Below are 53853 nucleotides of genomic sequence, written 5' to 3'. Positions count from 1 at the left end.
AGCGGGTGTGCGGACGGACGGATGGACGGACGCAGAGAGAGATGTGGTAATGAAGTGTGGTGCTGAGCCGAGGAAATGGTGGAGGGAAAAGTGTGTGTGTGTGTGTGTGTGTGTGTGTGTGTGTGTGTGTGTGTGTGTGTGTGTAAAGTTGCAGAGACCCGAGAATCCTTGAGGGCAGGAGGAAGCTCTCATGGAGGGAGGGAGGGAATACAGATTGCGAGCCTCTCTCCGTGTGTCACGTGTGTCACGCTGTGGTTGAGGTGTTAACTTAGAAGTTCCCACAACACCCCACATGTTTAGGCCTTGGCTTTGAGGGTGGCGCTGTTGGGAGATAGTATCATTTGGGAGACAAGTTTGGGGAGGCCTTTTGGTCATTGGAGGTGTACTCTCAATAGGAACTGAATTCCTCACCACCCTCCCCTCTCTTCCTTTTTCTTCCCCTTTCTTCTATATTGATTTTTGTCTTTAATGTTTTTTTTTAAGGTTTAATTGCTTTTTAAAGGTTTCTCCAGTCTGGGGCTCTGCCAAGAAAGTGGGAGGAACCTGTCTCTCCTCTCCCGTCCTCCTTGCCTCTCTTCTCCCCTCCTCTCCTCTCTTCTCCTCTCCCTGCCCCTCCTCCCCCTCCATGACTCTCTTCTGCCCTCCTCTCCTCTCTTCTCCCCTCCCTGTCAACACCCTCCTACCCCCCACTTCTCCTCCCCCTCCCTGCCTCTCCTTTCCATTCCCTGCCTCTCTTCTGCCTTCTCTCCCTTTTCTTCTCCTCCTCCATTTCCCTGCTTTAGGCTTGAGAGTGACCACTGGCCCCTGTGTATACTCTTGGCATAAGAGTTGCTTTGGAGGGATGACCAAGCCAGCTCGGTCAGACAACAGTGTCTCGAGGGAGGGAGTGAGGATGGAAAGAAAAGAAAATCAGACAACCCTGTAGCATGACTCCAGCCAGTGCTGAGGCTGAAGCGGGTTTGTTTCTCTCCAGTCAGCTTTGATACCATCCCAGGTACCTGCAGAGAATAGGGTCAGTCGGTCTGATCTATGGAAGACAAAGTAGTCAAACCAGGCAATAAACAAAGAGATCAAACAAGGTAGTAATCAGACAAAGCAATAAAGCCCCTTAGTCACTGGGTCTGGGGACCGAGATAAAAGGAATGTCACACATCCCTCTGCTGGGCTTACCTCGAGCTTTGTATTAGCTCAAATGTAAATGTCCTTACCTGGGCCTACTAGCTTGTCTGAACCAGATGACAAATTCTTGCCAAATTTCTAGAAGTGGCCCCCACATCTCCCCCCTTTTTATTTCATAATGAGCCGCTGTCTGTCTTAGGTTGTTCTGACAAGCATGCCTTCCTTGCCCATCTTGGAATACGCATTTTTAAAAGCAACCTATTTCTGTCTTAGGTTGGTAAGGCTCTGTGCTGGATCAGCCTCTGACTGCCAGCCTGTTAAATTAACGACTCTGTCGGGAATCCAGTTTTAGTTTCAAGCCACGTATTTTCGGCTGCCAACATGTTGATGTTATTAAAGGCAAGTTTTATCACAATGAGCAGGAATAAAAGTATTCCCGGACAAGAAGGGCCAACATGGTCAGGCTATATATAAGCCATTCTTGAAGCTTGACCTTAAGCCAAGAATAATTTTATCCACAGTTATCTGAAGCCCCAAAGCTCAGTGGAGCAGCATTCTTTAAATTCATAATCTCATTATGCAAAGTTAAAATAATCAGAGAGGTGTTAGAATTATGCCAAATACCCTGCAAGTGTCTTTGAATTTTCTCCCAATTATAGTGACTGCCATTGTAAACTTTAGAAGTGACACAGATCCGTTGAGACGGCTTCCTACTCCGAGACTCTGATTCTCCTCTCCAACAGTTTGAATAACGAACATCAATCCATTGTTCCAACCGCCTATCTAAATCATCTCAAATACTCAGAGCATTAGTAACATTTTTTTGCTAAATGATTAATGATGTGTTAGAATAGCATGCCGAGTCTCAACAGCACACTAGGCCAAGGCAGTTCCACGGGAAGAGGTTTTATTGGGGAAAAGGAGAGAAGGTGGTGGCAGAAAGAGAAGAGCGGAGGAGAGAGAGAGTGACAGAGGGGCGTTCTCCTTATTTATATGGAAAATGACGTAATGCAGGTAAAGGTGGGAGGTGAACCAAGTGGATGTTGGGAATATGGTGCTTGTTGCCTTGGCAACCAGTCTGCAGGTCACAGGTTGTGCTGTCGCCTATGTGATGTCATAGGTTTGGGAGGTCCTGATGCCAACAATTAACAAAAGTAGTTGTCTTAAAGTCTTTTGTCAAAGCAATTGCTGAAGCAGTGCTACTAGTTATTAATGTAATCAAAGCTGGTATACCAGCAATAATGAAGCCCACTATTGTCTTGCTTCTGCTTAAAGTCTGACTCACTTCTTCCAATATCTGCAAGCTTTTTTTCAGAATACCAAGGTCCCGTAATACTCAGAGGTTATAAGACAAAAGCTGGTTGGTAGACCACCATAGCAGACATGTCAGATTTCAACACACTGATACAATTAGAAAGTGTACGACCAACACAACTTATGTTAAATACCGTAGAAGAAACAAAAGTAATGTTAACATGACCGGTTAATAAAAGGTTGGGAGCCTTAACACATGCACTAACATTTGTTCAAAATCCAGGTTCTGTCCTGATTTTATCTATTGCTAACATGCACCTAGGCATAAGTATGCCTGGTTGTAGGGTGCCATGGACACTCAGCAGAGAGTTCCTTGGCACCCAAATTTAAAAATAAAAAGGACATGATTTAAATAAATTTGTGGCGTATGGGGATATAATTCCCCCCCCCTTTTTTTTTTTTTTTTTTTTTTTTTTTTTTTTTTTTGGTTTTTCAAGACAGGGTTTCTCTGTATAGCCCTGGCTGTCCCGGAACTCACTTTGTAGACCAGGCTGGCCTCAAACTCAGAAATCCGCCTGCCTCTGCCTCCCGAGTGCTGGGATTAAAAGTGTGCACCACCACCACCCGGCTAATTCCCCCTTTTTATTTTATAAAACTATTTTTGTAAAGTTCCATGGGCCCGTTCCACAATCCCTTGTCCTTGAGGATTGTAAGGAATCCTCATGGCACAAGGAACATGGAGTTGTCAACAGAACACCTCACATGCCTGACTCCAGCAGGCAGCTCCATTGTCCGTCTTAATCTGACTTGGGACACCCAGCATAGGCAGTGAGGTATTACGTTTTTGGTTGCCTCTCCTGCTAAAGCAGTTGCAGCCAGAAAGCCTGAGAAAGTGTCCATAGTCGCATGTACATATCTCACCTTTCCAGAGTCAGAAATATGGGTAGCATCCATTTGCCATAATTGATTAGTTCGAGTCTTCGGGGATTAACACCGTTATGTGGTACAGGAGGAAACTGAGAACCCTGAGCACAAGTCTCTACAATTTGACGTGCGTCTTCTCTAGAAACACCAAATTGTTGTCTCAAGCTTTTACTATTTTGGGGATGTACAGGATGGGATTGTTTGGCTAACTGCTCCTGTGTAACATAACCCCTACAATCTGCCTGGTATGTAAGTCTACTGTGGCATTACCTCGAAGCTGTAGTTGGTGTGCCATGGTGTCTAGTGGCTCTGCTTTGCCAGAGACCAAGGAGTTTCGCCAAATTCGAGAACGTCATAGCTGACGCTGGGGAAGACCTGAGTTGGTCAGGATCAGTAGTTATAAGGGGGTGAGCAGAGGCCAAGGCTATGGCCTCCCCTAGCCCAGTGACTGGTCCCAGGCTGTCTTAGTCAGGGTTTCTATTCCTGCACAAACATCATGACCAATGAGCAAGTTGGGGAGGAAAGGGTTTATTCAGCTTACACTTCCACACTGCTGTTCATCACCAAAGGAAGTCAGGACTGGAGCCCAAGCAGGTCAGGAAGCAGGAGCTGATGCAGAGGCCATGGAGGGATGTTACTTACTGGCTTGCTTCCCCTGGCTTGCTTAGCTTGCTATCTCATAGAACCCAGGACTACCCAGCCCAGGGATGGCACCACCCACAAGGGGCCTTTCCTCCCTTGATCACTAGTTGAGAAAATGCCCCACAGCTGGATCTCATGGAGGCATTTCCTCAACTGAAGCTCCTTTCTCTGTGATAACTCCAGCTGTGTCAAGTTGACACACAAAACCTGCCAGTACACAGGCTACCTCCCTCTGTGGTTTCCTTTCTTCCCTGTCTGCATAGCCGGGGTGTGCTGGATTTCCATGTACTAGAGAAGGATGCTGGATGTAAGGCCAGGGATATTGAGATCATTCTAAAGCAGTGGTGGCCAGTTCATCCTTGTGGAATAGAAACTGGATTTTCCTTACACTTCATCTTGAGGTCAAGGGTTGGCACCATGAGAGACCCTTGAAACTACTTAGATGCGGGTAGCCACCCAAGGATCACGTTGATGGCAGCGGTGGGTGCAGTTGGTGTGTGTAATGAGGTGGCATCTGGATGGGGGACTGCCAACAGTCTGGCTAATTTGTAAAGATGCCAGGGTACTGAGGAAGCCGCTCTAGCGTTCTGTTTTTGAAGTTCACGTTACTGTCACTGCAGCACATCTGATCACTTAGGATGGGGAAAGCTTGGTTGAGGTCCATACAGAAAGGAGCAGCAGAGGCTCTGGCTCCCCCTGGGGACAGGTGTCTCACTGCCAGGACACAAAAGTGACCTGTAGAAGGGAGAGTTGACTTGGTCACAGTTTGAGGGGACAACAGTCATTGTAGCAGGGAAGACATGGAATGTGAAGACGCTGGCTGTGATTCTGTAGTTGGGGGGGGCAGGGACAGACGATGCTGGGACCCAGCTGGCTGTCCCCCTTTGCCCCTTTCCTTCTTTCTGGGCTGCCAGCCTGTGGGGGTGGGGGTGGTGATGTCTACACTGAGCAGTTCTCCCTTCTCGGTTAAAGCTGAGAATGCGTTCACAAACATGCCCAGAAATGTGTCTCCTACTGGATTCTAAATCTGATGGAGTCGATAGTGAGGCAAGGGAGTTTTGGCCCTGGAGTATGATCTGCTTGTAGGAGGAGTCAGTCTGGGGTACACTGCTAGAGCCATGGCTTCCAGCATTTTATGGGGTGTGTTTGGAGCAGTGGCTGTCCATGAATCAAAAGTGGGCAGCTAACTACTTACTTGCAATTACTTTTAGTTTCAGATGAAGAGCCTAACTGTTTATCCACTCACGACTGGGTAAATCAAATGTGGTATATTGTAGAAATCATTTGGCCATTTTTTAAAAGTCGCCTTTGTTCAGCATGATGATTCAGTTGGCAAGGGTGCTTCCTGCCCAGCCTGTCGGCCTGAACCGGATCCCTGGGACCCACATGGTGACAAGAGAAAACTGACTCCCAGAAGTTGTCCTCTGACCTTCATGAATGCACCATGATGTGCCAAGTCCACACACATACACTCATACACTCAATAAATAAATGTAAGAAATAAAATTTCAAGTAGCGCTGGGGGAGGGAGGCAATGAGCCTCAACAAGGCCACAAGGAAACCAAGAATGTGGCAGCTAAGGCACAGCTGCTGTGGCTGGAGCACACTGTGCCCAGGGGGCTGTGGCCTGAGAGGGACGTAGCTTGGCCCCTCTGTTCATTTTCTTATCACTGTGACCGTGTACCTCCCATAAAGTATTTAAAGGATCTGGACCTGGGGTGGGGGGCAGGCCTGTAATCCCAGCCATGTGGAAGTAGAAGCAAGAACAGGAGTTCAAGGGCAGCTTGGGCTCCCTGAGACCCTGGTTCAGGAATTTATAACGGTCCACTGTGGGGAAGCGTGCTCGGCACAGTGGTACACTTCGCAGCATGGCGGCCAGGGAACAGACAGACAGACGAGGAGGAATGAGGGTTGAGAATCGCCCGAGGATCTACCCGCAGTGACCTACTTCCTCCAGCTAGGTCTCGCTTCTGCGTTGTCCAGAACCTTCCAAACATGCACCACAAGGTGGGGGTGAAGCCCTCAGCAAAGGAGCCTTTTGGGAAGACCTTCCTTGTGAAAGCGGAACAACCCTCAAGAGCAAGTGTTTGTGCCACAACTGCCCAGGGACTCTCAGGACAACAAGGAGTTAGGAGGGATTGAAAAGAAGTTGAGAGAAGTTCCCAACACCAGGAGAAAAGTGGTTGCCAAGAAGGACTGAATCGCCGGCCCCAGTGTGTGGAATAAAACTTCCAGACAAAAGAGAAAACCCAGAAAAAGTGCTGCTGCTGCAGTGTGGGCAGGCCTGGAAAATGGGCTGCTAAGCAAAGAAACCAGGCACAAAAGGCCACAGGGTGCATGCAAAAGAGGCACATTTAGGAGCCGGAGAGTGGGGCTCAGTGGTTAAGAGCACTGACTACTCTTCCAGAGGTCCTGAGTTCAATTCCCAGCAACCGTGTGGTGGCTCACAACCATCTGTAATGGGATCTGATGCCCTCTTCTGGTGTGTCTGATGACATCGACAATATATTCATATACATAAAAGAAAGAAAACAGGCACATTTACAAACAACAAAGCCCAGTAGTGGAGGCCAAGGGGTGAGTGTTCATGGGCCCTCTGCTTATTTGGAAGGTTACATGAGCCCCAGGGTCCCCTGAGATTGTGTTTTTTGACCCCCCCCCAGACCCTCTTTCATGGTCTTGTTTATACCTTAAGGCTAGCTCAGAGTAGAAGGCTTTCAAGGTATGGGGATGAGGGAGGGGATGGCTCAGAGATGCCACCGGGTCTACACACCCTGGTGATCACATGTAAATCTAGACCCCAGAGCTGCTCATCACCTTGGACTCTGGCTTTGCGCCCTGCCCAGACCTGCACAGCACACTGCTGTGAGTCAGGGCTATGGGGCACGAGATGCCAGGGCTTGACCAGCACTATCCGCAGATTCTATTGCCCATTAGAAACTCCCAGGAAGGCAGGAAGACTTCAGGGCCTTGGCTCGTTCCTTGAAGCCTCTATATCAATTGGGGTGTGTGATGGGTGTGTCACATCTTATGCACAGAGAGTGAGACCTCATCTCTATATAAACGATAACATACGGATCGAAGAATGTACAGCCAGCAGTGGAAGAGAGACATGTCAGAGTGTCAGGCAGGCATGCCTGTCCGGCTTTGTTACGTTCCCACAAGGTGAGGCTCATGATATTTAATCCCTTTTATTTAAAAATTTTAATTCTTAATTGTGTTTTCTTCTGGTAAATAAATATTCATTTTGAGCCTAATTCTGTATTTCTTTAAAGATTAAAAAGCATATGAGAGTTTTGCACATGTGTGTCTATGAACCAAAAGTATAGTGCCCACACAAGCCAAAGAGGGCGCCAGAGCCTTTAGAACTGGAGTTACAAATGGCTGTAAGCCACTACATTGGTGCTGGGAATCACACCTGGGTCCACAGCCTCTCTCTATGCTGGGACTGTGTCTGGCTTGAGGTTCCACAGTTCTTGTGCATGCTGATGTAATGGCTGAGGGTTCATAAAAACACTCCCTGCTATATCCTGAGGACGCGGCTTCCTTGTAGCCATCCTGTCATCCCCAGCCTCTCCTTTCCACGCCCCTTTTACGAAACAATCCCCCCGAGTCTTTGGAGGAGAGGACTGTGATACAGACATCCCATTTGGGGCTGAGCATTCTACAGTCAGTCCCTTCACTTTGGCCAGTTGTGGGTCTCAGTGTTAATCGCTATTGGTTTGCAGATAATTCCACTTGGAGCCTCCCAGGAACCTAGCAACAGAGACCTAGCAACAGCTTACCTCATCACCTGGTGCCAGGTATCTGGGGCTTGTACCTCAGAGCTAGCGCTCTCACTTCTCTCGCTCTCACTTCTCCTCCCTTTCCTCTCTCCTTCCCCTCCCTTTCCCCTCTCTCCCTCTCTTCCCTTCCCCTCCCCCTTCCTCTGTCCCCACTTGTTCCTGGTCAGCTTCTTCCTCTCTTTTCCTTCTTCCTGTCCCTCTTTTTTCTGTCTCCACCCCTTTCCATGTCCCCGTTTCCCTCCCCTTCCCAATAAACTTTCTTTATACTAAGTCTGTTATATGGTGTGATTGTTCAGGGGCATGTGCTGGCATGGGCCCACCGCAATGCTCCCCCCATCCCCCATGGCATTATAGTGAGTTATAAAACACAACAACAGCCATCTCCTGCACATGGAAGCTTCTTTGATGAGGCCCAAGAGATGCACTGATGTGTAGGTGTAACGCTGCTAAGTCTCTAGGAGTTGGTTTAATGCCACGTACACTTAGCGGAATAATAGGAGCTATTCTTCTATGGCCTGTGATCCAGTCTGGCCACAAGTTCTTAGCCATAAAATCATTCCCGGTATGGCTTTCATCTTGTGGAATGGGACTTAAGTCCAATCAAAAAGTAGCTGGTCACTCCCACATTGTTTGTATGACTGACTACTGTAGCTGTGGACGTATGTTTCTGGGTAGGTTGTTACAATTGTAGCTTGCAGGGGTCACATGCTCATATGTTTCTGGGTAGGTTGTTACAATTGTAGCTTGCAGGGGTCACATGCTCATATGTTTCTGGGTAGGTTGTTACAATTGTAGCTTGCAGGGGTCACATGCTCATATGTTTCCGGGTAGGTTGTTACAATTGTAGCTTGCAGGGGTCACATGCTCATATGTTTCCGGGTAGGTTGTTACAATTGTAGCTTGCAGGGGTCACATGCTCATATGTTTCTGGGTAGGTTGTTACAATTGTAGCTTGCAGGGGTCACATGCTCATATGTTTCCGGGTAGGTTGTTACAATTGTAGCTTGCAGGGGTCACATGCTCATATGTTTCTGGGTAGGTTGTTACTGTTGTAGTTTGCAGGGGTCACACACTCATGTAAGGCTCATGATGGCTGCAGTACCCATGGTAGCTTCCAGCACTTTGCAAGCTAGATAGTAGGTGTGCTGGCAGGGGTTGTGCCAACTTGACACGAGCTAGGGCCATCAGAGAGGAAGCCTCAGTTGAGGAAATGCCTCGGTGAGATCCAGCTATAAGGCATTGTCTAAATTAGTGATCAGTGGGGAAGGGCCCAGCCCACTGCGAGTGGGGCCATCCCTGGGCTGGTGGACCTGGGTTCTATAAGAAAGCAAGCCATGGGAAGCAAGCCAGTAAGCAGCGCCTCTCCATGGTCTCTGGGTCAGCTCCTGCCTCCCTGTTCCTGCCCTGTGTGAGATCCTGTTCTCACTTCCTCCATCAATGAACTATAGTCTGGCAGTGCACACCAAATAAACCTACCCTCCTGAACCTGCTCTTTGGTCATACAAACCCTAAGACAGGGATGGGGAATTTCAGGCCTACACCAGCTAGATTTCTCCATGTTCCACCAATCAGGCATGTGACGTCTTCAGCAACAAGGTTTTATTAAGTTCTGCAGAGAGACTAATAGCATTGAAAATATTCTATAGTGTCTTTGGTTAGTATATTTATTCCTGGTGAATATCAGCATAGAGATGTGAATGGCCAGGCTGTATCTCCATGGTAGAGAGCTTACCTAGACCTCACTGACTAACGGCTCCAAAAGGGGCAGCTTATTCCTGGCTCAGGGTTTCTCATTTGTTAACCTGTGGTCTATCAGCATGGGCGCTATTGTTCTGTTATACGATAGCTCAATTTAACTCTTTTTATATGCATTTATGTGTATATTTTAAGAAGCTTCCGTGGTGGTGGGTTTTCATATGCCTTTTTAAAAAGTGTGTGTGTGTGTGTGTGTGTGTGTGTGTGTGTGTGTGTGTGTAGAAGAGTCCAAAAGAAGTCACCAGATTCCCTGGATCTAGAGTTCCAGGAAGTTATGAGCTGCCTGATATTGGTACTGGGACTCAAACTCAGGACCTCTGAAGAGCATTAAGTGCTTTTAACTGCTGAGCCACCTCTCCAGCTCCCATGAAAATATTTTTAAACCATTGCTTTTTCCCCTCTCAATAGCAATAGCTTAAATGAGGTCATTTCAGCCGAGCCCACTATGTGTGCATTTGTACTTAAGCCTCACGTGATGGTTGTGTCTGTGGAGCTACTCAGATACCTGTTAAACACTATGCTAGATGTTTCTGTGCTGGGGTTTTTAAGACGAGTCCCACTTTTCTAGGGGCAGCTTGAATCACTGTAGTGGCCGTGGACGTGGTGATGGTGGGTGAGACATTTCTGAGATGGCCCTGGCAGGATTTCCTGACAGAATGTGGAGTGTGAAAGAAAGGAGAAGTCGCGGCCAGCACATGCTTCTAAGTGAAAGAAAGGAACTAACCTGTTGTGACAGAAAGCAACTGAGAGAGCAAACAGTTTGACCCTGCTGCTTCAAATTAGCATCCGTATCCCTTGCATCCCTCTCATCCCTCATTTGTAGTGTTTGAGACAGGGAGTCATCCTGCCTTAGGTCTGGAGTGCTGAGATTATGACATTATATGCACTGTTATGTCTGGCTAGTGTTCCTTATTTTGTAATGAAAGACTGGTTTTTTTTGTTTGTTTGTTTGTTTGTTTGTTTTTTTGGATACTTGATTTTAAAAGAAAAGAAATCTGAAGTCTGTGCTTGTAGAATCTTCTGGATAATACTACAACTTTGAACTGTTTATCACCACCCATCCATTCCCCTGCCATCACTATTGTGCGACCTCGTTGGCTAACAACTCCAAAAGGGCAGCTTACTCTTGTGTGAGTCAGACCTGTGGTCTCTGCGAGCACTTCTCAGGGTTCAGGCACAGAGAGGTGCGGCTCTGTGACAAGCTCACACTGGTCACAGGCGGCAGGGTTTGAGTTGAATTAGGTTAGATCTTAGGATGCTTACTCCTTCGAGACACCTGGGCCTAATTGCAATACTGTGCTGTCTGTCTGTTTGTCTGTCTCAATAGGAAATTCTTGGCAATAACCTTGAGCTATCTACTTATAGACCCAGAGTGGAGAAAGGCAGTATATGTAGCCTTTGGGTCATTTTTCAATGCTTGTTCTTTAAATTTTATACATGGGGGGCAGGGAGGAGGGACAGGGGAATAGACTTCCCTGCATTGATGAGGAAGTGTAACCAGACACTATATGCTTAGTCAAGAGCAAACATTTCAACATAAAAAATTCCCCATACGTTTGAGGAAGTGGGTCCACAGGCCAGCAGGCCACCAAAGAACCAGACAGCTATATATACGCTCATAACAGATTACTTACGATGGAAGGAATAGCACTAGCAATATACCAATAGTGTAATTGGTCCAGGCCAGTTCTCCTCGCCTAGATTAATGAGAGGATGTGGGCGGGCGTTCAGTGTAGCGTACTCGACCCATGATCGGGCCTGGGAGGTGAATGGAGGCTTAGTCTTTTTGTCATCTTGTGTTCCTGAGATGACCGAGGTCTTTGGTTAGTATATTTATTCCTGGTGATTATCAGCATAGAGATGTGAATGGCCAGGCTGTATCTCCATGGTAGAGAGCTTGCCTAGCATGTGTGGACCTCGGGGCTCAATCCTCAGCACAGCAAAACAAATCAAACAGAAAAGAGTACAGGATGCAGGAAGCAGGCACTGCCTAGAGCCTTAACAGGTAGATGCAGGGGAAGATTTGGGTTCGGCCAGTTGAATTTTAGAGAAAGACAAGGCAAGAGCTTCATTTTATCCCCCCCCCTTTTTTAAAAAAACAAAAACCAAAAGAACAATAACAAAAAACCCACATAATGCCAGGCAGTAGTGGCACATGCCTTTAATCACAGCACTCAGGAGGCAGAGGCAGGCGGATTTCTGAGTTCGAGGCCATCCTGGTCTACAGAGTGAGTTCAAGGACAGCCAGGGCTATACAGAGAAACCCTGTCTCGAAAAACCAAAAAAATTAAAAAATTAAAAAAAACCAAACCCACCCAAACTCACTGTTTTTCATTCCGGGACCTAACTTACTCCCCACCCCAATCTTGGCCTCACCCTCCCACCAACCTGCTGGGGACTCTGCTCACCACCTTGGCCTACTGGGTCCATTGGACATGGACACAGAGCCTCCTCCCCTAAGGTTTGCCATTGATACACTAAAGACAAGGCTGCAGATATATTGACTTCTGCAGGGCCCAGGGTGACGGGGACTCTAAATCCTGTACTCACTTCCTCCCTCCCTCCCTCCCTCCCTTCCTCCCTCCCTTCCTCCCTCCCTCTTCCCTCCCTCCCTTCTTCCTTCCTTCCTTCCTTCCTTCCTTCTTTCCTTCCTCCCTCTCTTTCTTTCTTTCTTTCTTTCTTTCTTTCTTTCTTTCTTTCTTTCTTTCTTTCTTTCTTCCTTCCTTCCTTCCTTCCTTCCTTCCTTCCTTCCACAACTGTCCTGTAGGACAGAAATCAGGGTATTAAAGTTCTGTCTGCTCCTTGCTCCCAGGGATCCCTAATGTGCTGCCTGCCCCCTGGCATTTCAGTGTCTTAGGCCAATCTCACTTTGTTGGCAGATGCCTATACACCCCGAGGTCAGGAGGAAGAAGATGAACCTTTCCGAATGCACACTCTGGCTGCCCTGCAGGTCTTCCTTCATGCATCCCAGGGAGGGCAGGGAACTGCTCCTGGAGGGCTGGGGCTTCTCCTGGAGGAGAAGGGGCTGCTCTTACTCTATTCAGTTGAAGATTCCTTTCCTCAAGGTGGGCCTCATCCCGTCTACCTACTTGATGCCAACGGATTCTATCCCAAGCTTCGCCAGCCGAGTCTCTAGTCCTCGGCATGAAGGACAGGACTGCTGGCTTCTATCTGCAGAGACCTCCTGTCTGGAGGTCGATGGTGGTGTATAACATCATCACAGGGCTTGAAATCCATCCTAGACACAGCCCTGGTATTATTAAGGGCCTTTCTATGTGGTGCTGAAATCTCAGGGACCATCCTAGAATTGTCTATTTTGCTCAGCTTGAAGAATGATCAACCATTGTGGGAATCCATTGCAGAGTGGCAGTTACAGAGTGGCAGTTGCAGAGTGGCAGTTGCAGAGTGGCAGTTGGCTACTGCTGGCCACCACACATACATAGGCAGTAAAGGTTCTTTTGCCAAGATGAGGTTTTGAGAATTAACCAAAGTTAACCAATCAGATGAGAGACAAGTTAACCAATCAGATGAGAGACAAGTTAACCAATCAGATGAGAGAGAACACCTCTCCTAGGCCTATATAAGCAGCACCAGTTCTGGGCTTGCGGTGACTTCGCCTCTGCAATCAAGCTCTCCCAAAAAACGTGTGTGGAAGGATCCTGTTGCAGCGTCGTTCTTCCTGGCCAGTCGGGCGTGCGCAAGAAGTGGTGCCGAAAACCCAGGAAAAGAAACATCTTCAGGCATGAGCGAAGACCCCCCTGCTACAGGGAGGATTCAGAACTGCATCAAGGGGAAGGAGCCGTTAATAAAGTGTTCCCGTAAAATAGACTGCTGAGAAGGATCCAGCGTGGATTCAGAACTCTTCAGCTGGGGAGCGGTGGTAATAAAGTGTTCCTGTAAAACAGATTGCTGAGAAGGATCCAGCGTGGATTCAGAACTCTTCAGCTGGGGAACGGTGGTACCGGTAAGTATAAAGAAATTAATGTGAGTCTCTGAGAGGCATGCTCTCCTACGAAATAGATCCGATAATTTTCGCTGGGGTTGTGCTGCTTGCTATCTTTCTTGCCTTGATCTTATGCCATAGCCTTAATTGTCAACGCCCAAAATGTAAAGATACAAAAGATAGTATAAAAAATAAAAAGCAGAAAATTAAGTCAATTTACCCTCCTCTCAAGGACTCTGAGTTGTTAGAATTGTCCAGCTCAGAGGATTCAGAATTATCAGCAGGAGAGGAGGAAGATTTGAAGGAGGCTGCTGCTGAGTATGAGGCAGAAAGAGCTGGTCCAATAGGGAGGAGTTTCAGTGCTCCCCCACCTACTCCACCTTATGCAGATAAGAAAGCAATTGGCAATGGTCACTCTTTTTGCACTCCTAGAGGGCTGCAGAAAATATGTCAGGCTTTTCCTGTTTTTCAGGATCATGCTCAACAGCGATATTATGAGCCAATATCGCATAAACAGGTGAAAGAGTTAGCAGAGTCAGTAAGGACCTATGGAGTTAATGCCTCATTTACTCAGTCCCAAATTGATAGGCTGGCTCACAATGCCATGACTCCTTTTGATTGGATGAGTGTGGTAAAGGCATGTCTTATGATGGGACAGTATCTAGATTGGAAGTCTATATGGCATGATCTGTGTTTGAGTCAGGTCCGTGCTAATGCTACTGCAGGGCAACCAGCATGGAGCTTTGAAATGCTTACAGGTCAGGGTATATGGACAAACAATCAATTATCATACCCAGTGCAGGTCTATGATCAAATCAATCAGGCAGCAGTGAAAGCCTGGAAAGCATTGCCTAATTGAAGAGAGGTATCTGGTAACTTGATAAAAATTATTCAGGGAAATAATGAGCCGCTCTCTGAATTTGTGGCTAACATGATGGAAGCAGCAGGACGCATATTTAGTGATTCTGAGGCCACAATGCCATTAATTGAACAATTAGTTTATGAGCAATGTACCAAAGAATGCAGAAATGCTATCATGCCATGGAAAGGGAAAGGACTACAAGCATGGATGAAAGCCTGTAGAGAAATAGGAGGACCCCTTTCAAATGCAGGGCTGGCTGCCGCAGTTTTGATGGTGCAAACAAAAGAAATAACCTGCTATAATTGTGGACAAACAGGCCATATGCAAAAGCAGTGTACAAAGGGTAGAAAGAGTAGGTTTGAAAAGACAGTACCAGGTATTTGCCCAAAATGTGGGAAAGGAAGACATTGGACAAATGAATGTAGATCAGTCAGAGATATAAAAGGAAGGCCAATACCTCAGTTTAAAGTACAACAGCTAAAAAACAGAATGAGGGGCCCCCGTCCCCAGGGCCCCCAAATGTATGGGGCATTTCAGACCACAGTGTCCATGAGGTCACCCACAGACCAAGGAGAGCCACTCCGGGTTCAGCAGGATTGGACATCTGTGCCACCTCCAGAGTAATTCTTACACCTCAAATGGGGTGCCAACCTATTTCATCAGATTTTAGAGGTCCCTTACCAAAAGATACAGTGGGCCTACTGTTGGGTAGGTCCTCTTCTGCTTTGAAAGGATTGATGATACATCCCGGAGTTATAGACTCAGATTATGAGGGACAAGTAAAGATTACGTGTTCTGCACCCCGAGGTATAGTAGCCATTTCTCCTGGAGATCACATTGCTCAATTGCTGATTCTTCCTAGTTTGCATAACATGTTCCCTAGTAGCCAGGATTCCCGAGGAGATAAGGGACTTGGTTTTATAGGAACTAATGTGGCATACATATCTTTAGATTTGGATAATCGTCCCACTTTACAATTACAAATAGAAGGAAAAACCTTTAAGGTATAATGGATACAGGAGCAGATAAAAGCATTATAACCAGTAATTGGTGGCCTGCTTCTTGGCCTGTTAATCAATCGTCACATAGCTTACAAGGATTAGGATATGAGGCTACCCCAACTATAAGTGCAAAATCCTTACAATGGAAAGATAAAGAAGGAAGGACAGGGCTTTTTCAACCTTATGTACTCCCTTTATCTGTAAACTTATGGGGAAGAGATGTGTTGTCAGCCATGAACTTTATACTGACTAATGATTACTCTCAGAAAAGCAAGGAAATGATGAAAGGAATGGGATATATACCTGGACTAGGTCTTGGAAAAAATTTACAAGGCAGAATTTCACCAGTTTAAGCCACAGAAAAAGCAGATAAGAAAGGGCTGGGATTTTTCTAGGGGCCGCTGAGGAGCCTTTGCCCATTCCGTGGCGTACGGAGGATGCGGTGTGGGTGCCTCACCCTCTGAGAAGTTAAAAGCAGCTACAGAATTAGTACAAGAACAATTAGACCTGGGACATGTGGAACCCACACAATCACCCTGGAATACCCCTATTTTTGTTGTAAAGAAGTCAGGTAAATGGAGATTGTTACATGACCTAAGAGCCATTAATGCACAAATGCAAGTTATGGGTCCTGTACAAAGAGGACTCACCCTACTCTCAGCTCTACCTAAGGATTGGAGAATTATAGTAGTAGATATTAAAGATTGTTTCTTTTCCATTCCATTAAATAAGAAAGATAAACCTAGATTTGCATTTACTCTACCTTCTGTTAATCATATAGAGCCTGATAAAAGGTATCAATGGTGGGTATTGCCCCAAGGAATGGCAAATAGCCCTACCATATGTCAGTTATACGTAGGAAAAGCTTTGCAACCAGTTAGAGATGGTTTCCCCTCCTTAAAAATTTGTCACTATATGGACGATATTGTGATTTGTGGACCTGAAGAAGAAAGTATACAGCAAGCTTATGGCTTGCTTAATGAAACTTTAAAAAATAATGACTTGATTGTTGCACCAGAAAAGGTACAGCAGTCTAATGTTAATCATTTTTTAGGGGAGCCACTATTATTCTACGGTGTGTCACGCCACAAAAGATTAGTATAAGAAAAGATCATCTAAAGACATTAAATGATTTTCAAAAATTATTAGGAGATATAAATTGGATTAGACCTTATTTAAGGATCCCTACTTCGGAATTAAAACCTTTATTTCAAATTTTAGAAGGAGAATCACATATTACCTCATTGAGACAATTAACACCTGAGGCTTCTGATGTTCTTAGGAAGGTGGAAAGAGCTATCCAAAAAGCACAGTTAGATCGTATAAATGAGCAAGAACCTTTGTACCTATGCATATTAAGAACCATAAATTTGCCAACTGCTGTGTTATGGCAAGATGGTCCTTTAGTATGGATACATCCACATATATCCCCTAATAAGACTATAGAGCATTATCCCACCATGGTGGCAAATATGGTCCATAAAGGTATAAAAAGTTCAATTACTCACTTTGGAAAAATGCCTGATAGCATAATTGTTCCCTATACTGCCACACAAATGCAAATGTTATGTGCAACTATAGATGAATGGGCCATTCTTAGATGCAGTTATTCTGGTTTAATTGATAATCATTATCCTAAACGTCCTTTATTACATTTTATGCTATTGTATCCAGTGATATTTCCAAAGGTAATGGCTATACTCCTATAAAGGGAGCCGTTGATATTTATACCGATGGATCCAAAACAGGAATTGGAAGTTATGTGATAAATGAAAAGGCTGTAAGGTTGCAATTTACACCAGGAGCCCCTCAATTAGTAGAATGTTTGGTGGTTTTAGAAGTCTTTAAAAGATTTCTTATGCCCATAAATATTATCTCTGATTCTGTTTATGTGGTTAATGCTATACTAGCATTAGAGACTGCTGGAAATTTTAAGCAGTCTAGTCCAGTATCTGAAATTTTGATGAAAATATAAGATTGTATTTTGATGCGTGAGCACCCCTTTTATATTCAACATATTAGAGCACATACATCATTACCTGGACCTATGGTTAAGGGAAATGCAATTGCTGATTCAGCCACCAGAGATATGGTTTTCCTATCATAAAGCTCTATAGACAGTGCTAAGAATTTTCATCAACTTTATCATGTCCCTGCTTCTACATTACGACAAAAGTTTAAGCTCACATGAACAGAAGCTCGAGATATTGTCCTACAGTGTGGTAGATGTGTAGAATTTATTAATGCATCTTCCGTGGGCGTTAATCCTCGCGGATTGCAACCCCTAGATCTTTGGCAAATGGACGTCACGCATATCCCAGCTTTTGGGAAATTACAATATGTACATGTGTCCATCGATACCAGTTCTGGTGTCCTACATGCCTCTCCATTGACAGGGGAAAAAGCAGTTCATGCCATATCTCACTGCTTGGAGGCTTGGGCTGCATGGGGCAAGCCCTTAGTGCTAAAGACAGATAATGGTCCTGCATATACTTCTTCTAAATTTAGCCAATTTTGCAAACAAATGCAAGTGAAACATATTACTGGGTTGCCCTATAATCCACAGGGCCAAGGCATCATTGAGAGAGCCCATCGTACTTTGAAACAATATTTGCAAAAACAAAAAGGGGGGAATAGAGGCTATGACGCCAAAGATGGCTCTATCCCTTACAATATTTACTCTTAATTTTTAAAAATTGGATGATGCTGGAAGATCACCAGCTGAAAGACACAGACAATGGCCTCAATCGCCCAATGAAATGGTCAAATGGAAAATGTCCTTGATAATAAATGGTATGGCCCGGATCCTATATTAGTTAGATCCCAGGGAGCTATTTGTGTTTTTCCGCAGGGTGAAGAAAATCCACAAGGACCGTGAAAGATCAAGATGAATCCCAAGATGATCCTGCTCCTGATGATTGAGACCGAGATAAGTATACATTTGTGGACCATAGTAAGATCATGGCCAGTACCTTTACCGGTACATTCCAATTCTTCTACCTGGCCTTTGTTTTTTGCAAAGGAATGTTTTTTTGGATGTGCCTTATGCACGGCAAACTCCTCAAGAGCCACGGGTGTATAAGAGTACTAGTTTTCATTTAAATTATACACTATGCTTTGTGCATAATGTGGATAAACCTTTTATACCCTGTATATTTTTTTTTTAAAGAAAAAGATTATCTCTAATTGGGCAGATCAAATTAATACTGCTGACACTATAAGTCAGATAGCAAAAAAAAAAAAAAAAAAAAAAAAAAAAAAAAAAAAGTCTGAGGCATTGCTTACCCTGCAAAGGGCAGATTCTCATATCGCCTCAGGGTTAATGTTAGTGAATCAGAGAATGGATATTTTACAACATAACATGGAACAGATGATGGATGACATATAAATGAGTTGTGTGGCATCCACTCCGCATGTGTGCACTACTCCCGTTAGGTATATTAATGATTCTTTTATTAGAAGTACAGACCTATTAAATTATCTGAAGGGGAACTGGTCGCAGGAGCTGGAAAGGTTGCAGACGAAGCTGCAGATACAGATCCTGAACCTTAATGGAACCAGAGTGGAACCAGTGACCCTTGGAGAATTTACCTCTTGGCTTATCTCTGCATTTTTTTACCTTAAGGAATGGGTGGGAGTGATTTTGTTTGGTGCTGCCATATGCTGTGGACTGGTGTTCATGCTCTGGTTGGTATGCAAATTCAGAACCCAACAAAAACGTGACAAGGTGATTATAACTCAGGCACTTTTAGCTATTGAAAATGGCACCTCCCCTGAAGGTTGGTTATCTATGCTCAAGAATTAGTTGGCATCTGAGTTCTCTGCTCTTGCACCCCATGGATTTATGGATCCATTGCACTGGGATGAGAGAGACTCAACGATCATTGATCAGCCCTTGCACATCGCTGAGGTTTCCTCATTGCACGCGATAGGGTGATCATGATTTCCCCACTAATTCATTTTTTGGCTGGCCTCTTTTGTAGAGTTCGCCCTAGGTCATTTAGCAGTTACTGTCACACAGCACTGCGGTATCCAGAGATGGGCAACTTTCCTCATGCACAGACCAACCTAAGACACGGGGCCCAGTGGTGATAGGGTTACCCTATGATGGGAAAGGCTGTGACATTAGAGGAACGACCTAAAACAGGAGCCACGGCGGATGGACATAATTGCATAGGCCTAGACCAGCCTCATTTTATTAAAACAAAAAGGGGGAGATGTGGGAAGCCATTGCAGAGTGGCAGTTACAGAGTGGCAGTTGCAGAGTGGCAGTTGCAGAGTGGCAGTTGCAGAGTGGCAGTTGGCTACTGCTGGCCACCACACATACATAGGCAGTAAAGGTCCTTTTGCCAAGATGAGGTTTTGAGAATTAACCAAAGTTAACCAATCAGATGAGAGACAAGTTAACCAATCAGATGAGAGAGAACACCTCTCCTAGGCCTATATAAGCAGCACCAGTTCTGGACTTGGGGTGACTTTGCCTCTGCAATCAAGCTCTCCCAATAAACATGTGCGGAAGGAGCCTGTTGCAGCGTCGTTCTTCCTGGCCAGTCGGGTGTGCGCAAGAAACCATGGCCAGTCCTGCCACAGGATGGGCTTCCTGGGTAAATCCTTAGCACTGAGCTTAACTAGCAGGAAGTGGAGTAGTGTATTTCCTGAGAGAAACCTAGCAAGGGGAAGGGGGAGGAAAGACTGGGGAGACCAAGCTTCAGGATGGCCCTCAGGGCAGTTCTCATCAAGGCTAAGTCAGAGCTCCTTGGTGAGGCACTCCTGGGGATGCTGACAGCATCCGGGCTGTCTCTCGGCAACACCCAGGCAGGTAGGGATGGAACCCTTCACTCCTGAGCCCTGCATGACATTACCCTTACCCACCTGTCTGAATCCATATCCAAGCAAGATGACAACCAAGTTAAACTGTAGCGCAATGTTTGGTTATCCTCATAACTAACTTACCACCCAGTAGGGCACTGGCTGGTCTACAGCTGAGTAAGACCATTCATGACAATTGTCCCCAGGGCAGCCTGAGAAGGGTGGGGAAGAGCTTCCAGCCTAGTCCCTGCTTGATTTCTCTGTAGCCTCTGACCAGGGCCTGTGGTCTCTTCAGCATAGAGGCCTACCATCTAGTTCTGGTGGGCAACCCGGAGCAGTGGCTGATTGACTGTATTGTTTTGGGGTTCTCAGAGACATCATTGACCAGAAACTCTTAGGGAGGTGGCTCCCTGGCAGGCACTGAGATTTTCACTTAGTAACTCATGGCTCTGTGATCCCCACTCACAGGCCACCTCTGCCCAAATGCATTGGTTTTTGCTTTTACTTTTTCGTTAGCTTGTCAAGAAGCAGGTCTTCCTATGGCTTTTCATACATCCGAAGCTTGGTTGACCCTTCCTGTCCTCTCTTCTCACCCACGTTCCAAAGTTTATTTTAAAATGTTAATACTACAACCTGCTGGAAAGGACAGCCTTTATCTAAAGTATTACCTGAGGCTTTTCAGGAAATACTTCAGATAAAGATAACTAAAATGTAAAGAAAATAAATACAAAATTCTTTTATAGGCACAAATAAGCACAATGTTCAAAGACGTAACCCTCCCTGTCCCTTGTTTTGAGACAGGGTCTCCCTGGCCCAGGCCAGCCTCTAACTCCTGTGCCCTAGGATGGCCTTGAACTGACTCTTCTCCCTCCACCTCCTGAGTTCTGGAATCACAGATATACACCGTCATGCCTGGCTTATGTGGCGATACTGAAGGAAGCCAGGGCTTCAGGCAATGCTAGGCAAGCTCTGTGCTAACTGAGCTGTATCTCTGCCTCCTTTTAAAAACTGAACGTAATCAAGTAATTTATCATTTTGCCTTGGTTTTTAAGACAGGTTGCAGATGTAGTGGACACAGACCCTGAACTCCTGACCCTCCTGTTTTTGTGTCCCAAGTACTGGGATCAGACGCTTTCACACCATTACCAGCATCAACACACAAAACGGAGGAAGTCATCCTGTATCCATCTTCCCCATTCTGCCCCTCAGTGTAAATATTCATTCCCTCCACTGGCTAGGTGCAATATCTGCTTCATGTTAACATCGGTGTAACAGTCTGAGGCACTGTTGTCTGCTCACTTTAAAAACAAATACATGACTGGTGACAAAAATGTCTTGCCTGTGCTCTGGGCAGATAAGAGATTAGATTGTGTAGAGACCAGAAGAAAATAATGCATGAGAACCTAAGACAAAGCGACTACAGGGGCTGCCTGTGTATTCTTCTGTTAAAACCATGCATTTCAGGACCAACTCAGGCTCTCTGAGCACAGAGCTGCCATTCAAGCATGAGTGACTTCAATTCCTGAACCCACATAAAAAGGCCTTGTGTGGTGCGCACTTGTAATCTCAGTGCTGCACAGATGGAAACAGGCGAATCTGGAGCTTACTGGTCGACCAGCCTGGCCTACTTGGTGAGGGCTTGGCCAGTGAGGGACCCTCTCTCAAGAACAATTAAGAGAGACTGGAGAGATGGCTCAGTGGCCAACAGTGCTTGTGGCTCTTGAAGAGGATCCAGGTTTGATTCCCCGCACCCACGTGGTGGCCTGCAACAATCCATAACTCCTGACCCAGAGGATCTGATGCCATCCTGGGGTACCAGGATACATGTGGTACACACACATATGTGGAGGCAAAATGTGCACACACATAAGAAAAAGTCAATTAGAAGATGGGTGGTGCCTAAGGAATGACACACCTGAGGTGTCCTTTGACTTCCACATGTACACACAGACACACACATGTTCATACATGCACACATACACACACATCATACATGCACACATGCACACACATGTCATACATGTACACATGCACACATACCCATGTACACACAGACACACATGGGTACAAACATGCACACATTTACATGTATACACAAGTACATGTTTTCACATGTGCACATACACACACATGCACATGAACACACATGCACATATAGGTGCACACACTGATATTTTTCTTTTCATTCCCTAGGCTCTAACCTTGGCATATCTAGGTTTGTTTGCTTTGACTTTTTTTCTTGTTTTGTGAATGTCTAGGATGATTTGCTAAATTCAACTTTAACTAAAATAAGAAAAACAATACAATTTGTGATAAGACTTGGGGAGAATAGCCCAAGAGTCAGGTTAGCCATGTGAGAAGCTCGGGTCAGCAGTGCTAGCTGGCATGGCAATGGCTTTGACGCAGCTCTCGTGTGTATCTACGGGTATGGCTCGGTGCTAGAGTGCTAGCATGCCTAATAATAAATCATAGTATTTATGGTTACAGTGTGACATTTCAATAGGTGTATACAAAGCACAAGGATCCAGGCAGGACTAGTGGCAAATCCATGGTTAGGAACATTTACTATTGCCTTGTGTTGGTATTTGATACTGTGCCAAACACCAGCTATTTGAAATTCTCACTGATATTTTCCAACCACAGTTATTACCCTACTGTGCAAGCAGAACATCAGACGAGGCTCTCTGCCTCTCCTACACCTGCACCCACACCCCCCTCCTTGTAGCCCCTCCTCCATGTTCTTCTCAGACCGGCTGTCCCCTTCCCATTGCACGCATACCCTAGACGAAGTTCCTTCGCAGGCTGCACTGGGCCATCGTAGGGGGCTGAAGCACATGGCAAGGAGAGGTTGAGTCAGGGTGCCTCGGCGTTCCCTTATCTGAGAGGTGCACTTCTAGAGACTGTAAGTTTGCGCCCACGTTGACAGCAATGTTTACAACCTGTTGTGCTGTGTCTGCTGTGCTCTCGGAGGCTGAGCAGCGCTGTCTGGGACCCAGTGATGTTGATTTAAGAGAGTTGTCTCTAGTTACATGCAGCTGGACTAAGCTGACGACCATACAGTCAGACATTTGCCATGGTTTGACTTTGGGGATGGGGAATTGGGTGAGACAGGGTTTCTCTGTGTAGCCCTGGCTGTCCTGGAACTCTCTCTGTAGACCAGGCTGGCCTTGAACTCAGAAATCTGTCTGCCTCTGCATCCCAAGGGCTGGAATTAAAGGCATGTACCACCACTGCCCAGCTAGTATGATTTTTTTTTTTTTTTTTTGGTTGTTAGCAATCAAAAACTTTAAGACAGGTGTGGTGCTGTATGTGGAGAAAAGGGAAGGGGACTTATCTCTGTCCTTCATTCTCAGGACATGTATGATTCTCATAGTGTGTGTTCACGTGGTAAAAAGCTCATTGCGAGTTTACACCTTCAGTCATAAATTGAGTAAGGGTTATAACAGAGAATATGCACGTGCATATACACTAGGAGCGAGTATCTGGCTTAACTTTCATCATTTGTTACTAGCATGGAGGGCCATGGAAAGCTTAAGACTTTATATAACTAAGCCCTCCTTGAAGTTTTGACAAACTCAGTCAATATCTTATCCCCTGCTTTTGCACGTGGGGTCCTGTGGTGTGTATCTTTTGTGACCTTTCTTGATGGTTTCTATAACCCCTTGGAATATGCCCTAAGTTCTAGAAGTCTGCTGTTACCTCAGAAGCAATCAAGAAGTCCTGTTAGAAAAGGGACTTGAATGTCTGTGTGGTTGTTACCCCCGCGTGCTGGCTGTTTCTGCAGAATGGACACCCTTTGCCTTTGCACACTCACAGTCTGGGGTCTTCCTCCAGAGACTTTCAGGCCCTTACAATACATCCTAAGCCATCTGCCAACACTGGGAGGTACCAAAGGAGCTTTATCTCTTAAAGGGGCCCAAACATTTCTCAGGTCTAAGGGACGCCGTCAGCACTTGTGAGGACGGGAAATGGTCTTTTATGTTTCCCAGCCCCAGGGCTTGTTATGTGTTTCTTAATCCCAACTTCACTCCAGAATCAACCAAGAAGCCTTGTACAGACCCCCACCCTAGCTGGAGAGATGGTTCAGAGGTTAAGAGGATCTGGGTTCAATTTCCAGCACCCACACGGGGCCTCAAAATCCATCTGAATTTTTAGTTCGAAGGGGCCCACGGCCTCCAAAGGCTCCTGCTTGCAATGTGGTGCACCTAAACTCATGCAGGCACATTCAGACACACATAAAAATAGTAATTTTTTTAAAAAATGTAAGTGAGCCGGGTAGTGGTGGCGCACGCCTTTGATTCCAGCACTTGGGAGGCAGAGGCAGGCAGATTTCTGAGTTCGAGACCAGCCTGGTCTACAGAGTGAGTTCCAGGACAGCCAAGGAACAGAGAAACCCTGTCTTGAAAAGCAAACAAACAAAAAAAATTATTATCAAGATATGTTATATACATGCATGAAAATATCACAAGGGCCTGGGATACAGCCTAACTGTTGGTCGAGTGCTTGCCTAGCAAGTACCACATGCTTGCCTTGATTCCCAGCATCTCCTGAACTGGGTGTGACAGCTTGTGCTTCTAATCCCAACACTTGAGGGTACAGGCAGGAGGACCAGAAGTTCAAGGTCATTCTGAGCTACAGGAGCCCTGGTCTATTCAAGCAAGCAAGCAAGCAAGCAAGCAAACAACAACAACAACAAAGAAAACCTGTCATAATGAAACCAACTATTTTATATTATTGATATATGCTAAAATACACCCAGCGTCAGAGGATGAGAGAACAGATAAAGCCGACAGTGGCCAAAGGCAGCTATAGTAGCCACACTGACATCAGAACCAGATATAGGACAGAGATTGTGCCTAGATATTTTTCACCAGGCTTGAGAGATGTCTCAGACATTACGTAGGACAAGTCTACGTTAAAAGGTGGTTCCTTTGAAGCTGCCGATGTAACTCGGGAATGTGTGCCTGCTGTTCTGTAGCAGAGTTCCATTTCCAGAAGGGAACGCGCTTTAGAGAAACTTCACCTCACCAGCATCCAGGCCGAACCTCTGTGAAATTCAAATGTGAGTCAACTGAATGGGTGGTCTCAATTTTTTATTTAGGACACCTGGCAACTTTGAACAGGACATATTGCCTTCAATCACCCATTTAAGAATCTTTTCCTGGTCAGGAAAAGAACGTGCTAGGCAGTCGCACAGAAGCTTTGCAAGGAGCCAGGAATTTGTGTTCCGGAGAGTTGAGTATGGAGAGGGGCGGGGCTGGTGCAAGCTGTGGCAAGCGTAGCCCAGGAGCCCTGCGAGGATCGAGCTTGGTCGCCTCTCGCCAAGGTAGCCCTGCCATGGCACAGTTCTTGTTCATTTGCACTCACTGCTTCAACTGGATGCGCCCATCCCCAATGCCCCGGTTGCGCGCTGGCAGCCCAAAGCAAAGGAAGCCACGGACCCAGCCCCCTGGCCCATGCGGGCTACCAACAGATCACAGGGCACTGGACCCGGGGCCAAACTCCTGGCAAATCTAGTTCCAAGGTTCAGACCACCCCTAGGAAACCTGGAAGTGACCGCTTTATCCCCCAACGCAGTGCTTCTCAAATGGAGGTGGCCAGCTTCCTCTTAAGCAAGGAAAACCAGTCAGAAGACAGGGCAACGCCCACCAAAAAGGAGCATCAGAAAGCCTGGTCTCTCAACCTGACCGGTTTTGATGTGGAGGAAGCAAAGATCCTCAGGCTCAGCGGGCAAACCTCAGAATGCCCCCAGAAGGCTACCAGAACAGACTGAAAGTACTCTACAGCCAGAAAGGCACGCCTAACTCCAGCAGGAAGGCTTGCAGATACATCCCTCTCTGCCAGACAGGAGTCTTGATGCCCCCGAAATCTGGAATGACTACTACCTGAATCTTGTAGATTGGAGCTCAGGAAATGTATTGGCTGTGGCACTGGACAACAGTGTGTAATTATGGAACGCTGGTTCTGGTGACATCCTGTAGTTGTTGCAAATGGAGCAGCCTGGGGACTACATATCCTCGGTGGCCTGGATCAAGGAGGGCAACTACCTAGCCGTGGGCACCAGCAATGCTGAGGTCCAGCTCTGGGATGTGCAGCAGCAGAAACGACTTCGAAACATGACCAGTCACTCTGCTCCAGTAAGCTCCCTCAGTTGGAACAGCTATATCCTGTCCAGTGGTTCACGGTCTGGCCACATCCACCACCATGATGTTCGGGTAGCAGAACACCATGTGGCCACACTGAGTGGCCATAGCCAGGAAGTATGTAGGCTTCGCTGGGTCCCAGATGGACGACATCTGGCAAGTGGTGGCAATGATAACATTGTCAACGTGTGGCCCAGTGGTCCTGGAGAAAGTGGATGGGCTCCCCTGCAAACATTCACTCAACATCAAGGTGCTGTCAAGGCTGTTGCGTGGTGTCCCTGGCAGTCCAATATCCTGGCAACAGGAGGAGGAACCAGTGACCGGCACATTTACATTTGGAACGTCCGCTCAGGGGCCTGAGTGCTGTGGATATGCATTCCCAGGTGTGCTCCGTAATCTGTTCTCCCCACTGTAAGGGGCTTATCTCAGGTCACAACTTTGCCCAGAGCCACTGGTTATTTGGAAGTATCCAACCATGGCCAAGGTGGCTGAGCTCAAAGGTCACGCAGCACGGGTCCTGGGTCTTACAATGAGTCCAAATGGGGCCACAGTGGCATCAGCAGCAGCTGATGAGACTCTACAGTTGTGGCGCTGCTTTGAGATGGACCCTGCCCTTCAGCGTGAGCAGGGGCGGGGTGGTGGTGGTGGTGGTGGTGGGAGCCAGTGTAGCTAAAAGTAGCCTTATCCACCAAGGCATCCGTTGAACAAACCCATTTCCTTTCTTGTTTTTATTTTATTTTTTCTAATAAAGTTCGTATCTTCCTTTCTTTAAAAAAAAAAAAAAAAAAAGAATCTTTTCCTTAAGCAAGGCCTGGTGTTGCGCACCTTTAATCTCAGCACTCAGACATTTATGTAGACCACCAGTATGGCCTACACAGTCATTTGATGGCCAGCTGGGGCTACACAGTGAGACCTTATCTCACTATAAAAACAAACACAGCCAACAAGAATAAGTTCCCTCATCCCCTTTTAATATGGCAGCCAAGTTGCTAAGTCCAAATAGGGTGACCTGTCTCCCTCTAGTGGCGAATCCTGTCAATGCACCTTCAGTGACCAAGCCCTAGTCAGCCCTCACCAGAAGTTAGCTTCTAAGTCCCCAAAGGTAGCAGTGAAACAAAGGGGACAAAAAAGGGTCTTTATACTTCCAGGGTCCACCTTAGAAGGAGATGTTCTGTCAGATGCACGTCAGATGGGCACACAGCTGCCGTCGACGTGATGGTGGTGTGGTTCTCAGGAAGATTTCCCAGTGCATGATGCACCTGTACGCACTGCCTCTGTGTAAGTCAGATCCCAGAATATGAAAAGCGCTACGAACCTGGGGAGGCGGTGCAGTAGCAACAAAGGGTCTCCTTAAGTAGCTAGGGACACATCTTGTAAAAACAAATAAAAACAAGCAAAAGAACAATTGATCGCTCTCTCTTTCCTCAGCTTCTTCTGTGTTGAACCCAGAACACTTGGGCAGAAGGTGTTAGTTCATCGTCAGTAATTTTAACTAAAATGTGCATTTTCCTTCCTCTTCCCAAGACACCCGCCCCCCCCCCCCCCAGCCAGAATATCTAATCTGCCAAGTTCTAAGGGGTGAGGGTACAGGGGACTTGCAGATCACTAGAAGACTGAATTCCTTCTTGCCTTTTTTCCTCCAGGTGGAGAAAAAGACTTATCCCAGTAGGAAAGCATTCCACCACAGAAATCCACATGTATTACTCATGCCATTCTGTGATCACTGCAAGCCTGAGAGGAGTTGTAAGAAAAAGCTGATTGTGGCCTGGGGACACTGCCCACCGGACACGTGCTTGGTGTGCAAGTGTGAAGTCCTGAGTACAAACCTCCAATACCTGACAAAAAAAAGCCAGGCTTCACTGTTCATGCCCAGTCCTGCATTGGGCACACTCAGGGAGATCCCCAGAGCTTACTGGTCAACCAGCCAAGGCAGGATGGTGAGCTTCTTCTTCTGTGAGAGGTCTTGTTTCAAGACGATAGGCTGGAGGACAACATCCTATGTTTACCTCCACGTGTGGGCATGGGTACGGACACGTGTGACACCTCTGTACTCACATTCCTGCTCAGGAGTGTGCACACTCATGTGGACAGCACAGCAGACACACGGGGGTGGGGGAGAGGGAGAGGGGGACAGGGGAAGAACGAGAGAAGGGAGAGGAAGGAGATATTAAGAGTTTTGTGTGTATAGTTTTCGAGATTGGGTTTCTCTGTTTAGAACTGGCCACCCTGGAATTCACTCTGAAAATCAGCTAGCCTCCAATTCACAGAGATCCACCTGTCTCTGCCTCCCGAATGCTGGGATTAAAGGTGTGTGCCACCACCACCTGGCATGAGTTTCAAATGTAATGGAATTAAAATATTCCCTCCTGGAGTGAGAAGGGAAGCCCTTAAAATTTAGGAAGCCAAGGAAACTCAAAGCTCAAGAAGTTATAGGATCCCCAGAACCTTCAGCGGGGTTGCAAGTGCGGTGTGCAATGGCTGAGGCTGAGGAGACTCCCAGTAGAGTCCTGCCTGTGAGTTGGGCACGGGGCCTTTGGGAGTCCTTGTCTGAGCTCTTGTGAGAAACCTGAATGACCTCGCTGGCTCAGCAAGCTGGACTTCCAGCAGTGGTTCTCAGATCCTGTGGACCTTTAATATAGTTCATGGTGTGCTGACACCAATCTAAGATTATTTTCATTGCTACTCAACTGTAATTTTGCTTGTTATGAGTCATAATGTAAACACCTGACATGCAGGATATCTAATATTTGATCCCTGTGAAAGGGTCATTTGACTCCCAAGGGTGTCACAACCCACCCGTTGAGAACGCTGATTTAGGCGGCACCTTCTCCTTGGTCTATTGCTGGTGCCTGACCTTGGACAGTGATGCTTCTTCACCTTGGAAGAGTCAGGCCACAGTCAGTGATCTGAACACTTGGAGCTGAGGCAGGAGCATCTAAAAAAAAAAAAAAACCCAAAAATCAAACTTTGGGTACAACTGGAATTTGTCACTATCATTAATCAACAGGGCATTTCTTGGGAACAAATACGAATTTATTATTTCCTTCTCTGTGAGGAAGATGAAAAATACAAACTGTGTTCACCCTCTGAGTCTCTTGAGGTAGAGCAGAAGGGATCTCAGAGACAGAGGAACGAGAGACAGTAACACTTGGAAGGGACAGCAGTGTGGATCCAGAACGCCAGAATGCAAGTCCTGCTGTCAGGAACGGGTTGTAGGCGGCACCTCTGGCTCACGCATTCCAGTTTAAAGAGCAGCATCTGAGATCCAGAGTCCTGGTTCCGGTGTTTGTTAGGTTTGTCGATATACAACAGTGGGGCTCCAGACAAAAATATAAAAGGATGCAGACACAAACGTGATGCACAGAAACACACAAACATGGTTATTTCATTACACAAACAGCCAGAACAGTCATCTGCTTCAATTTCAGTTCTCATTTATTTGGTAGCTTCTGGACACTGTCTGTGCCAGCGCTGCACTGTCACAGGGGCTGGGGGCACAGGGAGGAACTGCTCAAAGAGCTTCTGCAATAGAGAGGGAGGCAAACACCAAAGGACCAATGAACGCAGGGACACACGGCTTCCATGGTCTCCAGAGAAGTCTGAGGCCATCTGAAGCAACACAGGCTCTGGGCTCTGTATTTTATATAGTACCTATATACATGCACACATACACCTGTACATATGTGTACGATAGGCTCTTGATGTGGTTCAGGTTGGCCCCACATTCCTAGGCAGCTGGGATGGAAACAAGCCTGATTTTAAATGAACATTTTCATAGGTTATAGATTTCTGCCCAGGCAGAAATGATTCTAGTCTAGAACAGCATTTCTCACTGTAGACGTCGCTGGGATAGGTACCTCGTGGCAATTCTAGTGGAATGCAGCCAGCTCCCCTGTGTAGCTGTGCTCACAGGCCTGTTACTATTTACATGTGTCTGTGAAAGTACCGATTTCTCATGAGGCTTTTACATGGATCTTAGACATCGCTCAGCTTCTCCAAGAACTATCAACATAAACAAGGTGCCCTCAAGTGCATGGTCTCTTCTCTTCTCTTTTCTCTTCTCTTCTCTTCTCTTCTCTTCTCTTCTCTTCTCTTCTCTTCTCTTCTCTTCTCTTCTCTTCTCTTCTCTTTTCCTTCTCTCTCTCTCTCTCTCTCTCTCTCTCTCTCTCTCTCTCTCTCTCTGAGAAAGTGGAGAAGAGCCTCAGACATATGGGTACAGGGGAAAAATTCCCAAACAGAACACCAATGGCTTGTGCTGTAAGATCAAGAATCGACAAATGGGACCTCATAAAATGGCAAAGGACACTGTCAAGAGGATAAAAAGGCAACCAACAGATTGGGAAAAGATACCCAATTTTTACCCAGTCCTACATCTGATAGATGGCTAATATCCAATATATACAAAAACTCAAGAAGTTAGACTCCAGAGAACCAAATAACCCTATTAAAAATGGGGTACAGAGCTAAACAAAGAATTTTCAAATGAGGAATATCAAATGGCTGAGAAGCACCTAAAGAAATGTGCAACATCCTTAGTCATCAGGGAAATGCAAATCAAAACAACCCTGAGATTCCATTTCACACCAGTCAGAATGGCTAAAATCAAAAACCCAGGTGACAGCAGATGTTGGCAAGGATGTGGAGAAAGAGGAACACTCCTCCATTGCTGGTGGAAATACAAGCTGGTACAACCACTCTGGAAATCAGTTTGGCAGTTCCTCAGAAAATTGGACATAGTATTACCTGAGGACCCAGCTCTGCTACTCCTGGGCATATACCCAGAAGATGCTCCAACATGTAATAAGAACACATGCTCCACCGGGGCCTAGCAAACACAGAAGTGGATGCTCACAGTCAGCTATTGGATGGATCACAGGGCCCCCAATGGAGGAGCTAGAGAAAGTAGCCAAGGAGCTAAAGACAACATTATGAACTAACCAGTACCCCAGAGCTCTTGACTCTAGCTGCATATGTATCAAAAGATGGCCTAGTCAGCCATCATTGGAAAGAGAGGCCCATTGGACTTGCAAACTTTATATGCCCCAGTACAGGGGAACGCCAGGGCCAAAAAGTGGGAGTGAGTGGGTAGGGGAGTGGGAGGGGGAGTGTATTGGGGACTTTTTGGATAGCATTGGAAATGTAAATGAGGAAAACACCTAATAAAAAAAATTAATTCTAAAAAAAAAAGAACACATGCTCCAATATGTTCATAACAGCCTTATTTACAATAGCCAGAAGCTGGAAAGAACCCAGATGTCCCTCAGCAGAGGAATGGATACAGAAAATGTATACATTTATACAACAGAGTACGGCACAGCTATTAAAAACGATGAATTCATGAAATTCTTAGGCAAATGGATGGATCTGGAGGATATCATCCTGAGTGAGGTAACCCAATCACAAATGAACACACATGGTATGCACTCACTGATAAGTGGATACCAGCCCCAAAGCTCCAAAGAACCAGGATACAGTTCACAGACCACAGGAAGCTCAAGAAGAAGGACGGGCAAAGTGTGGGTGTTTCGGTCCTTCTTAGAAGGAGAACAAAATACTCACAGGAGCAAATACGGAGATAAAGTGTAGAGCAGAGAGTGAAGGAAAGGCCACCCATAGATTGTCCCACCTGGGTATTCATGCCATACAGAGTTACCAAACCAGACACTGTTGTGGATGCCAAGAAGTACATGCTGAAAGGAGCCTGATATGGCTGTCTCTTGAGAGGCCCTGCCAGAGCCTTACAAATACAGAGGCAGATGTTAGCAGGCAACCACTGGACAGAGCTCGGGGTCCCTAACAGAGGAGTTAGAGAAGGGACTGAAGGCATTGAAGGGGTTTGCAACCCCAATAGGAAGAATAATATCAACTAACCAGACCCTTCCCCCCTCCCCGAACTCCCAGGGACTAAGCCATCAACCAAGAAGTACACATGGCTCCAGCTGCATATGTTGCAGAGGATGGCCTTGTCATGGATCAATGGAAGGAGAGGTCTTTGGTCCTATGATGGCTTGATAGATGCCCCAGTGTAGGGGAATCAAGGGCAGGGAAGTGGGAGTGGGTGGGTGGGTGGAGGAACACCCTCATAGAAGCAGGGGAGGGGGGTAAATCAGGAAAGGGGATAACATTTGAAATGTAAAGAAAATATCCAATAACAAAAAAAGAAAAAAAAAGGATGTATTTATTTTATTTATATGAGTACACTGTAGCTGTCCTCAGACACACCAGAAGGGGGCATCAGGTCCTATTACAGATGGTTGTGAGCCACCATGTGGTTGCTGGGAATTGAACTCAGGACCTCTGGAAGAGTGGTCAGTGTTCTTAACCACCGAGCCATCTCTCTAGCCCGTGGTGTTTCTTTCTTTCAAAAAGGTTTGACTTCTCTGTGTACAACTGTCTTGCTTACATGTACGGGTGCCTTGTGCACCCCCGGAGTCTGAGGCAACCAGAAGCACCCTGTGGGTGCTGGGGACAGAGCTCAGATCCCAGACAAGAGCAACCTGTGCTCTACCCGCTGAGCCAGCTCTTCAGGCCTGTGTGTGTGCACCTCATTCCTTAAGAACATGTGTCTGCACAGGAAACCTCTGTCACATCACAATCAGGCAGTGTGCCGTGGGAAGGGTCATGCAGGCTGTCTTGAAGCGAGCAGGTAGAACTGCCTTTGCTCGCCTAGAAGGCCAGGCTCAGGTGAAGCCCCCTCCTCACCCACTGCTGCCACTGACAGCTGCTTTGGGCCTCACCCTGAAGACCTGTGTCACAGTTGTGAGGGATGAAAGAATGCCAACTACCAACTTCCCGATAGCATCTGGGCCTTCCTTGCCCACGTCCCAGGAGGTCTTGTTTCTTCTCAGGCTGTCCTGGCAGAAGGAGCTTTTCCACCGTGACCACAGGCTGAGCTGTGCTGGGTAGAATTATTAAAGCGTGGCACCAGTTTTGACTTGTGTGGCCATTTTTCTGGGTATCAGCGTGACTGCAGAACGTGATGACTGTCCCCTCTACAGAGGAGCTGGAGTCCTTTAAGTACAGGAACCTGCAACATTTAGCCAAATGGCTGGGACTCCGGGCTACCCTGTGGGCAGACAAGCTGTTAAGGGCCTTGAAAGCACACCCGAACCCAGAAACCGGGCAAGAAAACAAAACTCAGGATGAAAATCAATCTGCATTCTCTCTGCTGAGGAGACTGAGATACAAGTTAGTAGTGAGGAGCAAGCTCTCTACCCCAGTCTAAGGCTCTTTTCTATCATAACTTTCAGACATAATTTTTGTAGTGTCTCTTCTGTGCTATATCTGAGAATATGTTATCACCTTAAAGTTAAAAAAAAAAAACCAAAAAAAAAAAAACCCCAAGATTGACTACAGCGGCGCAGTGCAGCGAGCAACGAGCCCGATTGGGGCAGGGCTGTGATGCATCACTCCTCTCTCTGCCTTTTTGGCCTGCAACTGAGTCTGCCCTGGAGCTGCCAGCACTGCTGGATGTCCTGCCTACCGAAGATGCTCATGGAGCATCCATCTAAGGTCACTTATAGACGACTGCAGGCAGCACTGTGTCGTCGAAGCTGTTCCCTCACCTCAGGACCCAACACTTGGTTTTTGAAGCACCTGCATCTGGGAAGGGACCTGAATAGTGCCGGACAGAGGACAGGGTTCGGCCTGGTTTTATAAGTACCACGGAAAGGCTACAGAGAGAGCAGCACAGGGCCTTCACACAAACACTGACTGGACATGGTCTTCTTTCACCATCATGTTCACTAGCTTCTCTCTTACTGAATGGTTCATGCCTGCTTTTTGTCCCTGGCATTTTCTAGTTCCGCAAGTACTAGAGTGCAAAGGGCACACCCAGGCCACAATGAGATCGTAAACAACGACAGCTCCTCCAGTTAGTGTCCCCTTTCTCCACAGTTTCAGTGACTTCTGGTCAGAAGCCACGGCTGTGGTGAGTTATGGGCTAGGAAGCACGGCTGTAGACAACGGTACCTGTGACACACTGAGGGGCTACGGCAGGATTAAAAAGTGGAATGTTCTAGAGGAACCCCGAGACAGAACCACCAGATGCCTGACAGCAGTGAGCCTCATCTGTGGTACAAACAGCACCCAGGGCTTCCAGCTGGCAGCAGAAGCTGCCAGCCACTTCAGATAAGTTTGTCTCCTCCACACGGCCCCCAGCCTGGGCCGAGCCCTTGTCAGCAGAGGAGAGCTGGCTCTGTCCTCAGGGCTGGACTCTGAAGATGTTTTTCATTTCCCAGGAAGCAGGTCCCATCTTCCAAGGTCCCAGGAGGGCCAGGCTCGCTCCATAGCCCCCCGCAGGGAGCTGCAGAGAGCACAGCTTGGCCACTCTCAGTGCCCACACTCCCCTCCCCCTCCTCCTCGTTGGAATAGTTGCCGGAGTCCTGGCTGGTCTGCGAGCTGTACTTCCTGAGGTCCTCCTCAGACGCACGCTTCTCTTCTACAGCGACCGTGTCTGCATTCTCAATGATGAAGCATCTTTCCGTGTGCTCCTCAGCCGTCAGAAGTACAAGGTTTTTTGAGGGCGGCTCAGAGAAAAACTGATGGTAAAAGGGAAGGAAAACAGGTTGTTTAAAATAAACCCTGCATCTCCAGCTCTAGCTTCTCTGTTTTATGTCCAGCCTTTCAGAGTGTGCATCACGACACGTGAGCTATCCCGGGAATGACTGTGAGGCTCAGAAGGCACAGCAGGCCACCAGGCTCAAGGCCATTTTTTGGGTAAACCTGTGAAGAATCCTCACACAGGCACTGTGCTTCCAAGGGTGGGTTGGGGGTGCTGGGATCACAGACATTTTGAAATGACAGCCCAGTTCTCTGTCACTCAAAAGCACAAGTGAGAGATGGAGGTCACCCTGTTGCCTAGGTGGTAAGGGGCTGGTTATACCTGTGTCATAGCTGTAGCTATCAGAGCACAAAGGGGAATTTAAAACTCTAGCAGGCGGCAAGCATGTGCTGAACTCTGAACGCTGGGCTTCTACAGCTCATGGCCTGGCTTCTTTTACAGAGCTTGCCAGTGTTATGCCCTGGCTCCCAGGATCTAGGGCTAGGCCTTCGCCACTCAGTGCCATCATTTCAGGTGCTATCATCAGAGGAGTCCTGAGAAAAACATGCAAGCACCATGAAAGGAACTCATGGCTTTCATTATTCCAGTTTTCTGTGACTTCATCTAGGGCACCACGTGAAGACGGATGGATTATAGGATTTCCGATATGGTATGAAAAATCTCACAGATGGAACATGGCAACACTAAATGCCACTATAGGCAGGGACAAGACATTATTCAGATTGTAACATACACTTCATTACAACAGCCATATGCTGCTGCTGAGAGCAGAGTATGGGAACAAGGTGGCCCCTTGTCTCAGATTGAAACACGTTTATCTCAAGTGTCCTCCAAGACTGACTGTCTTGGAGCAGGCTGGCCTTCTAGCCCAGTGACCAGGACATAGGAGAAGAGCAAGAAGGCACCGAGGTCCCTAGTGACTATCCCCTCGTATCAAGTGCCTGGTGGGAACAGGAAGCTGGAAAGGACAGGGCTCCCTGGTTATTTCCTGGAGAGGTCCTAAGTGCCAGAGTGATGTTGTATCAGCTGCTGCCCACGCTCACTCCTGCTGCTGCACACTTCAACGTCCGCCCTGAGGCTGAGTCCACTGCTGCAGACCACTTCTGGACACAACACTCTTCTGCACTGAGTCACTGGTTAACATTCTCAAGTGTGTTTCAGAGGCAGGGTCTCACTGAGCAGCCTCTGACCCTCGCTTCTCCACCATGCCTGGTTTGGGGCAGGGCCGCTCTGTAGCCCTGCTGGCCTAAGCCTCTTTTGTTTCTTGGAGATGGAATCTGCTACTCAGCTCATACCGGCCTCAAACTCACTGCAAATCTCCTGCCTTAGCTTCCTGGGCTTTATAAGCATGCACTACCTCACCAGGCTTCTAATGCCACTGAAATTCTGCAGAAACAATCACACCAGACTGACAACTTTTTGGATATCAAGAAAGCAAATATCATCTGCAGAATCCAAGCATCCTAGTGGGTGACAGGGAGAGAAAGGTACCTCATCAATACTGCGGGGAGGCTTCAGTGGTGGGAAGCACACATGACACAGGTACTTCCAGACGCTCCTCAAAGCATAAAGGACCATGACAGAGAAGAGCACAGCACCCAATCCAGTTATAATCCAGATCGTGGAAAAACTTCCTAAAATACAAACAGTATGAGCGTCAGCACATTGCTTATGAGACCAGCCATCCTAGAGGAAATGCAGAGTGGCCTGAAAACCAATTTTGGGCACTTGGTGCACTGCGGTGGTCAGTGACAGTCACAGGTGAAGATGACCTGAGAACTGACCCTGGAGATGAAGACATGACCTGTAAGAACACAGGTCCCAACGGCTGGTGTCCCCAGCCCTGCACAGAGCAGAACTGGCAAGACAGTTGGTGTCTAAGCCTCATCCTGTTGCTACCAGGAAGTAAACTACGAACAAGACTGAGCGCAGGTGTAGCCAAGCCTTCTGAACAGGCAGGTCCACTTCCACAAGTTCATTAAAGACATTACAGTGAGTGCTCTGACTGCTCACCAATGAGCAATAACTAGAAGCAGTGAATTATTTAACACTGGATGAGAAACTAAGCAACAATAAGCACGGACCACACCAAGAACAAGGTGATCCCTCATCCCCCAGGCCTCGGCTGGGTTCACTTTGGATTCCCTGTAGTTCAGAAAGGACACCTTCTACTATCTGAAGCAAAGAAGAAATTCTTTGTAAATCCCAATGCAGTATTTTTATCTCTTCCAGCTGCATTAAAAACATCTAGAAGATCTCACCTGGACGTGTTTTCTCACACAGCTTATCACTGAAGTTGCTGGTCTTATTCAGCAGGGCCGTGTAGAGCACTCTGGCCTGGACACAGTACACAGTCAGCGGCTGCAGGTTCTTGAGGGTGAGCTCCGGGCTGTCCTCCACCGTCCGTATCTACAGACACGGTAACAACAGTGATGGAGCTCAGGCCTCATAAAGTCAGATACGGAATATGGGTTTTCTGGATTCTACTGATATTCACAAGAAGTCTCTTCCAAGTCTCACCTATTTGGTTGTCTAAGCAGTATAAGTTTGTTTTAAGTAACCCATTATAACCAAATCAGAGAGTGAAAAATCTGCTGTTAAAAAAGCGTAAGTGCACCCCCGAGATTCTCATTCTACAGGCACTAGCGGGTTGGCTTGTTTTTACTGCCATCGTGTTATACCGGGGAGGACAGTTAAGAATATGGGCTCCCTCCGGCTCTGCACTGCTCACAGTAGCTCCCAGAGAGCCTTGCTGCTTTGTGTGGGTCATTTCTTTGGCACCTATTTCTCCATCTGCTTATAAGGGGAGGAGAATCATCGTTCCTGTCTGTAGTGGTCAGCCATGGCAACGAAAGTGCTGGGTAACAAAGCCACTCTGACACTCAGCAGCTATGACACCATTTTTCCCACGAGGCCACAGACTGGCTGGGGTAGTTCCAAGAGCTGGCCACCAGCATCACCCTCTTTGTCTTCTAAGAATTAATTCTGCCTCCTCTGAGTGCCAGCTGAGGACAGGTGAGAACGCCACCTGTAGGCACTTGGTTGACACTACTCTGAGGAAGTGCTGGACACCTCAAAGAGCCTAGTGATGCTAAGTGTCCCGTAAATAAGGACAACTCTAGCACAGGAATTACCTGGCTCAAGTGTCACTAGTATAGAGAAGCCTTAGCCTTAGAAGAGCACTTGGGAATTGTGTAAGAATGGTTCTAATTCAGCAGTAGGAGACTCAAGATATAGTTCAAAAGCAAGATGGCCTAGTGCATAAGGATGCAAAGCCTGAGGACTTAATTCAATCCCCGGGAGTTATAAGGCAGGAGAGAGATAGCTCACTCCCACAGCTTGTCGTCTGGCTGCCGTGAGTGTCCTGTGATGAACATATAGTACATAAGCAATTGTCAACACACACACACACACACACACACACACACACACATTCACATCCTCACACACACATTCACACATACACTCACACACACATGTACATTCACACATATACACACGTACACTCACATACTCATGCACAGTCACACACACACACACACACACACACACACACACACACACACACACACACTCCCACACACTCCTGTATATTCACACACAGCAAAGTCAGGCCCAGATGCAGGCGACCTGTACTGTCATGCAGACCATAGAAAAGGCTGACATTCACTCTACTGCAGACAGGTCACCATCATGATTAAAAGGCCTCCCAAACCTTAGAGCTGTGACTGCTTGCTCTTGCCCTCCCTCCCCCACTAACTTTCTTTCCCATCATCACTGGTATGAGGCTAAGTCAGTTACTGGGTAGCTTTTTACCTTAGTATTGGAAGTGTCTTCCCAAAAGATGATTTCGTAATTGAGTCCATCACATTTGCTGTCCTGACAGTTGACATAAACAAGCAAGGTATCACTACTCATGGCGGTGACAGTAATGACCGGAGGAGGAAGGAGAACTGGGGAAGAATGCAAACACAAATTGTGCACTAAGATACCTTCAAACAACCTTCCGGGACTTGCCCTACATGAGGAGTCACACTCTCAAGTAAACGCTTGGATAAAGCAGGCATGGACCACACCCACAACCTCAGCTCTCAGGAGCTCAGGCAGGAGGACTGCCATAAGTTTGAAGCTACCCTGGGCTACACCGTGAGTTCCAGGCCAGCCTGGGCTACAGTGTCAGACTGTCTCAAAGCAAACTCGGCTTACTGTATATTTGAGAATCAATAAACTTCTCTTCAGACCAAAAGGATGTGTGATTTCCCTCTGAGGCTTGTACACGCAGAAAGAACGTTCCTGTGTAGACAGTATCTTGAGAAAAGACACAGTGCGTAGTCTGGACATTTGCACAGGTTGGTATTTGTCTCCATTTATCTGAACGGCTTCCAGAACTGCTTTTTGAATAGCCACTTTGAAAACAGAAAGCAAAAACAAAATCCAGTCCAATCATGTATTAATTCACTATGTACTGAGGCTCCATAATACCTAAGACACTGTAGTAAGCACTGTGGACCTGGGGGCAGTTTCCCCACTTAGGGAACTCCTGGTACAATGGAGGAGACACAGATCCCAAACAAAAGAAGGCCACGGGTGCTCCAGAGTGTGCGGGGAATTCCCAGTGAAGTGGCAAGCTGTTCTTCACTGTGTGTGTGTGTGTGTGTGAGTTCGTGTATGACTGTGTCTGCAGGCGCACATGAGTGGTATGAAGACATGAAATAGAAGACAGGGGTCTTCCTTGATTGCTCTCCACGTGACTGAGGTGCAGACTCTTCCCCAGCTTGCAGCTTGCTGATTTGACCAGTCTAGCTAGCCAGCCTGCCCCAGAACTCCCCGTGTGACTCTCAAGTGCTGGGGTCATGGGTGCTGCCACACCTGCAGGTTTTACCTGGGTTCTAGGGATCTTAGCTTCGGTAGGAGCTTTTCCTGCTAAGTCATCTCTTCAAAGCAGAACATATTTTTTAAGCAGGTTATTATTAAAAGGCTGATATACAAATTCGGAAATAACTTACTAAAAATATTCAAAACTCACCTTGTCCTATGCCCTAGCTAGTTTTATGTGAACCTGATACAAGCTACAGACATCTGAGAGGAGGGAACCTCAGCTGAGAAAATGCCTCTAGATCGATCATCCAGGCTCTAAGTAGAGAAGCCTTTAGGGCATTTTGTTAATTACTGACCTACTGGGGAGCACCTGGTCCACTGTGGGTGTGGGGACCCCTGGGCTGGTGGCCTCAGGCTCTGTAACAAAGCAGGCCGACCAGGTCGAGCCTCAGGAGCCAGCAGTCAGCAGCACCCTCCATGTCAGTAAGCAGCACCCGCCATGGCTCTGCATCAGCTCCAGTCTCCAGGCTCCTGCCCTGTTTGATCTGAGTTCCTGTCCTGACTTCCCTCAGTGATGGACTCCAAGATGGATGTGTAAGTGAAATAAACCCTTTCCTCCCTAATTGGTTTTGGTCACAGTGATTCATCGCAGCAATAGTGACCATAGCTGAGACATCCTAGTTACATCATATCTGCTCTTGCAGCTCCGTTCAGCCATCACATGCTACAATAACTACCTAACCGCATGACGCGCATGCATTCACCCCAGGTCCACAGTCAAAGACCTCAAGCTGCTAGCTTCAAAGTGGCTATAATGGGAACATTTCTGTCACAAAAGCTGTCTAGCACTACAAATGGGACTGTTCCCTTGTGGAGAGATGCTTGCTGTGCTGACACAGCCCTGCAGGAACCCATAACACAGATCTGTGCCATTCATTACAGAGAACATCCCACCAAGGGTGAGCCCCTGGCCAGAGACCACAGCTCAAAGCAAGTGTACACTACCTGAGACTGGCCATATATAGCTTCCCCAACATGGGGAACTCCTGCCACCTTGCCTCCAAGAGCAAGATTTCCAACCGTTCTCTTAAAGTTTTGTTTTCTTAAATCGCTTCTCTTGTGCAAATATCCTGTACCTCTAGCAGGACACCCTCCTACCATGGCAGGCAATGTTCTAGGACATCCCAGGCTCCTCCCTTCTCAGGGGCACACTCCCTAGCATCCCCCATAGAGTGTACAAAACCTGAAGAGACAGCGGCTGCCCTGAGGGTGCATTATCTGCCAAAGAGGAGGGGAGTTTGAAGCAGCACTTAAGGGTCCAATCCACCTTTTTGGGTAAATGGAATTTAACGTCTTTGTAGTGGACATGACCTCTGAGCTGAACCCTAACACAGGTGTAAAGGCCATATGTTGAGGTAATGTCTTGTGCACTGTGTAAAGGTTGTCCTTGTATTATTCATATGTTGACTTCACTACCAGAGGTCTTGTTAGTGTATGAAGCATCACTTGTCTCAGTGTTTTGTAAACATCTTCCCCCTCATTTTATCTCTCTCTTTTTTTTTTAAGATTTAATTTTATGTATATGAGTACACTGTAGCTGTACAGATGGTTGTGAGCCAACATGTGCTTGTTGGGAATTGAACTCAGGACCTCTGCTTGCTCTGGCCCTGTTCGATTCAGGCCTGATCACTCTGGCCCAAAGATTTGTTTATTGTTATATGTGAGTACACTGTAGTCTGTAGCTGTCTTCAGATACACCAGAAGAGGGCATCAGATCTCATTACGGATGGTTGTGAGCCACCATGTGCTTGCTGGGATTTGAACTCAGGACCTTCAGAAGAGCAGTCAGTGCTCTTAACCACGGAGCCATCTCTCCAGCCCCCAGCCCCCCCCCCACCTTTCTAACTGGTTTAATAAAGAGCTCAATGGCCTACAGCAAAGCAGGCAAGGATAGGCGGGTCTTCAGGCAGAAAGGAACTCTGGGAGATTCGCCAGCCAGGCTCCAAGGAAGAAACAGGTACCATGACTAAAGGAGAGGTAAGTAATGGGCCACATGGCAGAACTCAGATTAGAACAAATGGGTTAAAGAAGTTATACAATGAGAAATAGCCTAAGCTAAGGCCTGAGCTATAAGTAATGACTGTCTCTAGGACAGTTTTATCCAACGGCCTCTGATGTGCTGCCTCATCTCTACAGCTTTAGGACATGGCTTCTGTCCACAACCTCAGGACCATGCAGGAGAACGTTTGTATGAAACCACCCTCCTCAGTTACACATTATTTTTCTTTTCTTTGCACCTGAGCCAGTGTGCGTGTGCGTGTGTGTGTGTATGCGTATGCGTGCGTTCGAGGCACACATGCACATCCAGCTACATGTGATGTATATACTAGTGCATGTGCAGGAATGTGCAGAGGCCAGAGGTGGCCGTCAGGTGTCTGTCTCTGCTCTGTCAGTTGTCCCCTCAGCTGCTGGAGCAAGGAACCTACATGCAAGTCCCTGCTTCCCAATGCGCCACACTCAGATCTCGGCCGCCACTCTGTGGAAACCTTTGCACACAGAAGTAACGCGACCACACAGCAGACTGCGTAAGGAACACTGAAGAAGGACTTACGGAAGCCACTGTGCTCTGAAGCTCACGTCTGTAGACACAATGTAGACCCATTTCAGGACATAGCTCTTGCCTTGGGCATCTACTTCGAGATTTCCTGGCACAGGCATTTTATTTGTCACTAGAAGCCAAAGAATACATACATTTTAAAGCTAGTGATACAGAGCCACATTTATCTAATTTGACTTTAAGAGTTAAAACATACTAAATTTATAACTAAAGCCATGACCAGGTCAGCTCCCACCCTGACCTTAATCACTGTCCTGGCTAACAGTGTCTCAGGCTGTGTTCCTTGTTAACAATTCATGTCCACTGGGGAGGGGAGGGCGTGGGGTGGGGGGTTGAGGGACACCAGCCACTCTGCTAACAGCTATGCTAGGTATTACAGGTAAATAAAAAGCATTTACCATATGAGAAAAATCAACTTTTGAGTAGAAATTTCATAGTACTGAGACAAAAATTGCCAGGAAAGTGATTTTTGGACTCTGTAAGTGCTGTCACTTCCTCTTCTGCCCCCCTCCCTCCCTTCCTTCCATGTGTGGTACTGGGGATTGAACTAGGACAAATGTCCAACCATACCCCCAACTCAGTGGTTTGTTTTAGTGACTATTAAGCCATTGTGAAACCTTATCACATAAAACAGTTCAGGAATTAAGAGGAGAAAATGCCCCAATTAAAATGCTGAGGATACTCGGTTACGGAATCTAACACGGAGGTCTTCGTTACCTGTGGTGCTTATACACTGCACTGCGCTGTAATTGCTGTGTTTCTTAAGTGACGGATGTATTGCTTTAACTTCTAAACAGTAAGTAGTCTCTGGCAAGAGGTCTGGTATTTTTTCTAGATAATACGTAGAGTTAATAGTTTTCTATAAAAAAAATTTAAAAATAGTCAAATTTTAGAATTCTTTCACCTCTATTTTTCTCACATCAAACAGGTAAAAACAGAAACTTACTTTGTCACTGGAAGACTTCTGCCAGAATCGTATGGTGTAACTGAAGGAGGGTCTCTCCAGTGCCCACACGTTCCCGTCTTGTCCGGGAGGAGAGATGTGGACTAGTATGGCTTTATCTTCAGCTTCTAAACGTACTTCTGGGGGGCTCATGTGAGCTGTTGACATCAAAGAACAATTACATAACTACAGTAGTATCATTCCAAAATGTTAATAATAAACAATGTTTCCCTGGTGTAGTAAGAAAAAAGTCCCACGTGCATTTCACACTTTGGGAAGACGTGGCAAGAACAACCTGCAGAGAGATGCATCTATGCACCAAAGAAAAACAGGTAACTCTGACAATGGCAGCAAATGCTGCCTCTGATAAGTTACCAGGAAAGCTGTTCTGAAACCTCTCAGTAGAAGCAAACGCATGGCGGAAAAGCAGCCCAGGCCCTGTGGAGAGCATGTGAAGTCTCTAAGATAGGACAGTGAAGGGTACAGGGTATGTGGGAGGGGCTGAGGTTGGCAAAGAGCCAAAATCCCATTCAGCTTTAGAATCATCAGCCTGGCCAAGGGATGAAGAAGCAAGGGATCAGTAAAGAGAAATGCCTTCGTAAAAAGATAGGTGCCATCTCTGCTCTCCTCACGTGATGGGTCAGGCAGAATGCGCCAAGGCATTGTCTGAGTTACTTTTCAATTGCTGTGCCAAAGCTCCATGACCAGGGCAACTGATCAAAGAAAACTGGGGCTCATGGTGGTAGAATCTGTGACCATCAAGGGAGGGGAACAGGGAAGCAGGCAGGCAGACATAGTAGTAGAGTAGTATATGAGAATTTACACCTGACCTATAAGCAGGAGGCAGAGAGAGAGAGAGAGAGAGAGAGAGATAGAGCGAGCACAAGCCAGTCAGAGACCAAGAGCACGGACTAGGAATGACATGGCTTTTGAAACATCAAAGCCAACTCCCAGTGACACAGTTCTACCAAGGCCATACCTCCTAGTCTTTCCCAAATAGTTCCACCAAGTATTCAAATATATGAGCCCATGCTAATCCAGATTATTATAGGCATATATACAAATATACATTATAGGTGTAGAAAAAGGCTAAAGATGAATCCAGGGTCTGAGCTTGAACAAATAACCAGCTGACGTGATTCCCACAGCCAGGTGAGGGCTGCAGGAAGGGCTGACTTCTAACATGTAGGTACACACTGAATAGAGACTGTACCAGTCTTATGCTCAGAGGGAAGACTGGGGCAGGAGATGTAATTCTGGGAGTCAAAAACAGTTTCATGGCCACCCTGCCCTAGAGGCTGTGCCTAACTCCACTTCCAGCAAATGTTACAGCCTCTTCTGGCCTCCCCCAGCCTCACATACGCGTAGCATACACATCTCACATATGCATAAATAAAAATAAAGCTTAAAAGAGAACCTGAGGTTGTCGAAGGGCGTCTGATTACATGGGTTCTATCTTTTCACATTTAGCACATTGACCATTACAAGAGTAGAATGAAAAAACTATTGGGCACATCGTTAAAATACACACTTTTTTGTTTGTTAGTTTTTGAGATAGGGTTTCTCTTGCTATCCTGGAACTCAGAGGTCCACCTAACTCTGTTTCCCCATGGCTTGGGTTAAAGGTTTACAAAACCACAGTCTGGCAAAAGTTCTTTTAAAAAAGAAAAACAAACAAACAAACAAACCCCAAAACGTAAAGGTGTGAAATTGCTCTACTTTAAAAACAAGAAACTCATTCCCGTGGACTACTCAGCCTCTGCAGTAAGTTACACACATGTCCATTGTGTGGATAAGAGACAATCCGAGTGAACATGCCAATAACATCTCTGAAATCTGAGGAAAAATGCCCTGGCTTTATGGACCTGCTAAAAGGCTCTTGATAACCACACTGGGAAAGCCACTAATACAGAAGGCCAGGGAAGAGGCCTCTGCAGAAGGGAGCTGCACCAGAAAACTGCGCTTGTAATGCTCATTAGAGAGGAAGAGAGGAACATATAGCCAGCCATGGCGGCTTCTTACCTGTGTAGAATGGAATAAACGGATCAACCTCATTCCACGAAGATGTGCTGTTCCCTTCCTCTGCTCTGACACGAAACTGTGTTTTGATATACACATTTGTGTCCAGTAAAGAGAATTCACACTTGGTCCTTGTAGTATGTTGACATTCAGGCACTTTTAACCACTTCGCCTCGTCTTTTCTTTTAGTAACAACAATAAGAATAAGAAAAATCTGAATGAGCAAATGTATACATGGACTTTTAAAACGTGTTTTCTATTCACCATCATAGTTAGGTTAAGAATATATCTCCTATGGTGAGTATCACTGTGTGCTGACGGAGCGAACCTGAGTGAAAGGTCAAAATCCCCCCAGATTAACAATGGTTGCCTCTAACAGGCTGGTAACAATGCACAGCCAATTTACGTCATGGACTGTGTCCAGTGCACGTCCAGGGGTTTGTCACGTGGAGGACTGTAGAGGCTACTGCCATTAGAGACATGTCTAAAGCAAGTGCCTTCCAAGGTCTAAGTGAAACTGTATTACTAAGCCACTCATTGCAGGGTCACCAGGAATCCACCCCCTAAGACCTGGAAGGTCACACTTTAGACCACAGCCCACATAAGGAGGCAGCTTCTTGATGACAGAGAAAAAAAAAAACATCTGGGAAAAATACAATGGCAGTCATACTAAAGAGAGTTTATTTTGCTTGAGATGATGCCATGTTAACATCTTCCTGACTCTGATTCTTCTTTGTTACATATGAGCCAAGTTACTACTTGAATGATTAGAATTTTCTTAAATTTTTTTGTTTTTTGAGACAGTTTTCTCTGTGTAGCCCCAGCTATCCTGGGACTGACTCTATTCACCAGGCTGGTCTGGAACTCAGAGATCCATCTGCTTCTGACTCCTGAGTGCTGGAATTAAAGGCATGCACTTCCCTCTGCCCCAGCAATTTATTTAGTTAATTTTTAATAGTTTTTGCTTCAATCTTCTGAGTGGTTACATTAATACTTCAAGGAAACAGAAATAAATGATCCATATGACAGAAGCAGATTCGTCTGCCTTGAGCCATGATAACTGTGTGACTTCTGGGAAATAAACCTGTATTTCTAGGCTTTAATTTCCTTATTGAAAACTTAGGAATTGATCTGATATTCCTGTTTGAAACCTATAGGAATAGACTATCTAACCTTCGGGGGACAGACCTTAGCACTTTGTGGCCAACTTTTCCTCTGCCTTTCCAAGCCAATTATTGGCTGTTTGCTGGACTCTTTAAGTCTTCAACGATTCTTTTTAAAATTATGTGTGAACATGTCTGTATGTGGGTGTGTGTACATTAGTTACTGTGGGTACGTGTGAGGTCAGAAAATTGGGAAGCACCTGGGGTTGATTTTACAGGAGGTTGAGATTCTGGCTGTCTGCTCTTTATTACAGGGTAACTTACGGGTTTCTTCAATATCCTCACTCCACCTAAGCCAGCTGGTGGGTGAAAAAAATCCCAACCTACGGCAAAAACCAAGTGGTATCAAAACTGAAACCTGCACACAGAAAACTCACTAGAGGTAAAACGGTGTGTGTGCAGACACACTCAGGAAGCTATGAGATCACTATCTCTGTTTAGTAACCAGTGGGTGCAGCTCTGGGTCCTGACTTGGAAAGTGCTCACAACCCTTCCTTCCCTGCTGACTCCATCCTACACAGGGGACCAGACGAAGCCCCAACACTAAGCAGGAGATGGAGGGCTGCCCCTCCTGTGAGCCTGCCTTCTGAGGCTCTCTGCCTATCCTCCTGGATGATGGGAAGTAGAAGGTCAGTACTGAGTAAGAGTCTGTGGAAATCCAGGGTCAACAATACTGATGTGGCTGACAACACTGGGGACGGAGAGATGGCTGCTCTTGCAGTGGCCCTGGGTTCCATTCCCAGCACACAGATGGTTTACAACGTTCTATAACTATAGTTCCAGGGAATCTGATGCCCTCCTCTGACCTCCACAGGCATTAGGTATGCAGATGGTACACATCCATACATACAGGCAAAACACATACATAAAATAAACCTTGACATTTTTCTTTCTTTTAGGTTTATTTATTTATGTCCATGAGTGCTTTGTCTGCATGTATGTCTGCATACCAGAAGAGGGAATTGGATCCCATTACAGATGGTTGTGAGCCACCATGTAGTTATTAGGAATTGAACTCAGGACCTCTAGAAGAAGAGCCAGTGTTCTTAACTACTGAGCCATCTCTCCAGTCCATAAGCTAAACTTGTAATTTAGAAAAGAAAAAGAAACCACTGTGTGTGCTGGAAATGACAGGAAAACTAACCACAGTGGCTTGGGGGCCTGTTTCAAGGCCCAGCATGGCCCTCGGGCACTCTCCTCTCAGTGCAGACAGCTGAGGTGCTGCTCTACATTTAGAGTATGTGTGACATCCATGAAGGGAAGGTCTCCTCAAACCTCCTCAAGTCAGACAGACAGACAGACACACACACATGTGCAAGCGTGCACAAATACACCACAGCATGAATGGAGGTCAGAGGACAACTTGCAGGAGTTGGTTCTTTTTCTCCATGTGGGTTCTGGAAATCCACTCAGCCTGTCAGGCGTCGGGCAAGCACTTTTACTTGCTCGGTCATCCACCAGCCCTTCATCTCAGCTCAGTCTCCAGGGAGATAAAGTTACAAACATTATGTGCAGGAGACATAACATTTCCTAGATTGGAAACAACCAAATGCTTCCCACATTAAAAGGAAATTATGACACCTATCATTCCAGCAAGCCAATCAGTCACCTACGTTCGATATTCTGCTGAAAAAGTCACACTGCCCATTGACTCTCCGGGGCTGCTCCACTTTAGGGTGTAGTTGTCATCTATAATGTAGATGTCTATATTCTCAGGAGGTTTCAGATTTTCTCCACCTATAAACCCAGCAAGTAACAAATTATTATTTATATGCTTTAAAAATATTGTATAAGTTGCTATTAATCACATCAACAACATCACTGAATGCACTCATTTCATTTTTTTTCCCTGCTATGATGCCTACAAACCACAATAATGACCAGTATGGTACAGAAACCCCAAGGGCAATAGTGGCGCATGTACCTTGGTAACTACAGTTCTCTAGACTTAAGATCTGTTCAGTAGGACAGAGATTGTGACTGGTATTGGAACCCTGTCAAATGCCTATAGCTGGTGACAGCAGGAGTCTTGGAAGAGAGCCTACCATTTTCACGTTAGTAAAGGCAGCATGAGCACTAACGATATTCTAAATACTTTTCCTTTTACAGGTGGGTGTGAACCACCAAAAGTGTGTGTGTGTCAGGAATTGAACCCAGTCTTTTGCAAGTGTGATTACACAATCACTAAACCATCTCCAGACCCAGGGCAGAATTTATTCAAACATAGGAAAGTATACAGCAGTCCCCTCTGACGTGGGAGTTGTAGCCCAAGACCTCCAGTGGATGCCTCAGACTGCAGTTAAAGAGTCCAGCTCGATCTGGATTTGTTCCTACATACGTATGTACACAGTTATGACAATGTTTAACATGATAGGCCCGATAAGATGATAAAAATAAATATGACACACTGTGATTACAGTGGGGTTGGGGTGACAAGGGACATTATTAGACAAATAAGAGGGTTTCTAGAATATAATGATCTCTATGATTTCACTGGTTTTCTGGATATCCTGGACAAAGGGAAGATTCCCCATCCCAGGGAGGACAGAGAGGTTTCATCACAATATTGCAAATGGTATACAGCTGAAACATGAGGTACACAGACCTCTGTCATTGCTTTATCTAGCTGTATTGAGCCTTTATTAATACATAATGCCTTGTCTCTCATAGCCTTAATTGTGTGGGTTAGACACATCCAAAGAAGCTACATTACAATAGGACCCTTCAAGCAACGACCATAGTTAGACAGCTTCTTCCTCCAGTAGGAGAGCTCAGGTCCATCTGCACCTCAGGCACAGGGAGGCTTAGGACAAAGGCTGCTCCAGAGCCTTCAGAAACAAGTGCCATTGCTGGTCGTTTGAATCTACCCGTCATGGTTTGAATATGCTTGGCCCAGGGAGTGGCAGTATTTGGAGGTGTGGTCTTCCAACTGTGGGTATGGGCTTAAGACCCTCACCCTAGCTTCCTGGAAGCCAGTCTTCCATTAACCACCTTCACATGAAGACGTAGAACTCTCAGCTCGGCCTGCACCATGTCTGCCTGGATGCTGCCCTGCTCCTCCCTTGATGATAATGGACTGAACCTCCCAACCTGTAAGCCAGCTCCAATTAAATGTTGTCTTTTATAAGACTTGCCTTGGTCACGGTGTCTGTTCACAGCGGTAAAACCCTAACTGAGACGCTAACCTAACACTTCAAGGACAAGTAGGTAGAGAATAGACCTGTGACTCTTCCAAGAACAGACCCCCTTACTCCTTTAACATGTATGTCTCACATTTCAGAATAAATTTTTTAATTTCCCTTCAAAACAGAGTCACTCCTTTGTGTTAAAATGTGATGTAAAGTCCTTTTTGTCTGACACTGATGCAACCATGCCTGCTCATCAAGGCTAGGTTTTTAAAGACTTTCTGTATGTGTATATGTGTTCTGCCTGCACATTTGTGTGTGCATCACATGTGCCCCGTAGCCAAGGAAGTCAGAAAAATGTATTCCAATCCCCTGGAACAAAGCAGGATTTAGGGAAGGTTGCAAGTCACAAACTGTGTGCTGGGGACCAAACCAGGTCCCTCTGCAAGAGCTGCAAGTGCTCTTACCTGTGAGCCGCCTCTCCAGCTCGAACGAGGCTTTAACTTTAAAAAGTGTCCTTTAACGCTATGTCTGGCTCCACTGTTATCTCCTGTTTTGGAAACTTCTGCCTCAGACTATCATGTCATGTCGCCTGTCAAGCTTCTACTCCAGAGGGTTACAGAACTGCCTCTAGTTACATCCTATGAGGATGCATCTGAGATGTCTGAATTTCTTTCTTTTCAGCCACCAAGGGCTATCCATCAAGTCTCCCCACTCTATGTTGTCAGGTTCTCAGTGCTGTCTATGCTAAGTGCACACTACCACTGAGCCACACTTCCAGTACCACCAACGGAGTCTTTGATGTCATCCCTAAACTGACTCTATCCTGTTATCCTTATCCTCTTAGCTTGATCCCCAGACCAACTGCTGGGATCTACTGATTCTGTGCAGAAAGAGCAGCAAATGTGCTCATGAGATTAACAAAAGACCCAAGTGCATTTGTAGCAGTTACGGTATCCTGTTCATAATAGTCTTTTTCCGACTTACTGTATATGTGTGACCACTTTGCCTGCATGTACATCATGCACGTCTAGCCAGAAATGGGCCATCTTCGGGGTGAGACTTGGGGCAATCACTTACTTCCCAGATACACAGATTTCTAAGAGGAATCAGAACTTCCCTCCAGGAGTGAGGCTAGGTCGTCCTTTTTAGGTTCCTCACATCACTATGAAAACTCTTGTCTCTCCCGTTAGTGGGGCAATTCTCCCGATGTAACTAGCCCAGTGGTTTCCTGGCTTGTTACTGTTTTGTTAGCCTGCTGCGACTTCGGGCCGGTTAGGGGGCCTCTCACCTCGCTCCTCAGTCAGCCGGGGACAAACCGCACTAGGCTGCGAGCGCATTTCTGCTGCTGTCTGGTCTCCCGCCCACCAGCCGCTCGGAGGCTCCGGCCCGGGTAGCGTCCTCAGGCTGAAGAGCGGCGCAGGGGGCAGGCGTCGCAGACTCCGGTCACCCGCGCCCAGCTCTCCCTCCCTGGTGCCCGGCCCTCGCCCAGGCCCCTCGGCTCACCTGCAGCTGAGGGTAGCACCCAAGGCGCCCCGGCCACCAGCACCAGGGCCGCCGCGCCCACGACAGCGAGCATCGTCTTGGAAAGCCCGGTAGCCGCTCACATTCTCCTTCTCCTCAGCAGCACCGCGGAGCTGGAGACTACCTCAGGGCAGCTAGGCCCGCCGCGACGCCCCGCCCCCTCCAGCGCCCCGCCCCTTCCGTGAACGCCCCGCCCCTCCACCCAGCCCAGCTTCTCCGCCGACGCCACGCCCTCTCCGCGAGCAAGCGGCTCGGAAAGTACCGGGCGCGGTCCAGTCCTGGCCTGTTGACCTTGAGGTCCCTGCCACGCTCCGCCCCCACTTCCGGAAAGACTGCCCAGCACTGTCCTTAGACTCCTGAAAGGATAGCGGGGTGCAGTCAGTGCGCCTGCGCAGCCCCTCCCCCTTCCGGGCTCAGCTTCCTGTTTTTGTCCCGGGGCGGGGGATTCTGAGGCGTTGCCCCGGGGTTTACTAGTCCACGGGCTCGAATCGTGGTGTGGGGGATCCCTGGAGGCCGTGGATCAAATGACTCTGGGACCTGGAAGGCGCCGGCGACACTTTTATCTCAACTGCACAAGATCTTTATACTTGATTCCCTGATTTCATGGGATGGTTTGCTGTTGTAGACTCGTTCTATCTTTGGGTTTTGAATTATGCAGCATTTGGATCTTTTGTCTAAAAATGTGTTTTTAGGCTGGTTTTATGTGTATGAGTGTTTTGCATGCATGCATGTATGTGCACCGTACATATATGCGTGCTTGGTACCCATGGAGGCCAGTAGAGCGCAGATACCCAGGCACTAAAGTTACTGATCTTCAGAGCTACCATGTTTGAACGCCACTCCTCTGTACGTGCCCTTAAACCACTGAGCCCTCTCTCTCTACCCGCTTAACTCCGTCTTTGTCTGATTACTATCTTATAAAGAAACTTATTTGTTATGCCGGTGTGGTGGCGCACGCCTTTAACCCCAGCACTTGGGAGGCAGAGGCAGGCAGATTTCTGAGTTCGAGGCCAGCCTGGACTACAGAGTGATTCCAGGACAGCCAGGGCTACACAGAGAAACCATGTCTCAGGAAAAAAAAAAAAAAAAAAGAGTTCCTCTCTGCTTCCTCACCAACGTTCGTCAGATTTCTTGTCAGCCATTCTGAGTAGGGTGGGGTAGAATGTCAAAGCAGTGTCGGTGTTCATTTTGCTGGTGGCTCAGGACATTGAGTACTTTAGAGATAGTTACTGGGTGCGTATTTCAGCGTTTGAAAACTGTGTTCGATTTATTGGGCCATTTGTTCCTGCTAGATTCATTTCCTTATTTTCTGAAGTTCTTTATGAATTTGAGATATCAGAGCCTTGTCTGAGGTTTAGCTGGACAGGCTTTTTGCCCATCCTGTAGCCTGTGTGATGCACAGATAGTCTCCCTTGATGTTCAGCTCTGTAACTTCATGCATCTACTAATCCCATCTGTTGAAACTTGGGGTTAGTTACCATTCAGAAAGTTCTTGCCTCCCCAGTGTCATGAACAGTATTTCCATTGTTTTTGTCTACAAGCTTCAGGTTTTAAAGTCTTTGATCCACTGGCTGTTGTGTAAAGTGAAAGCCAGAACTAATCTCATTCTTCTGCAGGTGTCCAGTTTGGCCAGCACCATTTGTTGAAGCCCCAAGGTTTTGCCTCTTTTGTCTAGAGGTGGGTGGACACAGTTTGCCAGTTTATTTCCAGGTCCTCTGACCTGTTCCATTGGCCTTCCTGTCTGTTTTTATGCCAGTATTAGACTGTCTTTATCTCTATACCTCTACCGTATAATTTGAAGGTATGTGTTATGTTAGGACTGCTTTGATTATTAGTAAGCTGTTTGTGGTTCCATATGAAGCCATGAATTATTTCTATTGCATTGGAAATATGATAATGGAATTTGATAAATATCCATTAAATCTATAGACAATTTTGGTAGTACAGACGTTTTCACATATTCTGCCAATTTGAGAGCAGGACAGACCTTTTTATTGTTTAATATCTTCATTGATTTCCTTTTTCAGTGTCTTGAAATTTTCATTGTAGAGATGTTTCTCTTTTACGTGTCCTCCTAGGAACTTTCCTGGGGGGTTGGGGAAACTATTTGAATGGGATAGATTCCCTAATTGGTGAATATATTGGTGTATATGAAAACTACTGTCTCTTAAAATACTGATCATATCCTCCAACTCTATTGTTTATTAGCTATAGTTTTCTGGTTTCTTTTGTTGTTGTTGTTTTGGTTTTTCGAGACAGGGTTACTCTGTATAGCTCTGGCTGTCCTGGAACTTACTTTGTAGACCAGGCTGGCCTCAAACTCAGAAATTCACCTGCCTCTGCCTCCTGAGTGCTGGGATTAAAGGCGCGCGCCACCACGCCCGGCTGTTTTCTGGTTTCTTCTGTGAGGTTTTTCTAAAGTATAGCATCATGTGATGTGCAAATGTAGTCTGACTTCTTTGTATTCTGTCTTTATTCCCCTTATGATCTAATTTCTATAGCTAAGACTTCAGACAATATATCAAATAAGAGAGGCAAGAACAAGCACTGTGTGTCTCACTCCTGACTCGAGAATAAATGCTCACACTTTGTCTCCATCTAATATTGGCTATAGGTTGTATATCCCTTATTATTTTCAGGTATGTTCCATATGTTCCTAACAGGATTTTTGTCACGGAGGCATGTTCAGTGTTGTCAAATGCCTCTTTGACATCACCCGAGATGGTTGTGTGGTTTCTATCCTCAAGGTTGTTTCTATGACACAGTACATTTTCTGACTTACGCGTGTTGACCAAAGCTTGCCTTTCTGGGGTGAAGCCCACTTGGTCACGATGGACGCTGTTC

The 53853-nt window shown here is 46.5% G+C and overlaps 1 protein-coding gene and 1 pseudogene across 2 annotated transcripts; one reads left to right on the top strand and one right to left on the bottom strand.

Moving 5' to 3' along the window:
* The first annotated feature begins 25431 nt into the window (after positions 1-25431).
* On the top strand, positions 25432-26941 carry LOC110311952 (cell division cycle protein 20 homolog pseudogene; annotated as a pseudogene).
* Positions 26942-32397: 5456 nt separating this feature from the next.
* Positions 32398-51156, bottom strand: Ifnar1 (interferon alpha and beta receptor subunit 1). Of its 2 annotated transcripts, XR_015045794.1 has the most exons (12): positions 50992-51156; positions 47974-48097; positions 45201-45379; positions 43182-43336; positions 42953-43094; positions 42230-42347; positions 39007-39206; positions 38617-38753; positions 37062-37209; positions 36292-36434; positions 32940-34777; positions 32398-32903 (listed from the first exon to the last, which is right to left on the bottom strand). XR_015045794.1 is itself a non-coding variant. In XM_021185272.2 (11 exons), the coding sequence occupies exons 1-11, from the start codon at positions 51062-51064 to the stop codon at positions 34415-34417; spliced, it is 1782 nt and encodes a 593-aa protein (XP_021040931.1). In that variant the 5' UTR covers positions 51065-51156; the 3' UTR covers positions 32398-34414. The 2 variants fall into 2 exon arrangements, 1 of the variants encoding a protein (XP_021040931.1); XM_021185272.2 differs by having other exon boundaries at positions 32398-34777.
* Between the last annotated feature and the right edge of the window lie 2697 nt (positions 51157-53853).

The sequence above is a fragment of the Mus caroli genome, unplaced genomic scaffold, assembly GCF_978045245.1.
Source record: "Mus caroli unplaced genomic scaffold, Mus_caroli_1 scaffold_17, whole genome shotgun sequence".
Classification (NCBI taxonomy): domain Eukaryota; kingdom Metazoa; phylum Chordata; class Mammalia; order Rodentia; family Muridae; genus Mus; species Mus caroli.
The sequence above is the reverse complement of the archived record's forward strand: the minus strand, read 5'-3'. Positions and strand labels throughout refer to the sequence as shown.

Excerpts from the sequence above, each read along its gene's own strand:
- Ifnar1 (XM_021185272.2), bottom strand. The coding sequence starts at position 51,064 with ATGCTCGCTGTCGTGGGCGCGGCGGCCCTGGTGCTGGTGGCCGGGGCG. Across the intron at positions 37,210-38,616 it reads AAGACACTTCCAATACTAAG|ATACGGACGGTGGAGGACAG; the intron begins GTAAAAAGCTAC and ends CCGTGTCTGTAG. Across the intron at positions 36,435-37,061 it reads GTGTGAGAAAACACGTCCAG|GAAGTTTTTCCACGATCTGG; the intron begins GTGAGATCTTCT and ends TTTGTATTTTAG.